The sequence below is a fragment of the Bubalus bubalis genome, chromosome 2, assembly GCF_019923935.1.
Source record: "Bubalus bubalis isolate 160015118507 breed Murrah chromosome 2, NDDB_SH_1, whole genome shotgun sequence".
Taxonomy (NCBI): domain Eukaryota; kingdom Metazoa; phylum Chordata; class Mammalia; order Artiodactyla; family Bovidae; genus Bubalus; species Bubalus bubalis.
In genome coordinates, this window is record NC_059158.1 from 166,854,705 (window position 1) to 166,926,793 (window position 72,089).

Consider the following 72,089-nt stretch of genomic DNA (forward strand, 5'->3'; position numbering starts at 1 on the left):
TGGAAAATTCTTAAAGAGATGGGAATACCCAACCACCTGACCTGCCTCCTGAGAAAGCTGTATGCAAGTCAAGAAGCAAAAGAACTGAATGTGGAATTCCAAATTGGGAAAGAAGTATGTCAAGGCTATACATTGTCAGCCTGCTTATTTAACTTAAATGCAGCATATATCATTTTAAATGCCGGGCTGAATGAAGCACAAATGGAATCAAGATTATTGGGAAAGATATCAATAACCACAGATATGCAGATGCAATCATACTTATGGCAGAAATCAAAGAAGAACTAAAGAGCCTCTTGATGAAAGTGAAAGAGGAGAGTGAAAAAGTTGGCTTAAAACTCAACATTCAGAAAACTAAGATCATGGCATCTTCATGGGAAATAGATGGGGAAAACAATGGAAATAGTAACAGACTTTATTTTCTTGAACTCCAAAAACACTGCAGATGGTGACTGAAGCCATGAAATCAGAAGATGTTTGCTCCTTGGAAGAAAAGTTATGATCAACCTAAACAGCATATTAAAAAGCAGAGACATTACTTTGCCAGCAAAGGTCCATCTAGTCAAGGCTATGGTTTTTCCAGTAGTCACGTATGGGTGTGAGAGTTGGATGATAAAGCAAGCTTAGCACTGAAGAATTGATGCTTTTGAACTGTGGTTTGGAGAAGACTCTTGAGAATCCCTTGTACTGCAAGGAGCTCCAATCAGTCCATCTTAAAAGAAATCAGTCCTGAATATTCATTGAAAGGACTGATGCTGAAGCTGAAACTCCTATACTTTGGCCACCTGATGTGAAGAGCTGACTCATTTGAAAAGACCCTGGTGCTGAGAAAGATTGAAGGTGGGAGGAAAACTGGACGAGAGATAATGAGATGGTTGGATGGCATCACTGACTCTATAGACATGAGTTTGAGTAAGCTCTGGGAGTTGGTGATGGAAAGGGAAGCCTGGCATCCTGCAGTCAATGGGGTCACAGAGTCGGACACGACTGAGAAACTGAACTGAACTGAACTCTGCATATAAGGTAAATAAGCAGAGTTGACAATATATGACTTGACATACTCCCTTCCCAAGTTGGAACCAGTCTATTGTTCCATGTCCAATTCTAAATGTTGCTTCTTGATCAGCATACAGATTTTGCAGGAGGGAGGTAAGGTGGTCTGGTAATCCCATATCTTGAAGAATTTTCCACATTTTGTTGTGATCCACACAGCTAAAGGCTTTAGAATAGCAGACTGAAGCAGAAGTAGATGTTTTTCTGGAATTCTCTTGCTTTTTCAATGATCCAACGGATGATGGCAACTTGATCTCTGGTTCCTCTGCCTTTTCTAAATCCAGCTTGAACATCTGGAAGTTCTCAGTTCATGTACTGTTGAAGCCTCGTTTGGAGAATTTTGACAGTACTTTACTAATGTGTGAGATGAGTGCAATTGTGCGGTAGTTTGAGCATTCTTTGGCATTGCCTTTCTTTAGGATTGGAATGAAAAACTGACCTTTTCCAGCCCTTTGGCCACTGCTGAGTTTTCCAAATTTGCTGGCATATTGAGTGCAACACTTTAATAGCATCATCTTTTAGGATTTGAAATAGCTCAACTGGAATTCCATCACCTCTACTAGCTTTGTTTGTAGTGATGCTTCTTAAGACTTCCTAAGTAGTACTTCTTAAGTGATGCTTCTTGGCTTCACACTCCAAGATGTCTGGCTCTAGCTGAGTGTCACAGTATGGTGGTTATCTGGGTCATTAGAGGCTGATACAGAATTGCCTGTGAGTGTCCAGGAGTCTCCTGCAGAGGCGTGGGTCAACAGTCAAGAGCACTCAGTACAACAGTCCTGGGAGCCCTGGTGTGCTGGCATAATTCCTTTCAAAGGCAGTCACTTATAGCCATTAACCCTACCACAGTTTAACCTCAGGCCAAACTATAGGAAGGGAACACAGCTCCACCCATCAACAGTAAATTGGATTAAAGATTACTGAACCTGGCTCAGCCCACCCAAGCAAGACCCAGTTTACCCCATTGACAGTCCTTCCCTTCAGGAAGCTTCCACAGGCCTCTTATCCTCATACATCAGAAGGCAGACAGAATTAAAACCACAATCACAGAAAACTAACCAAACTGATCATCTGGATCACAGCCTTATCTAACTCAGTGAAACCATGAACCATGCCGTGTAGGGCCACGCAAGATGGGTGGGTCATGGTGGAGAGCTCTGACAAAATGTCTTCCACTCGAGAAGAGAATGCAAACCACTTCAGTATTCTTGCCTTGAGAACCCCATGAACAGTATAAAAAGACAAAAAGTTAGGACACTGACAGATGAATTCCGCAGGTCAGTAGGTCACAACTATGCTACTGGAGAAGAGTGGGGAAATAGTTCCAGAAGGAATGAAGAGATTCATTCCTTTCCACTTAGCCAAAGTGGAAACAGTGCCCAAGTGTGGATATGCCTGTTGGTGATATTAAAGTCTGATGCTAGAAAGAAGAATTTTGCACAGGAAGCTGGAATGTTAGGTCCATGAATCAAAGTAAATCAGAAGTTGTCAAACAGGAGATGGCAAAAGTGAACATTGGCATTTTAGGAATAAATGAACTAAAATATATCAAAATGGGTGAATTTAATTCAGATGACAATTATAACTACTGCTGTGGGCAAGAATCCCTTTGAAAAAACGGAGTAGCCTTTATAGTCAACAAAAGAGTCTAAAATTCGGTACTTGGGTCCAGGAAAAGTTCTATCAGCTATTGCCGCATGGAATTTACTTCACAATTTCACATATGAATCATTTGTTCATCCCTTAAGTTTGCCCCTGATTTCTAACTATACCACTAGTAAAATCAAGAAAGACTTAGAGATCCAAGGAGCCCTGAACATAAGTGATTTTGACTGACTTCTATTCTCCAAGGAAATTTGTCTTTAATCTGGACTCACATTTTTGTGAGTTAAAATTTTTAACTTATATATTAAACACGTAAAATTATGGATGATAAAGTTTTTTATAATTTTATGTATTTATTCATTTATTTTAGCTGTCTGGGTCTTTGCTGCTTGGCGGTCTTTTCTCTGGCCCCAGCTTGTAGCACTTGGGCTTCTCACTGAGGTGGCTCCTCTTGTTGTGGACCACAGGCTTCAGTGGTTGCAGCTCCCAGGCTCTGGGGCACAGGCTTAATAGTTATGGTGCACGGGCTTTGTTGCTCCTCAGCATGCAGAATCTTCCCAGGTCAGGAATCAAACCCGTATCTCCTGTATTGGCAGGCGGATTCTTTACCACTGAGCCAGGTAAAGCCCAGTGATAAATATTTGCAACAACTTATTAAAACAGAAAATTTCTCTCCATGATGTGAGGTGAGTGCCACCTCATTTTCTACCCTTCCCCACATGCGTAACCCCAAGCAGCACTTAGTATGAGTTGAAGTCTTCTTTCCATTCCCTTTTTTTCTTTTTCTCAGTTCTCCATTACCTCTTACAAAGAAATAATTATTACATTCTTGTGGATCCTTCCAGAGGTTCTGAGATAAATTAGCTATATATAGCCATGCACCTTCTATTTTATTCAATTGTGAGCATACTATACCAAGCACTCTGTATTTCTTTTGTTTTATTCTGTGGGATCATTCCATACAGGTATACGAAGAGCTTACTCATTCTTTTATAAGGACTCAAGACAACCCATCTTGAGAACTGACTCTTGTACTAGTAAGAACCCAAATGAAAACTCATTTATCAAAGCTTTTCTTGCTACCTCTACACTGGGTTCTTACAATTTTCCCCAGCCACCAACCAAAGTTTCAGCCCTACTATTACCCTTGCCTCTGTGGCTCAAATTGCCATCTTGGACATTGTTCATTCTTGCCTCTGATGAATGCGTAAGTCTCCAGCTCTTGGGCCTTCCAATCTGTGTCTAGAGTTGGTCCTCATTAACTATGTGCCTTTTGTGCTCCATCACTCAGTTGTGTCCAACTCTTTATGATCCCATTGACTGTATTCTGCCAGGCTCCTCTGTCCATGAGATTCTCCAGGCAAGAATACTTGTGTGGGTTGCCATTTTCTTCTTCACTCATTAATTATAGTATTTTCTTAAATTACATGACTTTTAGGCAAGTCACTGAATCTGAGTCCCTTTTCTGCCATAAGTTTTTCTCTTGTCTTACCAAATATTAGCCTGGGGTATCAGTTACATTTCAGCACATCTTGTCTCAGTTGTCTATCCTCACCCATCATCAGTTCCCTTTAGTAAGTCTAAGGCAAGTGCTCAGATACATATACATATCTTTCTTTATGAGCCCAGAATCATCATCTTGCTCCTGCCCTTCTTTTTAAAATACCATTGTTGGCTTTAAAAAGAAGTTTCTTCTTTTCTTTCATATACCTAAACAATTCCAATAGCAAAGACTCTCTGTTCAACTATGAAAATATTGCCTAGAGAATAACTTCTTTGACTGCCTTCTTTCACAATTTTTTTTTACATAATCCTTCCAAAAGCTTTCAGCACCTCTTAGATGTTTTCTGAGATCCTCTGAGACACAAAAAAGCATGTCAAACAAGCAGCCATTTTTTCCAGGACTCTGAGCTTACTTGCCTCTTGAAAAAAACCTACCTTCCTATTTCTTATTCTCTAGAAAAAGAGTAAAAGGTCGTTTCATCCTTCCCTTTCTCTTAATATTGTAATATTAACTGTTAATTAACTTGTAGCCCTTCTTTGCCTTCAGGGTACAGCATTTATGTTTTAAGACTACAGTAAAATTGCAAAATAAGAGAAATATCATGACCTCTTTGTTGCTTATTTCATTTAGTGTAGTAACACCATCCTCTCAGTCACAAGAGATGGGGAAATGATAATCATCTTCAATGTATCTCTCATCCAAACATCTGATCAGATTCTTTGACGTCTTTGAAATCAAACTGTCTTTTCTCATAGTACTGACCTCACTCAAACTTTCTGTCTCTAACAGCTCTCTATAAGCCATCTTTCAGGTAGGACTCTGAAAATATAAACATTTGCTTTCCCCTGAACCTTTTATTTTTTTTCCTCTAGGAGGAAGGACACTCATTTAATGAGTCAGATTCTAGGCATGTGCCTAGGCTGCATTTACTAATGAGTAGCTCACTGTGGATTAATGATCACACCCATTGCCGTGGCACGTTCTTACACTTTCTCCTTTTATGGGCCAGGAGAGGCAAAGTAGCCCAGGACTTCTCCCACATAGAGGAGACTGAATCATCCAGTTGCCTTGATCATCAGTTCTCTTTCATATAAATTTCAGTCCACTAATCCCAAAAGTTTCTGTCCTTCCCTGAGACTGGCAAGAACACAGTTCCCAGGTTAGAGTCTAGGCTTAGGGAAAGCAAAGATGTTTATTAGGATTCTGTTCTATATGCCATTTTCCAAGCCCATCTTACTGGAGTTCTTGAGAGTTGAGGACAAAAAGTCCAGGTAATAATTTTTGACCGATAACGGGCAAACTTAGGAGTGGCTGTGGTCTTGTTAATATTGGATATACAATCATTATCCTAACATTCCTCAAAATCATAAAATGCATGGTCTTATAGTTCATATCCAATTACCAGATCCTTCTTGGAACTATCTGAGGTTCTGCTTGTCTCCACTGTTAAGTCACTGTTAAGTCGCTTCAGTCATGTCCGACTCTGTGCGACCCCATAGACGGCAGCCCACCAGGCTCCCCCGTCCCTGGGATTCTCCAGGCAAGAACACTGGAGTGGGTTGCCATTTCCTTCTCCAATGCATGAAAGTGAAAAGTGAAAGGGAAGTCGCTCAGTCATGTCTGACTCCTAGCGACCCCATGGACTGCAGCCCACCAGGCTCCTCCGTCCATGGGATTCTCCAGGCAAGAGTACTGGAGTGGGGTGCCATTGCCTTCTCCTGTCTCCACTGGTATCACATAAAATTTTAAACTGTAGAATGTCATTCAAGATGATCCAATATCTCAGACTAAACCTGCCTTGATAATTGCTTTATCACTGACTGCCAAAACATGAATCCACTAGCATAGACTTCCTCAGTTCAGTTCAGTCACTCAGCCATGTCTGACTTTTTGTAACCCCATGGACTGCAGCATGCCAGGCTTCCCTGTCCATCATCAACTCCTGGAGGTTACTCAAACTCATCTCCATAGAGTCGGTGACGCCATCCAAACATCTCATCCTCTGTTGTCCCATTCTCCTCTTGCCTTAAATCTTTCCCAGGATCAAGGTCTTTTCCATTGAGTCAGTTCTTCGCATCATGTAGCCAAAGCATTGGAGTTTCAGCTTCAGCATCATTCCTTCCAATGGATACTCAGGACTGATTTCCTTTAAGATGGACTGGTTGGATCTCCTTGCAGTCCAAAGGATTCTCAAGAGTCTTCTCCAAAACCACAGTTCAAAAGCATCAATTATTCGATGCTCAGCTTGCTTTAAAGCCCAACTCTCACATCCATATATGACTACTGGAAAAACCATAGCTTTAACTAGGCGGACCTTGGCTGACAAAGTAATGTCTCTGCTTTTTAGTATGCTGTCTAATTTGGTCATAGCTTTTCTTCCAAGGAGAAATGTTTAATCTTTTGATTTCATGGCTGCAGTCACCATCTGCAGGGATTGTGGAGCCAATAAAAATAAAGTCTGCTACTGTTTCTATTCTTTCCCCATCTATTTGCCATGAAGTGATGGGACTTGATGCCATAATCTTAGTTTTCTGAATGTTGAGTTTTAAGCCAACTTTGCACTCTCCTCTTCCACATTCACCAAGAGGCTCTTTATTTCTTCTTTGCTTTCTGCCATAAGGGTGATGTCATCTACGTATCTGAGGTTACTGAAATTTCTCCTGGCAATCTTGATTCCAGCTTGTGCTTCATCCAGTCCAGCATTTCACATGATGTACTCTGCATATAAATTAAATAAGCAGGGTGACAATATACAGCCTTGATGAGCTCCTTTCCCAATTTACAACCAATCTGTTGTTCCATGTCCAGTTCTAACAGTTGCTTCTTGACCTGCATACACATTTCTCAGGAGGCAGGTCAGGTGATCTGGTATTCCCATCTCTTTAAGAATTTTCCACAGTTTGCTGAGATCCACAGAGTCAAAGCCTTTGGCGTGGTCAATAAAGCAGAAGTAGATGTTTTTCTAGAACTCTTTTCCTTTTTCCATGATCCAGTGGATGTTGGCAATTTGATCTCTGGTTCCTCTGCCTTTTCTAAAACTAGCTTGAACATCTGGAAGTTCTCGGTTCACATACTGTTGAAGCCTGGCTTGGAGAATTTTGAGCATTACATTGCTAGCGTGTGAGATGACTGCAATTGTGAGGTAGTTTGAACATTCTTTGGCATTGCCTTTCTTTGGGATTGGAATGAAAACTGACCTTTTCCAGTCCTGTGGCCACTGCTGAGTCTTCCAAATTTGCTGGCATAGTGAGTACAGCAGTTTCACAGCATCATCTTTCAGGATTTGAAATAGCTCAACTGGAATTCCATCACCTCCACTAGCTTTGTTCATAGTGATGCTTCCTAAGGTCCACTTGACTTGGCATTCCAGGATGTCTGGCTCTAGGTGAGTGATCACACCATCATGGTTATCTGGGTCATTAAAATATTTTTTGTATAGTTCTTCTGTGTACTCTTGCACCTCTTCTTAATATCTTCTGCTTCTGTTAAGTCCATACCATTTCTGTCCTTTATGGAGCCCATCTTTGCATGAAATGTCCCTTTGATATCTCTAATTTTCTTGAAGAGATCTCTAGTCTTTCCCATTCTATTGTTTTCCTCTATCTCTTTGCACTGATCACTGAGGAAGGCTTTCTTATCTCTCCTTGCTATTCTTTGGAACTCTGCATTCAAATGGGTATATATTTCCCTTTCTCCCTTGCCTTTAGCTTCTCTTCTTTTCTCAGCTCTTTGTAAGGCCTCCCCAGACAAACATTTTGCATGTTTGCTTTTCTTTTTCTTGGAGATGGTCTTTATCACTGCCTCCTGTACAATGTCACGAACCTCCATCCATAGTTCTTCAGGCATTCTGTCTATCAAATCTAATACCTTGAATCTATTTGTCACTTTCCTTGTATAATCATACAGGATTTGATTTAGGTCATACCAGAATTGTCTAGTGGTTTTCTCTACTTCTTAAATTTAAGTCTGAATTTGGCAATGAAGAGTTCATGATCTGATCCACAGTCATCTCCCAGTCTTGTTTTTGCTGACTGTATAGAGCTTCTCTATCCGTGGCTGCAAAGAATATAATCAATCTGATTTTGGTATTGACCATCTGGTGATGTCCATGTGTGGAGTCTTCTCTTGTGTTGTTGGAAGAGGTTGTTTACTATGACCAGCGTGTTCTCCTGGCAAAACTCTGTTTGCCTTTGACTTGCTTCATTTTGTACTCCAAGGCCAAATGTGCCTGTTACTCCAGGTATCTCTTGACTTGCTACTTTTGCATTCCTATCATCTGTAACGAAAAGGACATCTTTTTTGGCTGTTAGTTCTAGAACTTCCTAAATGGATCCTTTTTATGCTTCTGTGCTTGGTTTATACTCTTTCCCCTCTAAAGAAGCTTTCCCCAAATACTTGACCTCCACCTGCCATACTTAGTCATTCCACATATAGCCACTGATTACCTTCTATGTTGCAGCCACTGAGCCAGATCCTGTGGAGAGTCAAGGTAAATATAATATTCAAGCCTCGCCACACTTAGAAATATTATCAGATCCTTCCAGTTGTTAAGAATGTCTACTCCCTTTGTGCTCTAGTCTTACATTATTTATTGTGCCTTGGACTATAGAAATGTGTATATATTCCATATCTCCGCCACTGAAGGACAAACCTCTTGCAGGCAAATACTACTTTTTATTCATTCTTTCATTTTCCAGTAACTTAAAAAGAGGCATATTTATAGATAATTTTTATAAAATTATTTAATAATTATTTTGCCACATGTTTGGAAGCCAAGTTTGGCATCTCAAGTTGATAGCAAACTTGTGGTATTAACCAACATTTTCACTCCACATATCCCAAACTCAGTTTTCTCCAAACACCTTGCAGGCATTAACGTAGTTTCCTTCAAAACCCACCTTTGAGGTAGATGCTATTATTGTTATTTCCATTTATATAGATGAGAAAACGGAGGCATACATATATTAAATAACTTGCCACACAAGCAATGAGTGGAAAAACCAGGCTGTCAGTGCTTATAGTGAAAGGATAAATAGGAATATTCTGCATCAAGGATGCTTTCTGGAAAGCTCCAATCTGAGAACTTTCCTTGCAATTTCTTATAAGGGTGGATATGCTGTGTCATTCCAAACAAATCAGCCACATTGTCACAAGGCGGGGCACCCTTTGAAGAAAATGATGAGTGCATCAAAATTACTGAAATATAATACCAGAGCCCTCAACTAGGACTGAAGCTTAATTTTACCCTTGGCTTTGCTACTTACAAATAGATAATTTTGCATCAGTCACCCCATGATTCTCACTTTTCTAATCAGGGAATGGAGAAGATTATGCCTGCTTTGTAGGGTTGTTGGAAAGATTAAATGAGACACTAAACAAGAAAGCATTCAATATCAGAAGGCTACTGTGTGAATTGAAGGAACCACTGTTACTTCAGTCTTACTGCAGTCTTACTCACTCTGGTGTCAAGGTAACAGACAGAGAGTTTATTGAGAAGTTCAGTGAGAAAGTTGTGATGGTAGAGGCTTGGTACAAAGCCTGAAGTCACTTCTGTGATCTGAGAGGATTCACTTTTTGCTACATTGAAACAGAGACAGAGAGGGTGAACAGGTTCCATTTTAACTCCAGAAATTGTAAGTGGAAATTTTCCTCCTTACTTTCAGTATTGCTTGAGAACTTGTTTCAGTAAATACAATAATTTTCATCTAAGTTTAAAATCCAAGCTGATATTTTTGTTCTTTTTTTAACTTGCACAACTTGGAAATCAAGGCCAGCATTGACAACATTCCACCTTCTGAGTAAGAATCTTCATAGGGCATTCAAAAATCTCCCCAGAAACTTCTTTCACTTTCTTATATTGAACTTGAATCCCTCTAGCTACAATGCCTGTTCCTCTGGCTTGTTTTAACAGGGAACATCTGGCCTGCAATCTCCATATAATATCCATTCATGGATTTATTAAATTTTAATGCATATTAGCTGGGTTACATATTCGGAAAGTAGCAGGCTCTTAGCTTTACCAGCAGTCATATTTCAGTTCTGTGCAAAATATACCCCTGGGAGCTCTTAGCAGATGTTTGCTAAAATTATTGAAAGAAACAAGAACTAAGAATTTCCCTAGTTTTGAATCCACAGTGAGTAAACCATTTGAAAACAGCCACAAGGCATTTCCAAGTCTGAAAATTAGGAATGGCATTCTTTTTATGAATATTCTTGCCCAAGTGAAGATTATGCCATCTTACATAAGAAAACATGTTTCTATCACAGCAGTTATGGCTTATGCATGTTAAAATAATGTTTTTTAAAAGATTTCATATAGTCTTACTTCAAAAGTGACAAGTGGGATCAGATTTGATGTAACAACCTAAATCAGGAAGCATAAAAAGAAAGAGCAAGAGGATAAGAGAGTGAGAACAGGAGTGAGAATGAGAGCAGGAGAGAAGGGAGGGATGGATGCACAAAGGGAAGACTGAAAGGAAAAAATATTCCTTCCTCTATTCCTAGAAAACATACGGTGATTTTATAGCATTTTATTTGTTTCCTTTGTTTTCTATATAATACTTTGTAAAATCAGTGCTGGGAGAAAATTTGGCAGGAGTAAATCCAAATTAAAAGGTGATATACCTAAATATATAAAGCAGATATTAACAGACATAAAGGGAGAAACTGACAATAATATGATGATAGTAGGGAATTTTAACACCCCACTTACATTAAAGGACAGATCCTCTAGACAGAAAATCGACAAGGCAACAGTGCCCTAAGATGACACCATAAACTGGTTTGGCTCAGTAGCTATCTCCAGAGCATCCCATTCAAAAACAGGAGAATACACATTCTTTTCAAGTGTGTATGGAGTTTTCTCAAGGATGGATCACATGCTAAGAAACAAAACAAACCTCAACAAGTTTAAGAGGATAGAAACTATATCAACCTATTTTTCTGACCTCAAGGACATGAGTTATAACTCAATCAGAAACAAAAATGGGAAAAAGACAAACACATGAGGGTTAAACATGCTGCTAGAAAACCAAAAGGTCAATTAAGAAATCAAAGAGAAAATCAGAAAATACCTCAAGACAAATGAAAATGGAAACATAACTTAGCAAAACCTATGGAATGCAGTAAAGAAAAGGAAAGCTTATAGTAATATAGGTCTTCCTCAAGAGATTAGAAAAATCTCAAATAAACAACCTAACCTACTATCTTAAGGAATTAGAGAAAGAAGAACAAAGAAATCCCCAAGTCAGCAGAAGAAAGGAAATAATATAGTTTAGAGAGAAAATAAATAAAATAAGCCAAAAAGAAAAAAAGGAGAAAAGAAAAATCAATAAAAACAAGATCTGGGTTTTTTAAAAGGTAAACTTTAACCAGGCTTATCAAAAAGAAAAGAGAGAGGAACAAATAAACAAAATAAAAAATTAAAGAGGAGAAAATTTTAAAAATACCACAGAGACACAAAATATAAGAGAATACTACAAATAATTACATGACAACAAATAGGTCAACCTAGAATAAATGGAAAATTTTCTAGAAACATAAAACCTGGCAAGTCCAAATTAGACAGAAGCAGATAATCTGATCAGATTGATCACCAGTACTGAAATTGAAATTGTTATTGAAAAAACTTCCAACAAACAAAAATCCAGGACCAGACAGCATCACAGGGGAATTCTACTAAATATGTAAAGAATACCATTATGTAACCTTCTAAGTTCACTTCAGTTCAGTTCAGTCACTAAGTCATGTCTGACTCTTTGTGACCCTGTGGACTGCAGCAAGCCAGGCCTCCCTGTCCATCACCAACTCCTGGAGCTTACTCAAACTCATGTCCATTGAGTAGGTTATGCCATCCAACCATCTCATCCTCTGTCATCCCCTTCTCCTCCTGCCTTCAATCTTTCCCAGCATCAGGGTCTTTGCAAATGAGTCAGCTCTTCACATCAGGTGGCCAAAGTATTGGAGTTTCAGCATCAACATCAGTCCTTCCAATGAACACCCAGGACCAATCTCCTTTAGGATGGACTGGTTGGATCTCCTTGCAGTCCAAGGGACTCTCAAGAGTCTTCCCCAACACCACAGTTCAAAAGCATCAATTCTTCTGCTCTCAGCTTTCTTTATAGTCCGACTCTCACATCCATACATGACCACTGGAAAAACCATAGCCTTGACTAGATGGACCTGTGTTGGCAAAGTAATGTCTCTGTTTTTGAATATGCTGTCTAGGCTGGCCATAACTTTCCTTCCAAGGAGTAAGCGTCTTTTAATTTCATGGCTGCAATCACCGTCTACAGTGATTTTGGAGCCCAAAATGTAAAGTCTGCCACTGTTTCCCCATCTATTTGCCATGAAATGATGGGACCAGATGCCATGATCTTCGTTTTCTGAATGTTGAGCTTTAAGCCAACTTATTCACTCTCCTCTTTCACTTTCTGAAAGTAAGGCTCTTTAGTTCTTCTTGACTTTCTGCCATAAGGGTGGTGTCATCTGCATATCTGAGGTTATTGATATTTTTCCTGGCAATCCTGATTCCAGCTTGTACTTCTTCCAGCTCAGCATTTCTCATGATATACTCTGCATATAAGTCAAATAAGCAGGGTGACAATATACAGCCTTGACATACACCTTTTCCTATTTGGAACCAGTCTGTTGTTCCATATCCAGTTCTGACTGTTGCTTCCTGACCTGCATACAGATTTCTCAAGAGGTAGGTCAGGTGGTCTGGTATTCCCATCTCTTGAAGATTTTTCCACAGTTTATTGTGATCCACATAGTCAAAGGCTTTGGCATTTTCAATAAAGCAGAAATTGATGTTTTTCTGGAATTCTCTTGCTTTTTCAATGATCCAACAGATATTGGCAATTTGATCTCTGGTTCCTCTGCCTTTTCCAAAACCAGCTTGAACATCTGGAAGTTCATGGTGTGCTGTTGAAGCCTGGCTTGGAGAATTTTGAGCATTACTTTACTAGAATGTGAGATGAGTGCAATTGTGCTATAGTTTGAGCATTCTTTGAGTAACCTTCTAAAACTATCCCCAAAAGTTAAAAGGAAAGAACACTCCTAAATTCATTCTTCAAGTCCAACATTACCCTGAAACCAAAACAAGACAAAAACACTACAATGAAAAAAAATTATAGGCCAATATCTTTGATGAATATAGGCAGAAAAATCCTCAACAAAATAGCAGCAAATCTAATCCAATGATACATGAAAGAAATCATACAGTATAATCAAGTGGAATATATTCCAGGGAAACAAGTATGGTTCAATATTCACAAATCAAGAAATGTGATACATCACACTAACAAAAGGAAAATTAGAAATTACATGATCATATCAATAGATGCAAAGGAAGTATTTGAAAAAATTCAACATCTATTCATAACAAAAATTCTCATCAAAGTTTATATAGAAGGAAGATATCTCAACACAATAAAGGCCATTTATGACAATCCCACAGTTAATATTATACTAAATGGTGAAAAAGTTGTAATCTTTTCCTCTAAATTCAGGAAGCAAAGGAGGAATGCCCACTCTTACCACTTCTATTCGATAAAGTATTGGGAGTCCTAATCACAGAATACAAAGAAAAGACATAAAAGGCATCCAAATCCAAAGAGAAGAAAAACTGTGACTATTTGTAGATGACATCATACTATACATGGAAAAAAAAAATTCTCCACCAAAATGCTTTAGAACTAATAAATAAATTTAGCAAAGTTGCAAGATAGAAAATTAAATCTGTTGCTTGTCTATGTACTAAAAATAAACCACCAGGGAGCAAGAACAATCCCATTTAAAACCATATCAAAAAATATATATCTAGGAATAAACTTAGCCAAAGGGATAAAATACTTTGGCCACCTGATGTAAAGAGTCAACTCTTTGGAAAATATCCTGATTCTAGGAAAGCCTGAGGGCAAGAGGAGAGGAGGGTGACAAAGGATGAGATGGTTGGATGGCATCACAGACTCGATGGACGTGAGTTTGAGCAAACTCTGGGAGATAGTGAAGGACAGGGAAGCCTGACATGCTGCAGTTCATGGGATTGCAAAGAGTGGGATACAATTTAGCAACTGAACAACAACATCAAGGAGATAAAAGATCTATATTCTCTGAAAAACCATGAAAAACACTGATGAAAGAAGTTAAAGATGATATTAAAACAAAGAAAGTGAAAAATATCCCATGTTCTTTGATTGGAAGAATTAATATTGTTAAATTATCCATATTACCCAAAGTTATCCACAGATTTAATTCAATCCCTATCAAAAGACCCATGACATCTTTCACAGAACTAGGATAAATAATCCTAAATCTTTTATAGAACAACAAAAGACCCCTAATTGTCAAAGCAATCTTGAGAAGAAAAAAATAATAAAGCTGGAGATATCATGCTCCCTGACTGCAGACTACAAAGCTACAGTAATCAAAACAGCATGTTCAGTTTAGCTCAGTTCAGATGCTCAGTCATGTCCAACTCTTTGCGACCCCATGAATCGCAGCACGCCAGGCCTCCCTGTCCATCACCAACTCCCGGAGTTCACTCAAACTCACGTCCATTGAGTCAGTGATGCCATCCAGCCATTTCATCCTCTGTCGTCACCTTCTCCTCCTGCCCCAAATCCTTCCCAGCATCAGAGTGTTTTCCAATGAGTCAACTCTTCGCATGAGGTGGCCAAAGTATTGGAGTTTCAGATTTAGCATCATTCCTTCCAAAGAAATCCCAGGGCTGATCTCCTTCAGAATGGACTGGCTGGATCTCCTTGCAGTCCAAGGGACTCTGAAGAGTCTTCTCCAACACCACAGTTCAAAAGCATCAATTCTTCGGTGCTCAGCCTTTTTCACAGTCCAACTCTCACATCCATACATGACCACAGGAAAAGCCATAGCCTTGACTAGATGGACCTTTGTTGGCAAAGTAATGTCTCTGCTTTTGAATATGCTATCTGGTTGGTCATAACTTTCCTTCCAAGGAGTAAGCGTCTTTTAATTTCATGGCTGCAGTCACCATCTGCAGTGATTTTGGAGCCCAAAAATCTAAAGTCTGACACTGTTTCCACTGTTTCCCCATCTATTTCCCATGAAGTGATGGGACCAGATGCCATGATCTTCGTTTTCTGAATGTTGAGCTTTAAGCCAACTTTTTCACTCTCCACTTTCACTTTCATCAAAAACAGCATGGTACTGGCACAAAGTAGACACATAGACCAATGGAACAGAAATAAATCCATGGTCAGTTAGTCCACAAGAACAGAGCTAAAAATACACAATGGAAAAAAGACCATCTCTTCAATAAGTATTGCTAGGAAAACTACTGGTAAAAGAATTAAGATTAAAATATTTCCTTACACCATATACAAAATAAACTCCAAATGGATTAAAGACCTAAATGTAAGACCTGAAGCCATAACACTTCTAGAAGAGAAATCAGGCAAAACACCCTGACATATAGTCTACCAATATTTTTCTGGATTAGTCTCTAGAGGCCAAAGAAACAAGAATAAACAAATGAGACCTAATTGAACTTAAAAGCTTTTGCACAGCCAAGGAAACCATCAATGAAAATGAAAAGACAACCTACTGAATGGGAGAAAATATTTGTAAATGATGTGACCTATAAGGGGTTAAAATCCAAAATATACAAACAACTCATATAATTCAATATTAAACAAACAACATGATTACAACAAATGAAGGAACATAACAAAACAGAAACAGACTCACACATATGGAAAACAAACTATTGGTTACCAGTGGGGAGAGAGAAGGTGGAACAGGTGAGTCAGGGGTAAGGGTTTAAAAGGTACAAAATAATATGTATAAAAGACATAAGCACCAAGCACATATTGTACAGCACAGGGAAATATTTTTTGTAATAACTTTAAATGACATATAATACATAAAAATATTGAATCACTGTGCTGTACATCTGAAGCTAATATAATACCATAAATCAACTATACTTCAAATAAAAAATTAAAAGGTATATAGAACCAGATAAAGAAAATAATTTCCTTGGAGGAAATATTAAACATTGCAACCTTGCATTTCATTCATATCTGTATGAATTTCCATTGATAGTAAGTAATTCTTTTTCTAATTCAGCAGACACAGAAATCAAGAACTTTGTATTATTGTTTCTGTGGAAGTGGTCATTTTCTGTCTCTACTCCATGAGGTTCAAATTCCTTTTTCATAAATATCCCCAGGAGTGTCAGTCAAAATTCATGCCACAGCAGTTGAGAAAGACCATGGTCCACAAAATTTTATGCTCTGCTTATAGACTAACATATTTGCTGTTTCTGAGAAGAGTAGGAAGTTTACAAATCATGCATAGTTATGAATGAAACATTTTAGCAAGTAATCATCAAGGAATAACAAAAGATCAATACCCATTGTCACCTAACAAAGAGAGATTGATCTTTAAAGTCTGTGCTAAAACTGAAACTCCAGTACTTTGGCCACCTCATGCGAAGAGTTGACTCATTGGAAAAGACTCTGATGCTAGGAGGGATTGGGGCAGGAGGAGAAGGGGACGACAGAGGATGAGATGGCTGGATGGCATCACTGACTCGATGGACGTGAGTCTGAGTGAACTCCGGGAGTTGGTGATGGACAGGGAGGCCTGGCGTGCTGAGATTCATGGGGTCGCAAACAGTTGGACATGACTGAGCGACTGAACTGAACTGATTCACAGTAAGTACACACCAAAGAAACCCAGGGCTGAGACTTTGAAAGCAGGACAGAGACTGGTGGGGCACTTTGTGAAAATGATCCTCAGATATGTCCATCATCAAGTGTGCATTTAGAGTGCTTTCTCTCTTACCACATTAAGGCACCAATGTCATCACCAAAGACAAATATCACTTATATAAAAATACTTCTATTGTTCTTCCATAATTGTAAGTAATCCAATTTAGCCAATACATAAATTTTTGCAAGTATAGAAGTTACAAAGAAAAAATTAAAACTCCCCTTAATTCTGCTATCCTATTATTCATAGTTTGGTTCATTTTCCTCCTGGAAATGTATTTCCTTGAACCACAGAAATTTATTGTCTCCTAGTTCTAAAAGCTAGAAATTCAAGAATAAAGTGTTTGTAGAGTTCATTTCTTCTGGAAAATTTTTTTTATACCCAGAAAGGTTATTCCTTGCTTACAAATTTGGATTATTCTATAAATTCAGTACTTTTCATTTAATATAATGTCATAAGCATCTTCTATGTCATTAAATATCACTCAAAAATTAAATTGGTGTATATTATACCATAGCATAATCATGACAGTATTTGTTTGACCCTCCCTCTATTGCTAGACATTGTGTTTGTTCTAATTTTTCAGTGTTGTAAATATTTAATGAGCATACTCATATATAAATTTTTGCTTTCTTAGGGTAAGTTCCTGATTGTGAAATTGCTAAATCAAGGGAGAACAAGTATTTTGAGGCTCTTGTCCCAAATTATCAAAGTACTCTACCGAAGTGGAGTGTTAGTCATTCAGTCATGTCCAACTCTTTGTGACCCCATGGACTGTAACCTGCCAGGCTCCTCTGTCTATGGAATCCTCCAGGCAAAAATACTGGAATGGGTTGCCATTTTCTTCTCCAGGGGATCTTCTGGACCCAGGTATTGAACCTGGGTCTCCTACATTGCAGGCAGATTCTTTGCTATCTAAGCCACCTGGGAAAGAGTAGATCAATTTACAGTCCCAGCAGCTGAGTAAAAAGAGTCTATTTCCTGAACACATAGAAATGACCATTGTATTTATCTTAGACAATTTAAAAGTCATGAGGTTGCACACTGTTGTTAGTTTTATATGCATTTCCTTAACAATCACCACAGTTGAACACGTTGCTGTCTATTGATTAAGTGTTTCCCTCTAGTGATAAAGCCAAAAGGTTTTTACCTCAAATCCCCTGGGCATTTTCCTTACTCATCTCAAGAACAGATGAAAGGAAAGAATAGAGTACTTGAATCCTGGAATTGGTTTGCTTCCTCTCCTTGGTAACCCTTTCATTCATAATACCAGTTTCATTCATGATATCTCCTTAACTAACCAGGAAGTGAGATATTTACTTACAAGTGCTGACTAGAGTGAATCATTGAAGTGTGTGAACATTATAAATAGATTCTTGTGGGTACTAAGAAAGATGTTTATAAATTTCAAAATATAAGAGAAACCTAAGTCAGGCAGCTGTGAAAAGAGGCCTGCATATTCCTATCAGTGTGACTGGTATGATCAACAATGAATTTCAGAATCTAATGTCAACTTTATAATTCAAATTATGCATTTTATTATTTTGTGTCTGGCTACTGGCAACAATTTAAATAAGGAGAAGAACAACAGCAAATATTTATTAATACCACATGCACAGAATAATAATTTAGATTCTAGATTTTTAAAAAAGAAGAAATTGATAGTGCTTTAACAGAATTATAGAGGGCAAGTAGATTTCAACTACAATAAGTGCTAGAAGTAGTGAGATTATATTTTTGAAAAATCATATGAGTCATTGTGAGGCCTTGAGAAGTGAATTCTTCAACCAAGAGTTGCAATCTTCTCCTTGGACAAGGGAGAGAAGGGAGCAGAAGAGACCTGCTCAGAAGAGAGTAGTGGGTTGATCTTCATCATAGGAACTGTCTGACCTCCTGACTAAAATCAGAAGCCTTTTTATTCTCTTTAGGTTATGGTCTTTCAACACAGAAGGAAGGTGGGTGGTCTTCACCACTTTTGCTTCTGGTCTGACTGCAATGAATGAAGAAGATGTAGATGGTCAGAATAAAGAAAGGGTAAATGGTGATAGCAGCCAAGAAATTAAAAGACGCTTACTCCTTGGAAGAAAAGTTATGACCAACCTAGACAGCATATTCAAAAGCAGAGACATTACTTTGCCAACAAAGGTCCGCCTAGTCAAGGCTGTGATTTTTCCTGTGGTCATGTATGGATGTGAAAGCTGGACTGTGAAGAAAGCTGAGCACTGAAGAATTGATGCTTTTGAACTGTGGTGTTGGAGAAGACTCTTGAGAGTCCCTTGGACTGCAAGGAGATCCAACCAGTCCATTCTAAAGGAGATCGGTCCTGGGTGTTCTTTGGAAGGACTGATGCTAAAGCTGAAACTCCAGTACTTTGGCCACCTCATGTGAAGAGTTGACTCATTGGAAAAGACTCTGATGCTGGGAGAGATTGGGGGCAGGATGAGAAGGGACGACAGAGGATGAGATGGCTGGATGGCATCACCGACTCAGACACGAATTTGGGTGAACTCCAGGAGTTGGTGATGGACAGGGAGGCCTGGCGTGCTGCAGTTCATGGCATCGCAAAGAGTCAGACATGACTGAGCAACTGAACTGAACTGAAAACATGGGGGACAGAAGTAGTACTCATAAAAATCTATAAAATGTCTGTTAATATGACTGAAAGGGGGTCCCCAAGATAAAAGCCATGGGCAAGTTTCACAGTGGAATCCAGCTGAGAGTTGTCAAGAGACAACACTCTCAGCAGCTGGGAGAATGGATGCTTCAGTCCTGAAAGGAGATCCTGAGCATTGACCCCAGTTCCATTTTAGCTGGTTAGGGCCTTCAACTCAAGTATAACTGCAATGAATGAGAAAGGCACAGAAAAAACTAAATTGAGATTGTTTTTCTGCTACTCTGGAGGATGCAGACTGCAGAGAGAAAAATATTGATAATCATCTTATTGATAATAAATATTGAATAATATTGATAACCACCTTGACACGCTTAAATGTGGCAAATACAAAAACAAAAGTACAAAATTCATTGACATTTTAAAATTTTCTGTTTTAAATTGGGATATAGTTGCTTTACCATGTTGTTAGTTTCTGCTGTATAGCAAAGTAAATCAGCTCTATATATACATTTATCCCCTCCCTCCCACTCCCCTCCTCGCCCTTCTAGGTCGTCATGGAGCACTGAGCTGAGCTCCCTGCACTATAAATCAGGTTTCCACTATCTACTTGTTTTACACATAGCAGTGCATATATGTCAATCCCACTCTCCCAATCCACTCCAACTCTCTCCCCACCTCCCCTATGTCCACAAGACCACCATCACAAAAATATGCAAACGATAAATGCTGGAGAGGGTGTGGAGAAAACAGAACCCTCTTGCACTGTTGGTGGAAAAGTAGATTGATACAGCCACTATGGAGAAGTATTGAGGTTCCTCAAAAAAATTAATAATAGAACTACCATATGACTACATATGATAATCCCACTACTGAGCATATACCCAGAGAAAACCATAATTCAAAATGACATGCACCCCAATGTTCATTGCAGCTATTTACAGTAGCCAGAACATGGAAGCAACCTAAATGTCCAAAATTCATTTACATTTATCAAGACTCTACTCATTTATTCAACAAAGCTACTAAATACCTGCCTCCAAGCTAACTATAGCCCAAAATACAGAGATGAGTAACATACAAAGCCTGACTTCATAGATGTTATTCTTACAAGGGTGAATTAGCAATGAGGAAAGATTGGATTACCTGATTCTCTAGAATGGAATATATCTAGTTGGAGCCATCTCATTGGACTATCCAGTCTGAATGATAGCAAGCCTGAGGTCGACCTATATGACAACTATGTTGGATCACTTTTTTCACCATCACAGAGTTAAAATGTAGTTTGTTTTATTAAAATTCAATATGCAGTTTTCTACTGTATAAAGCATACGAAGTGAGGTGCATCTGACATACCCTTAGACTGGGGTGCAGTCATGCAGAAATATGAGACAGGGTTAGTTTTGATATCGCCAGGTCTGCCATTTGTGAAAAATTATTACTGTGATTTACAAATCAAATCCTGAATTAATAAGATAGAATATTTGCTCTGCTACCCACTGATCTAAATTTCATGACATTGTAGTAGTTGGACAATCCAGAAGTCAATAATCAAGCTATGGGATGACTCCTTCAATATTTGTTTTTGCCTTTAGAATAAGGACTAACTGCTAACTCATTCCATTATATTGTATCTGCATGGGCTAGCAAGATTCTCTAACTAGAATGACTACTCTCAGTATGTTTTCATGACTGTGCCAGAAATTTGAGTTATATTGGAAATGAAATCTTAATGAAGAAAAGGGTACTTGCCTTCATTCATCACAGAAGAGAAAAACTCCCTGCTATATTCTCCAAGTTCTCTTGGCTAGAGAGCAATAATGTACCACCTAGGCTAGATTTCCTGCTTCTTTTGATATCACTGTGATAAGATTATCGGGGCGGGGGGGGGGCAAGCAAAGCAGAAGCAGAGCATCAGCATTTCACATTAATGTGATATTCTTGCTACCTGCAAGACCAAGTGGGGATGTGAGAGTTATAGTCACCCTCCCAGTTCCCTGGAGGATGACAGAATGCCAAGAGGATAACACACACATCTTGCAAAGGCACTAGCTCACTGCAGCAGATGCTTAGCACCTGGCTGCACTGAGCTGGCAGGAGGACTCACCATAGTCGGTGCTGCAAAATCACAGGAAGAGCTGTTTATAAACCTGTGAAAGGAGGAAGCTTCATTCAAAGGAAAAGGCTTTAGAGGAAATCCAGCTGCCTAGCACATAATCTGTTTCCCCTGCGTTCATCCTCCTGGGTACTTTGCAGTAAGTAATGAAAAAATGACCATTACATAGGGTGAAAACAGTATAGAGAGAGAGAGAGAAAGAAAAAGAGAGAGAGGAGAAAGGGGAAAAGAGAAGAGGGGAGGGAGAGGTCTAAGAAGGCAAGGTAAGACAGCTAGTTTACCAGCAGCTTCATTTGGGGGCTGGTAGGTACACTTTTTTCTAACCTGCTAAATATCTAGACATGATGTGAAAGTGATCGGATGAATATCTTTAACCCTATTTCCTTTGCAGTTCTTACGCACTCTGCAGGTAATTTCAATGCTTAATAAAACATGCCAATAAGACAACAGAAAGATCTGTGTTAGATTTTCTAAGAAGCTTTAAGTCAAACGTGTATTGCAAATTCAGACACATAATACACTCACTGTTCCAATTTACAGTCATCACATACCTTGTTCATTTCATACAATTTACCAAGATGACTAAGATCTGACATATTACAGTGCAACTCTTCAGCACAGAGAAAATCTAGTGAAACCGCTGGGGAAATGATTCTTAATAGTAGTGCTTAACTATAAATCTTTCCATGGCTGGTCACAAATTTAACCTTTGGCTAAACTCCAGTCTCAGTCTTTCTGTTGCTTTGCATTACAAGGCTTAGGATGCTTCTGAATTATAACCAAAACAATCATGGTTTTAAATTAAACTATATTCACACATGCATACCCACACATACACATAATTCATTTGACACAAACATTAGCAATTAGATTTTACTCCTAGAAACCTGATACCTGATAGAGTGAAATATGAGATTAAAAGAAAAAAAAAAGAGAGAGAGGTGAGAGAGAAAGCACAAAGAAGCACTCCTAGCATTTGGTGTTTAAATGTTTTTTTTCCCCATCCCTCTTTTCTAAATTGTTATGGATATTTTTTGGAATGCTTTGGCAGGACTCCAAAGATTATTGACACCATATTTCATCATCACACATAGAATTATAATCTCCATTCCAAGCTGAGTGCCAGTCTGAACCTTAAGAAATACCTTATCCTTGCTCCCTTGCCCTGTTACAGAAACTCCTAATGTGGATGTAGTTGCAGGTTTGAAAGAATCAAACGCAATGCTGCACTGCTTTTCTCCTTTTAAATTCCACCCTAAGAGTCACCTCTAAGCCCACTGGTTTTTACCCACCTCAGCCTCCTTCACATAGCTTAATCCCAACCTACAATACTGAACATTCCTGACTCCTGCATTCCCCTCACCCCCTAATCCGTTAAATCTCTTCCCCACAGTCCTTTGACACATTCCTAGGATTTATCGATCTCTTGTAATTCAGGATTAGTTTGCATATTTACCTTGGGTCACTCTGGGATACACAAAACTATCCTGTTACTAAGCAAGTTTGCACACCCTGAAGAAGTCAGAGGTAAGTGACATTTACATTCAGATACTGACACTGTTAAGTACTCTAAATGCTGAATATAAGGAGCTAGACTTAGCAAATGAAAGTGGGGATATCCAATTAAATTTGCATTTCAGATAGCCAATATATTTTGTATAAATATGTCCTTTGCAATATCTGGGACATACTTATATAATAATGTATTTATTATTTGTATGACATTCAGATTTATCTGAACATCCTATCTTTTATCTGCCATCCTTTGCTGAATCTGGACACGGTGAGGAGGAAGTCAAAGTTTAACGAATAATATTCCAGAAGCAGACCTCAACAAAAAGGCAGAGGACCCATGTCCAGCCTCGGAGTTTAGGAGAGGAGAGCCTGTAGCCGGACGGACATGAGAAAGCATACGGCTGCCTTTCCGCTATTCGATGTCACGACCAACATCCTTAACCAATCAAGACACCCCTTCTGGCTTCAGCACAACCCCTCACACATCCATTACAAATCAGTCAGACTTCTCTCATGAGATGAAACCTTTTATCAATTCCTGGCCTAGACAAGGCTAAGTGTGCAATATGTGGAATTACTCAGGTTTAGTTCCCAAGCACATCTCAATGGGTTTTCCTTACTCTATGAAAAACAGACAATAAAATAAAAAGGACAACAACAAAAATGACCTTAAAAAAACAGGAAATTCCTTGGCTAATGAATGATTACCAAGTGGTAGTTCAGAAAATATGGATTACAATCCACATTTTACCTCACTGATAATGCACATTCTTTCTTTGGTTCTTACAAGTTAAAAGATACCTAATTCATATACTGTAACTACATACATTCAAAGATTACACATTGGCCACCTACTAAATGAATTAAAGTTATAAAAGTGATGTGTTCACAAAATTAAACTCTTGCTTTAGTAAGGTTTCTTCTACTAAACTCAGAATTAGACTCTAAGAGGTCCTACGCTGCCACGTAAGGCAGACAAGGTTGTGTAACTAATTGAGCACAACTTGCAGAGTGCCTGCAGTTTTCAGGAAGCATGCTTGGTTATCAATCTGGTCTTAACTTGGTAATGGTTTCCAAGTGCCTTGTACTTATGAATTACTCTTGGCTTAGCTTTTTCATTTACATTGGACTCTGTTGTGGCTCGTTTGGTTAACCCCAGAGTGTATAGCGATATATGCTTCCATCAACAGTTTTTGAGAACCATAATTTTGCAATCACCAGACTTTAAGTCATGTATACATTGTGATTCAAAGACGAGTCATCTCCACCACTCTGCTAAGGCAAACCACAAAAATTTGCTTATACAGTGACACGTTCCCTCTTATTACTGTATTCCCTTCCCTCTCTAGAGTGGGAATGGATAGAATAAGTGGGCTGTGGGGTCTTTTCTTCTGCCAATCCGCACTACCATCAAAAATAGTTTGAGAAATACTCTTCTAGAACAATGACTCTCAACTGTAATCAGGTGGTATTAAATATCAGAACATGGAATGATATCATGTGGTCAGATCTTTTTCATATCAAGAAAAATATCCCAGCAAGAAACAATAATTTTAGGATACATAAAATTTCAACCAAAAACATATCACTAATGTTTTAAGTTATTAAACTAAACATGACTCTAATTTTTTTCCTACAAATATGTGTCTCCTCTTCCTTTATTCAGAGTGCAAAACAAATATGTCACGAACTATTAGTGAATTATGAAATCAATGCAGTAGATGTTGAGTAGGTTTAGTGGGAGAGGATTTTTTGTCTTTGTTTTTTGGTTTTATTATTTGTTTGTTTGTTTTTTGGATAGCACAGCAGAATATAGACCAGAATATACCTCCTGAAAATTGTTTCTTTGGCTACATGTGCACACGGGTGCACATTTTCTAGGCCACAATGTAAAATGAATTTCTGGCTGTGTGAGAAGGTCTTGGTTTAAAAATTTGAAAAAAATTGCTCTAAAATAGTGCTTCTCAAATGTCATGGCATAAAAATTACCTGGAAATCTTGTTAAAATCCAATTTCTGATTTGGCAGGTTCTGGTTAGGGCATTACATTTTGCATTTCCATAAATCCGAAATTATTTTCATACTGCAGATCTACAGGATCAGTTTGGGTCATGGCAGCCTAGAGGGACAGCTACAATACACAGGCAGAGGAAGACCAGTCCTCCACAGGAATGGTGAATGAAGTTTACATCCCTGTATATCCTACTCAGGTTGCCCAAGTAGCCTGAGGAGCCTGCAGCTGCAAACCCTGGCTAAATATAGTCTGTCCTCCATGTCTGAGGGTTCTACAACCCACATTCAGTGGAACCATCATATTTGGTTGAATTCCAAGATTCAGAACACACAGATAGGAAGCGACAGTTTACTGAGGCATTTTATATAAGGGACTTGAGCATTCCTAGATTTTCATATCTATATATCTATTGCAGGCTGGCAAGTCTTAGAAACAAACTTCTGCCAGTACCAGGGTTGACTGTAGTTCTTTCTACCAGAGGTTGAGCCTTCTTGCTGTCTGCTTTTCTTCCCTCTCCTTCCTCACATGTGTTATCAAAAAGTTGGGAAAGATTACTGGTCACAAGTCATTGACATGAAACAGGTCAAATTAGGTATAGGATTCAGAGATGCACTATTGGTGAGAACTCGAGTAAAATCACTCTAATAGCTATTTCCACCCTGCTATTCATGAAATTTATTTATAACATAAATCTGTGTCTTGTTCCTCCTTAAGAGTCTTCAGTTCCTTCTCCAGTTTTGTAGACTTAGGACATGCTCTGCTTCCCTCCAGTCCTATTCTCCTCCACTGCAGCTCCCAGAACCCAACTTGCCTTTTCAGTACATCTATTTGTTCGCCCACTTTCCAGTGTGAAGCCTTTCTCTATCTGGTTAACTACTATTCATTTTCTAAGATCCCCATCTTAGAACTTTATTCTATTGATATAATTCCAAGGGAGATATCACCACCTTCTGGGTGCCATCTTGGAAATTCTAAACCTAGGATTATATACCTTTCCTGGGTGTTCCTATAATATCTCTACCTCTTATTATGCCCTGTAAGTAATTGTCTATCTCCCTTCTCCAGAGTGGGTACAGATGACAGGAAGGGGGCTTGCTTTATTGTCCCACAACCTTAGCACAGGTCCTGGTGTGCAAAAACAGGATGGAACATTGAGTAGGGAACTTAATGAAAGAGTCAGCACTCTAAATCATTCAGGGAATCAAAAACCTATTGACCACCATGGAGCTCCCATAAGGCATAATGCAAAAATTCAGAACCCTGGCTTTTATTTTTGCCTTGTTCTATTGGAGCTAACATTGCTAGAAATATCCTTTGGATAAGCTTCTTCCCTAAATAAATGACTCTAGATAATGGAAACTTTCATTTTGTTGTTAGCTTTTCAAAAACACAGGGTGAGGTTTACAGGTTTCTTTCCTTTCATGTGTATACCTTGATATTTTTAAGGTGGGGTGTTCTGATTCATGGAGAGGTGTGAATAGAAATGACCTCACCATGGGTGGGGTTAGTCTTAATTCTAAGACATCCCGTAGAGCCTGCCTTGAACCATTCCCTGATTCTCCTGCCAGGCAAAATGTCCTTCTCTCTTCCTCTCCTCTCTAAAAGTAAAAGAAGAGAAAAACACCAAAAACACCCTTTTTTTTATCAAAAAGTGCAATAACTGTGGGGCTGCTGCTGCTAAGTCGCTTCAGTCGTGTCCGACTCTGTGCGACCCCAGAGACGGCAGCCCACCAGGCTCCCCCATCCCTGGGATTCTCCAGGCAAGAACCCTGGAGTGGGTTGCCATTTACTTCTCCAATGCATGAAAGTGAAGTCGCTCAGTCGTGTCCCACTCCTAGCAAACCCATGGACTGCAGCCTACCAGGCTCCTCCATCCATGGGATTTTTCAGGCAAGAGTCTGGAGTGGAGTGACATTGCCTTCTCCGAACTGTGAGGCACTAGGCTGATTATGATGTTTATGAGACTTTCTCAATCTACACCTTCCACAGAGGTAGAAAATTATTTCACATTCATCTTAAAACAATGAAAGGCATCCAGATAAGTTTCTTAGCAAGACAGACAAGTCACCTCTAAAGTGAATTTTTGTGTCTTGCTTTTAGGCAGAGATGATTTTTCTGGAAATTAATAGGTTGAATATTTGTATTACTCTTTCCTCAAAGTGTTTAGAGATCACTAAATGCTAAGTAAATATTGTGAAATGACCCTTAATTCAAGTAACTGGTTTATTTTATGACATACCACCTGAAATCTACCTTCCAATAAAAGATGGGAGATGAGTACACTTTCTCTTTGTCTACTAGAAAGCCTCCATTTTTTCCCTTGAATTCTTCTGAGTTTGCTGCTGCTGCTGCTAAGTCACTTCAGTAGTGTCAGACTCTGTGCGACCCCGTAGACGGCAGCCCAACAGGCTCCTCTGTCCATGGGATTCTCCAGGCTAGAACACTGGAGTGGGTTGCCATTTCCTTCTCCAATGCATGAAAGTGAAAAGTGAAAGTGAGTTTACCAACTCTAAAATATTTTGCCTTAGGATAAGATTAGTTGCCAAGTAGATGTTCATTGTTTTTAAGTCAAAGCTATATTTAGTTAAGTGATGAAAATGCTATCAATCAGTTACCCTTCTTATTCTATAAATACATAAGAGAGAGTTTGGCTTTGTCAAATTCTCAGTAATCATAGAATGGGATTTGTCCTAAATGCCAAAAATGGCTTCAGAAAGATTCGTCAAACACCCACTAAATCCCTGTTGAGTGCTACTGAGTTCTTAATTTCACAACAGAAAGAGTTAGGAGAAATAAAAAATTGAATAGAAAGAAAAAAGCTTACAAAAAAAATTAGAAACTTGTCAAGTTGTACAATTAAGATATAGCAGGAATAGCACACATTGGAAGGACACGGTTCTGTAGTAGTTGGTTTTGCATAATAAAACTCGAAGAACAAGTTTATTTATTATCAGGTTTGTGGCTGTTGCCATCCTTTCTAAAGTAATGTTTCCATGTATATGGAAACAAGTAGCTTCCTGTATAAAAACTGCATTTTTTCCCACAGCCCAGAAGTTTCATTGCTTATATATGAAGGTGAATTAACATAGCCCAGAATTGTTATTAACGCTTGATTTACATAACTACTCTGCTAAACTATGTAGCCCTATTCTTTCTAAACTCTGTTGCATACTTGTCCTTATGTCCCTTAGGAGAAATTCAAAAGGAACTTGGGACTTTCACCAAATTCTCTAAATTCTTAAATTCAAACATTTTAAGCAAGATGAAGCAGGAAATCCAGAGGGCATCCTCTGAGCAGGAAAACACCTCATAGTCAAAGGCAGGTAATAAGGCAAGCCCTGGTTTCAGAGCACTTTGACTGGGCTGTGAGCAAGGTGGCATGCAGGATTGTTACAGAAAATTCCTTCACAAAGCAACCTGAGAGGCCTTTGAATATCAGTTTCCATCACATGGCTCGGTAAGGACATTAGCTGGTCCAGAGAGTAGAACTAAGATGACCTTCTACCAAGGGACCTAGGTCAGTGCTATTCAAAGTTTGTTCAGGCACTAAGGCTGGCCTTGCAACTGCTATTACCTGTCCATAGTGCAGAAGTATAGAAATTGAAAGAAAGTTTTTTAAAACTCTCTAGCTGTGTTTCCTCCATTGTATAAATCCCAGCATTATCTTATTTGATCTGTCTCCCAGAGTAACGGAAATCAAAACCAAAATAAACAAATGGGACTTAATTAAACTGAAAAGCTTTTCCACAGCAAAGGAAGCCATAAACAAAATGACAACCCACAGAATGGGAGAAAATATTTGCAGATGATGCAACCAACAAGGGATTCGTTTCTAAAGTTTACAAACAGCTCATGCAGCTTAATATCATCAAAAAAATAACCCAATCAAAAAATGGGCAGAAGACCTAAGTAGAGACCTCTGCAAAGAAGACGTACAGACAGCCTAGAGGCACATGAAAAGATATTCAACATCTAATTATTAGGGAAATACAAGTCAAAACTACAATGAGATATCACCTCACACCAATCAGAATAGGTCTCATCAAAAAAAGTCCACAAACAATAAACGGTAGAGAGAGTGTAGAGAGAAGGGAACCCTTTTACGTTGTTGGTGGGAATGTAAATTGGGGAAGCCACTATAGAGAACAGTATGGAGGTTCCTTAAGGAACAAAAAATGGAGCTACCGTATGATCCCACAATCCCACTCCTGGACATATATCCAGCGAAAAATATAATCAAAAAGGATACATGCTCCCCAGTGTCCATTGCAGTGCTATTTACAATAGCCAAGACATGGAGACAGTCTAAATATTCATCACAGAAGAATGGATAAAGAAGATGTGGTGTGTATATATATATATATATATATATATATATATATATATAATGGAACATTACTCAACCATTAAAAAGAAAGAGATAATACCATTTGCAGCAACAAGGGTGGACCTAGAGATTGTCATACTGAGTGAAGTAAGTCAGGCAGAGAAGGAGAAATATCGTATGATATTGCTTATATACAGAACCTAAAAAAAAAAAAAGTGATACAAATGAACTCATTTACAAAACAGAGAATAAACTTATCGTTACTACAGGAATAGGTGGGCGGCAGGGGGAGAATAGTTAAGGAGGGCTTCCCTGGTGGCTCACACAGTAAAGAATCTGCCTACAATGGAAGAGACCAGGGTTCGATCACTGGGTGGGGAAGATCCCCTGGAGAGGAAATGGCAACCCACTTCAGTATTCTTACCTGGAGAATCCCATGGACAGAGGAGCCTGGCAGGCTATAGCCCATGAGGTCACAAAGAGTCGGACATGACTAAGTGACTAACACTTACTTACTTTGGGATTGGCGTGTTACACACCGCTATATTTAAAATGGATAACCAAAAGGGACCTACTATATAGCACAGGGAACTCTGCTCAATATTCTGTAACAACGTAACTGAGAAAAGTGTTTGAGAAATAATAGATACATGTATATGTACAGCTGAATCACTTTGCTGTATACCTGAAGTTAACACAATATGGTTAATCAATTATGCTGTGCTGTGCTGTTCTGTGCTCAGTTGCTTCATCATGCCCAACTTTTTGCGACTCTATGGACTGTAACCTGCCAGGCTCATCAGTCCACAGGATTCTCCAGTCAAGAATACCGGAGGGGCTTTATACTCCCTCCTCCAGGGGATCTTCCCGATCCAGGGTAGAACCCGCGTCTCCTGCATTACAGGCAGATTCTCTACTGCTGAGCTAGCAGGGAAGCCCTAATCAACTGTAGTCCAATATAAAATAAAAAGTTTAAAAAATAAAAATTTTTTGACTGAACATGAATAAATAAATAAAAACTTTTTAGTGAATTGCTTTTCCTGATCAGACTTTTGTTTGTGCATCTTTTCTTTCTTTGGAAATAAAGACTAAAAGACTGGTCTTTCACATTAGATGCAGTTCGAGAAATGTTCCCTGAGCACTTGTAGATTGCAGCCATCCAGGGCGTCCCTAGGGATGGGCATGTCTCTGGAAAAGAGCTACTCAGACACAGAATAGACGGTTGTTGCATAGGGAGTCCCCACTGTTTGAAGTCTTCCCAAAGCAAGTCACCCATAGGAAGGATGGTGCCACCGCTGCTGCCTGCTGCTGCTGCTAAGTCACTTCAGTCGTGTCCGACTCTGTGCGACCCCATAGACAGCAGCCCATCAGGCTCCCCCGTCCCTGGGATTCTCCAGGCAAGAACAATGGAGTGGGTTGCCATTTGCTTCTCCAATGCAGGAAAGTGAAAAGTGAAAGTGAAGTCGCTCAGTCATGTCCGACTCTTCGCGACCCCATAGACTGCAGCCTACCAGGCTGCCTGGTAAGCATCAAAAGAATGTCGGAGACATTTTGCATTTCATCTTCATTTAAAAGAGAGAGAGAGAGAAAATAATCATTCTTCCTAGGAAGTGATATTAGACTGCCCCTCCCTGCTGACCACTGCAAATTAGACAGGGGCTCAAGACAATTTGAAGAACAAAAAGCTCTAAACTGGTGTCTGGCCCTCAAAGTTTCTGCTGGAGAGAGTGGCTTGATAAAAGATGCTTCATTTTGCAGAATTATAAATAAGATCAAGAACATAGTGGGTGGAAGTATGTGTTATTTCAGCAAAAAGTTAGGTAAACTTAGGCTATTTAAAGAATTTTCACAGATAATCATCTTAGGTAGTGGATCTGGAGATGGCTGTTAAAGAGTTACTGCTTAAAGATGTTTCTTCAAAGTCCTATTCCCCTCTTAGAATAAGGAGAAAGTCACAAAATAGAATATGTATGAGCTGGAAGTATTCAAACCCTCGAAGACTATGTCAACAGGGTCTATGACTGGCAACTTTGAGTCTGTTTGCTGAAAGCCAAGCCAGGCTTCTCCGTCCATGGGATTTTCCAGGCAAGAATACTGGAGTGGGGTGCCATTGCCCTCTCTGTTTCAATGCTATAAGACATTGTCAAAGAAAGCTATGAAGGATTTCCATTTGGCCTCATAGAACATTTTTTTCCATTTAGAATAACTTTCCAGATGACTTTAAGTACATCTTAAAATCCATCTTATATCCATTAAAATACATCTTATACCAATTTATTTTGATTTTCAGAAATAATCAGTGCAGCTCAAAGATGAGGATTAAGCTTGAGGTTCTCCATGACATCTTTGAGAATCTGAAAAGGATGCTGAATGTCATGTCTGCACAGATTTATTAGTTCTAATTGCCTGCAGATATCAAAACTAACCATAGAAGGAAATATCTAGAAGTCTACTGGGCACTTACTTTCTATTTCTCAAAGTGGAATATCCAGACAGGAACTGCAGTCTAATGATTTTATTAAATGGACATTTGAGACTTCTATGAGCATGTTGCTAGAGTCACTGAGGGAAGTATTGTGTATTCTGTAACTTCACACCCAGGTGGGACTCTGAAGATACTGTGACACACCCTGGATTCACCATTCCCGTTGGATCCTTAGTAAGTCACGATATGAAATTTGCCAGAAATGTGACTGAAAGCTTAGACTGTACAGTGATATATGTTCTAGCATTAGCTGTGAATTGGGGGTTGGTGGAGCTCCTCCATGAGCCAGGAAGTGAAGGACATAAAATCCTACTTCACTTTGTCTGCAAATCTAGAAACAGCCACATAATGAAATGAGGGCACATTATCCAGAATGTTTAAAAAAGGCATTTGTTAGCTTCATAAACTGGCCTCATTCATAAAAACTAAAATAGCAAAGAAGTGGAAATCTACTTCCCACCAAGTGACTGGAGAGAAACTCAGAGCCCCTGATAAACAATGTGCAATAACTTTTAACAACTGAGAAACATTAAGACAAGTAAACAAGAGATGTCTAGCTTTAATGACGGGTCAATAATTTGAGCATCAGTAAAAAAAAAAAAAAATTCACCAGCAATAGGACAATTCCTTTTATGTCAAATTCAAAAGCTTGGTGAAACACTGTAGTTCAGGGACATTGATGATAAAGAAATCCCTTTTGATTAGACTACATCACTAGTACTGGAGATACCCTGGTCAAAGCAAGCCACCCTCATTATCATGTTTATCTGTCATTCAAATTCATAGATTTAAACTGTATTCAAATTGCTAATGTGTTTTCTTATCCTAGGAAAAAAATGATAATGGAAAGAATAAACATTGTGATTTTCAGTTTTGACAGGAGATGTGTTTTTCTTCAACAAGTATTTAGGGGGCCAATTACATTTTTTCTTTCTCTTCCTCCGTATCCCCCTCCTCCTCCTTCTTGTCTTCCTATTCCATTCCTGGGTTTGGGGAGAGAGAGTCTGTTGAAAATATTACTTTAAAAAATAAAAAGGAATATTCAACATCAGTTGTGAACTGATTCCCCTCCAAAACCAAGCATGTCAAGTCTCTCTCTTGGACCACTGTTGACTAGTTACCAAAGAAATCTTTGCACCTCCTTTCATTTCCATAACTTTATAGACAATCCTGGACAAGATTTTTCCCTTCTTTGCCTCTTGGTGCACTCTGTCCAGTAAACGAAATCTCCACCCATCAAAAAGAGGAAGAACATAGACAAATATTGTACTTAAATGATGTTTCCTTCTAGATATAGCAGTAGATGATTCATAAATGTCAGAGAATGTCTTTGATTCCAGAGAAGGCCAAGAGACAGGGGGATGACAAAAAAGGAATGAAGAATTAAGTTCTAACTATGAATATCAGTTTCGAAAAGCACTCTGTTTCTGAACTTGAATAAGTTCATTTAAACTCCCTGCTTGCATTTTACCACCCAGACTGGAGGGACTAATTCAAAACAGAAATAATCTGAGAACCCCACTGAGGTTAGTGTTTCTAAAATGCTTCACACTGTAAAAAAGGGGAGTCGAGGTGACAAACGCTATCACTGTCTACTGCCATGTTTCAAATTGACCTCTAACCTTTGATACAATGGAGTGTGAAACCAGCTTTAAGATGTAGCTAATGCCAAACTGGCTGCAGAGGAAAATAGAGAAAGTAAGGCTGGATGAGTTAAGCTCTAGCATATTACAATTTCACAGTCGAATCAAAAGTAGTACAAACTCAAATTGTAGGGTGTAGAGAGCCCCAGCTTTGAAGTCAGTCTCCTGGCTAGTGGAAAGAAGAGCTTGTTTACCTCTGCAAGTTAACTCTTAGGTAAGGCTTCCCTGGTGGGTCAGGGGCAAAAGAATCCACCTGCAATGCAGGAGATGCTGGAGCCCCAGTTTCAACCCTTGGGTCAGGAAGTTCCCCTGGGTAGGGTAGATCTCCTGGAGGAAGAAATGGCAACCCACTCCAGTATTCTTGCCTGGGAGATCTCATGGATATATGAGCCTGGCGGGCTATGTGTCAGACACGGCTGAGCACACACCCAGGACAAGATCAGGCAACAGTACTCCAGCTACTGAGGTTGTTGTTTAGTTGCTCAGTCGTGTCTGACTCTTTTGCAACCCCACAGACTGTAGCCTGCCAGGGCTCTTGTGTCCATGAAATTCTCCAGGCAAGAATACTGGAGTGGATTGCCATTTCCTTTCCCAGGGAACATTCCCTACCCAGTTATCGAACTCTCGCCTCCTACATTGCAGGTGGATTCTCTTCCACTGAGCCACCAGGGAAGACCTCCAGCTACTGCTAAAGGTGTGCCTCTCCAGTTAATGAGTTCAACTAACCAAAAAATAATAATATGATAGAATTGCAGCTCACAACGATCCCAACGATGTATCCGGAGATGTGCTAAGTGTTTGATGTGCACCACCTCACATTCATCTCCACACTGCACAGTAAGAGAGGGTGTGTTTTTATTCCTATTTTACACAGAAGATATATAGATGCTAACTAAATACAGTGCTTGGGGTCACTTGGAAGGTAATTAGGGAATGCAGGGACCAAACTCATGCCACCCAACCCCATGCAACAAAAACCATGACAAAATATCTATTCTGGGGCAAAAAAAGGCTTGGTTGGCAACCAGCAGATGCTCAGTTCAGATACAGTGCTTCTTTTAAAATTTGTCTGGCTCTCTGAAATCATTGACCTTTCAACATTCTATGACTCCCAAAGCTGTAACTTAAAGAGCTGGGTTTTTGTTTTTGTTTTTATAGAAACATACAGGTTGCAGATGAATCTGTAGCACTCATTGCATCTTCTCTGCAAAGTTCTCACTTAAGTCTACCATACTCTCAGCCATATTGTTAAGGGTTTCTTTAAGAATGTTATTACCTCTGATGCCCCCCAAGCTGTATTTCTACTGTCCTCCTTCATTTTTATTCTTGTCTTTCAAGTTAAAGAAGGAGGATTTCCCACCCCTCCCCCTGGAGAAGAAAGACTGGCTTCCGAACAACTTTGGGCAGTGAGACACAGCATCTCTCATTCTGCCCTGGTAGACACAGGACTTAGTAGCCTCCCTGTGTGTCCCCAAACTGCCCCAAATACTGTTGACAGCTGTAAAAAGATTCCAAACAAACAACACTCCCCCTAAACTTCTTTTTTTTTTTTTTTGGCTTTTGGCTTTTGGCTGCTTTTTTCTGCCTCTCCATATCTTTCATTTCATTTCCAAAAATCCTGGAGAAAACTACTTCTAGGTAATTAGAAATTTGAGGAACATTTTCATCTAGAAGCAAAAAGATTTTTTTTTATTAAAAAATAATAATAACCTGTCAGCTTAAAGGGAGGGCTTTTTCAAAACTAACTTAATTTTTTATTTAATTTTTGGCTGTGCTCGGTCTTTGCTGCTGCACAGGTTTTCCTCTAGTTGTGGCGAGTGGGGGCTACTTTCCAGTTGCAGCGCATGATTTTCTCATTGCGATGGCTGCTTGTACGGCAGAGCACAGGCTTTAGGAAAGTAGGTTTCAGTAGTTGCAGCTCCCAGGTCTAGAGCACAGGCTTGATAGTTGTGCTTGGCTAAGTGGTGCTTGGGCTAAGTTGCTCCTGGGTATGTGGGATCTTCCCAGATCAGGAAACAAACCCATGTCTCCTGCATTGGCAGAAGGATTCTTTACCACAGAGCCACCAGGGAAGCCCAAGGGAGAGTTTTTTAATACAATGACTCACATTTCTGTGGCCAAAATCTTCGTTCCTGATCCTGACAATCTCCCTATTCAGGGAATGGTATTTGAGATTTTATTCTTTATCACAACTCTGTTTTAGCTGCTGCAGAAATAAAAACATGAGAGAGTGACTCCCTGTACTCCCAATTCCCTATGAAGTGTTGATGAGAAATTATTCATCATGTGCTCTGTAAGAAGTTGTCTTGTTTCTCCTATTAAAGCACCATCTTCTGCATTAACGACTCTTATTTACCACTGTCTGGTCAACGTTAAGGGCAATCAGCAAGGGAAAGACCAGAATAATAGCCCCCACCAATTAAGTGCATAACCTGAAGTGAAAGTGAAAGTCACTCAGTCATGTCCAACTCTTTGTAAGCCCATGGACTATACAGTCCATGGAATTCTCCAGGCCAGAATACTGGAGTGGGTAGCCTTTCCCTTCTCCAGGGGATCTTCCCAACCCAGAGATTGAACCCAGGTCTACTGCATTGCAGGCAGATTCTTTACCAGCTGAGCCAACCTAATCCTCGGTATTTATGATTATAAATACTTGTCATGTTATGTGACAAGGAAAAAAATGAAGGTTGCAGATGGAATTAGGTTTGCTAATCAGCTAACCTTGAGATTATCCTGGATTATCTGGAAGAACTGCAAGTAAAAGTGCTGTTTGCTTAGTCATGTCTGATTCTTTATGATCCCATGGACTGTAGCCACCAGGATTCTCTGTCTATGGAATTCTCCAGGCGAGAATACTAAAGTGGATAGCCATTTCCTTCTCCAGGGAATCCTCCCGACCCAAGGATCAAACTTGGGTCTCCTCCATTGGAGGCAGGTGTAATCACAAGGGATTTTTAGAAGTGGAAGAAGAAGGCAGAAGAAAAGTCAAAGTCAGAGAAAGAAATGCAATGATGGAAGCTGAGGTGGTGGTGATAAAATGTGAAAAGGAACCAACACTATTGATTACTTTGAAAATGGAAGACAGCCATGAAGCAAAAAAATGTCAACAGCCGGATAAAGCAAGGAAACAGATTTTGCCCTACAACCTCCAAAAAGAAACCCAGGCCTGCCTGCCAACACCTTCATTTTTACCTAGTAAAACCCATATCAGACTTCTGGTCTATAAAATTATAACAAATTTATGTTGTCTTAAGCTACAAAACTGTGATAATTTGTTAAGCTTCCATAGAAAACTAATAATCAGGAACTTCTAAAAGATACCAAATGGTGAGTAATATTCCATTTTACAAACATATATGTACCACATCTTCCTTATACATTCATCTGTTAATGGTCACTGGAGATGTTTCCAAACCCCAGCTATTGTAAATAGTACTGGAATGAACACTGGGGTTCAAGCATCTTTTTGAATTATGGTTTTCTCAGGGTATATGCCCAGTAGTGGGATTCCACCAACCAACCATATATTTGCAGGGCAGAAGGGGTCTTCCATGCAAAGGGAATATCTCATATTGAAAAGAGGGGCTGCAATGGTGTCTTCCCACGTGTGTAGTGTGACTAGGCCATAAACTCCCCTTTGGGTATAAGGAATGCTTTGCCATATACATATATATACACATATATATTGCCATATTGTTGTTTTAGTTGCTAAATCATGTTCAAATCTTTTTGGACCCCATGGACACGGCCTGTGGCTCATCAGGCTCCTCTGTCCATGGGATTTCACAAACCAGAATACTGGAGTGGTTTGCCATATAGATATATATATAATGGTGAAACGCCTAGGTTTAGAAGTCAGACCAAACTAGTTAACAAACACTGCTAACATATAATTATCCTCTTTATTCTGGGGTGTGGATTGCTTGAGAAACAAAATTTTTCTAACCCCTTTTTCTTTTTCTCCACCTCTCAGGCATAAGAAAGGGAAGATGGAGAATTTTTTTTTAATTCAGATTCTCACTCCTAAGCCTGGCAAGAAACAAAGAGTTCTAGGTAGAAGATGGCATTGTTTACTGCTCCTGAAATTCATTCATTGCTTTGATCAAAGGGTCAGATAATCCAAACTCTTTAAACAGAGAAAAAACTCCTAATTTCCAGTCCTTATAGAAAAACATACATTAAATGCCACTTTTAGTATTAGTAAGTACTATTTCTCAAGCCCTGTGAAAAGAAAACAGATTTTCAAATATGGCATCCTCTCATTTGCCAGTTTTGCTAATGGAAAAGAAAGAGGAGGTGGAAAAAGTCATTCAAACTGGCTATGATGGAGCCCACTACTCTCTATCTGCTTTCTACCTGTGAGACAAAATCATTTAGAAGATATTTTTCTAAGGGAATATCGATCAATTCCACAAAACAAAAGTTCTGCTTACTTCATATTGTTAAAATCTTTTCTTCCTTAGATACACAGCAAAAGAGATAGGCATATATTTCATAAGAAAGTTAAGAAAGTAGTCGAAGGATATTCATAGAAAAGGAGGATCCCGGTGCCACGCAAGCTGCATAAGGCCCTTTTGTATCCCAGGGGTGTCTGGGAAAGTCACATGTGTATGTTGCAATGTCATTGCATCATTGCTTCTCTGAATCTGAGGGGAGGGATTTTTGCTCTACATAAATTGTGGTCACAGAAACTAACTGAGCTCACTTCTGTTACATTTGTGGCCAGGAAAAGAATTACACATAATTATGCATCTTTGTTGGCTGTGCACGGAAACAAATCCTGGAAATAAAACCAACTCCTCTATCAAGTTCTCCAAGACACATCCATCAAATTTACGAGACCTCCAGAGTGTAAATGTGGAAATTCAGGCATGGCGCTTCCTCTGAAACGATTCCCCAAGGTGTGTGGGTCAACAGAGAATGGAATCCTTCGCTGCGTGACTCAGAGCCAGAAGAAAGAATCTGGGTAGAACATCGTGAATGAAGGACTGCCTCAGTCACTCTGTGCATCTGCAACAACTGTTCTGGCACCGGTTATATAGTCCACAAAGACCTAATTTAATGGTGTGAATACACAACATGGTGTGTGTATCTGTGTATGTTTTTAATGACCTCCACACAGGCTACTATTTTATCGTGGCTTCCAGCAGAGAGAGGGAAAAACAAGATTCAACTATAGAAGCTGACTATATTTAATATTTCTGTTAGTTTTCTGTCTGCCAGTCTGGCAGATTGGCCCAATTGGAAAAACAACATCTATGATTGCTGAAACAGTTCCTGGCTACATTTGGCACTCTTAATCACTGAATGACACAGAAATCCCTGTCTGCAAATCTAAGGCAAAAGAGGCCAGCCTTTGTATATCACCAAGACTTATCTGTTTGTCTTTATTTCAAAGTCCAGATTCTAAGGTCATTACTCAATTCAATAGCATAGCCGTTCACAGCATTTCACAAAAACAAAGCAAACTCTATGCAAATCCTTGGGTTAACTGGATGTCATCAGTACCATGCCACTATAAAAAATGAGTCTGTCTCCTGTTCTCTGTTTTGTTTTGTTTTGTTTTTCTAGGTCAAGAAAAAAAAATCTCTTTCATTCAATCCACTCAAACTCTACTTTTAACATTAAAATAACTTTTCTATATGTTGATACACAACAAATAAGAAAAATGAAATTAACATCATATGCTTTTGATTACTATTTGGCCAACAAAATTTATAAATGTGGTGAAGAAAAAAAAATGTTTCAAAGTTCTGAACTTGAAATTAGAAGTGCCAAGTATGAAACTTAGTAGCTGGGTGAGATTTGACAGCTCACTCAGCCTTCTGAGTCACTCAGTCTTACATTATTGAAAAATCAAGTGGGATTCCATGTGAGGGAGCTGTTGGTAAATCACAGCTTACTTTTCAAATGTAACATATTATACTATAAACTGAAGAGAGGACACCTAATCTGTAGGAACTACTTAAATCAAAGTAGAACATTTGAACAAATCTATAATTCTTTAAGGAAAAAAAAAACCTTTATCAATGTCTATACAGGCTCCTGTTGAGTGAAGAAACTGTAATATTTGGTCCCACATCGAATTATGTCCTGAAAAATTCAGCAGGATGTGAATGGAAGTTTTGTTTTTATGTAAGAAATCCTGGCAATTAGGACATCTTTTTTTCTCAGCACATCAACATTCCATACCACAAATTACTGGCATGGACTGCCTGCAGAATCAGCTACCTCACCCTTAACACTTTGGCTGCCAGTAATGGGGAATGGAGCTCCCCTGGTGGCTCAGTGGTAAAGAACCCACCTGCCAAAGCAGGAGATGCCAGAGATATGGGTTCAATCCCCAGGTAGGGAACATCCCCTGGCAACCCTCTCCAGTACTCTTGCCTGAGAAATCCCATAGACAGAGGAGCCTGGTAGGCTACAGTTCATAGGGTTCCAAAGACTTAAGCAACAACAACTTTACAATGGGGAATACACATTATCAGCAGAGATGGAGTAGCCCAGGGAACAGCACTGGTAGAAGACTGATACCATCTTAAGTAAGGCCTTGAATTGGCTTTAAGAAGAAAACATGACCTTTGAATTCAGACCATAGTCATTCCAGTTTTGGTTATACTATTTTCCTTTTTCCATCTATACAGTGGCATAATAATTACATACAGAATAGTAGTATTATTGACAAGCATCATAAGATGAATTAAGAAGAGTGTGCCAATGTCCAGCACATAGAAGTGTATGTGTTAGTCCCTAAGTCTAGCCAGACTCTTTTCAACTCCATGGACTGTAACTCGCCAGGCTCCTCTGTCCATGGGATTCTCTAGGCAAGAACACTGGAGTGGGTTGCCAGTACCTTCTCCAGGGAATCTTCCCAACCCAGAGATCAAACCCAGGTCTCCCACATTGGTGGCAGATTCTTCACCATTTGAACCACCAGATAAGGCAAAATGATTGACATTAATATTATCTACTTTGAGTTCATTTTTTGGAATGTCCTTATGTCCTTTTCATCATAGGGAACTGGAAGGCAAAAGTAGGAAGTCAAAAGTTACCTGGAGTAATAGGCAAGTTTGGCCTTAAAGTACAAACTGAAGCAGGGAAAAGGTTAACATAGTTTTGCCAAGAGAATGCACTGATCATAGCAAACACTCTCTTCCAACAACACAAGGGATGGCTCTACACATGGACATCACCAGATGGTCAATACTGAAATCAGACTGATTATATTCTTTGCAGCTAAAGATGGAGAAGCTGTATACAGTCAGCAAAAAAAAAAGAGTGGGAGATGAATTTGGCTCAGATTATTAACTCCTTATTGCAAAATTTGTACAGGAGACAGGGAGCAAGTCCATCCCCAAGAAAAAGAAATGCAAAAAAGGAAAATGGCTGTCTGAGGAGGCCTTACAAATAGCTGAGGAAAGAAGAGAAGCAAAGGAGAAAAGTAAAGATATACCCATTTGAATGCAGAGTTCCAAAGAATAGCAAGGAGAGGTAAGAAAGCCTTCCTCAGCAATCAATGCAAAGAAATAGAGGAAAACAATAGAATGGGAAAGACTAGAGATCTCTTCAAGAAAATTAGAGATACCAAGGGAACATTTCATGCAAAGATGGGCTCAAAAAGGACAGAAATGGAATTGACCTAACAGAAGCAGAAGATATTAAGAAGAGGTGGCAAAATTACACAGAAGAACTGTACAAAAATGATCTTCAGATAATCATGATGGTGTGATCACTCACCTAGAGCCAGACATCCTGGAATGTGAAGTCAAGTGGGCATTAGGAGGCATCACTATGAACAAAGCTAGTGGAGGTGATGGAATTCCAGTGGAGCTATTTCAAATCCTAAAAGAGGACACTGTGAAAGTGCTGCACTCAATATGCCAGAAAATTTGGCAAACTCAGAAGTGCCCACAGGACTGGAAAAGGTCAGTTTTCACTCCAATCCCAAGAAAGGCAATGCCAAAAAATGTTCAAACTACTGCACAATTTCACTCATCTCACACACTAGAAAAGTAATGCTCAAAATTCTCCAAGCCATGCTTCAACAGTACGTGAACTGAGAACTTCCAGATGATCAAGCTGGATTTAGAAAAGACAGAGGAACCAGAGATCATATTGCCAACATCCATTGGGTCATCAAAAGAACAAAAGAATTCCAGAAAAATGTCTACTTCTGCTTTATTGATTACACCAAAGCCTTTGACTGTGTGGATCCAAACAAACTGTGGAAAATTCTTAAAGAGATGGGAATGCCAGACCACCTGACCTGCCTCCTGAGAAATCTGTATGCAGGTCAAGAAGAAACAATTAGAACTGGACATGAAACAATGGACTGGTTCCAAATCAGGAAAGAAGTAGGTCAAGACTATATATTGTCACCCTGCTTATTTAACTTATATGCAGAGTACATCATGAGAAATGCTGGGCTGGATGAAGCACAAGCTGGTATCAATATTGGCAGGAGAAGAAACATCAATAACCTCAGATACGCAGATGAAACCACCCTTACGGCAGAAAGCAAAGAAGTACTAAAGAGTCTCTTGATGAAAGTGAAAGAGGAGAGTGAAAGAGCTGGCTTAAAATTCAGCATTCAGAAAACTAAGATCATGGCATCCAGTTCCATCACTTCATGGCAAATAGATGAGGAAACAATGGAAACAGTAACAGACTTTATTTTCTTGGGCTCCAAAATCAATGCAGATGGTGACTGCAGCTGTGAAATTAAAAGACACTTGCTCCTTGGAAGAAAAGCCATGACCAACCTAAATAGCATATTACAAAACAGAGACATTACTTTGCCCACAAAGGTCCATCCAGTCAAAGCTATGCTTTTTCCAGTAGTCATGTATATATGTGAGATTTGGAGTATAAAAAAAGCTGAGTGCCAGAGAACTGATGCTTTTGAACTGTGGTGTCTTGTGAATCCCTTGAACTGCAAGGAGATCAAACCAGTAAATCCTAAAGGAAATCAGTCCTGAATATTGATTGGAAGGACAGATGCTGAAGCTCAAACTCCAATACTTTGGCTACCTGATGTGAAGAACTGACTCATTGGAAAAGTCCCTGATGCTGGGCAAGATTGAAGGCAGGAAGAGAAGGGGATGACAGAGGATGAGATAGTTGGATGTCATCATCAACTTGATAGACATGAGTTTGAGCAAGCTCTGGGAGTTGGTGATGGACAGGGAAGCCTGGCCTGCTACATACAGTCCATGGGGTCTCAAAGAGTTGGACATGACTGAGTGACTGAATTGACTAACTGACTCACATGTGTCTAATCAGTCTTCTAATCCTGTCAGACTAATATCCAAAGTCCTTCCTCAGAGTCCGGTTCCTTCTCTTGTCCTTCCTCTGCTCTGTCGGGACCTCATCACTGCTCTTCTCCACAGCTTCCTGGTCTCTTACTTCCATCCCCGCGTGTGCTATACTCTCACTCCTTGCCCAGGTCAGAGCAGTGACCCAATCCATGGGTGCCATGACCAAAGTGTCTCATTAACCTAAAAGTGCAAATTTGTTATTGTTAAATACAGTTCACTTGGCAGACTGACTCAGGTAACCTTTCAGTCTCACAGTCAGGGTCTCCCTCTGAATGGCCATTTTGCACCTAAGACTTCACTTTTGCTTTTCACTTTCATGCACTGGAGAAGGAAATGGCAACCCACTTCAGTGTTCTTGCCTGGAGAATCCCAGGGACGGGGGAGCCTGATGGGCTGCCATCTATGGGGTCGCACAGAGTCGGACATGACTGAAGCGACTTAGCAGCAACAGCAGCAGCATACTCATTCATGCATGCTAAGTCACTTCAGTTGTGTCTGACTCTGCAACTCTATGGACCATAGCCTACCAGGCTCCTCTGTCTATGGGATTCTCCAGGTAAGAATACTGGAGTGGGTTGCCAGGCCCTCTTCCAGGGGATCTTCCAATCCAGGAATGAACCCACAGCTCTTATATCTCCTGCCTTGGCAGGCAGGTTCTTTACCACTAGTGCCACCTGGGAAGCCCTAAGTATACACAGAAGTTCAATGGGAACCTCATCCCTTTCACAGACACAAGATGACAGAGAGGGTGTATGGCTGATCCAGGCAAGCAGACAGAAGCAAAGGAAATAGCCAACCACACACACACACACACACACACACACACACACACACACAAACTGAGTCACTTTGCTGTACAACTGAAACAAACACAACATTGCAAATCAACTATATCACAAAATAATTTTTTTAATTAATTTTATTTTATTTTTAAACTTTACATAATTGTATTAGTTTTGCCACACACCAAAATGAATCCGCCACAGGTATACATGTGCTCCCCATCTTAAACCCTCCTCCCCCCTCCCTCTCCATACCATCCCTCTGGGTAGTCCCAGTGCACTAGCCCCAAGCATCCAGTATCGTGCATTGAACCTGGACTGGCAACTCATTTCATACATGATATTTTACATGTTTCAATGCCATTCTCCCAAATCTTCCCACCCTCTCCCTCTCCCACAGAGTCCATAAGACTGTTCTATACATCAGTGTCTCTTTTGCTGTCCCTTACAGAGGATTATTGTTACCATCTTTCTAAATTCCATATATATGCATTAGTATACTGTATTGGTGTTTTTCTTTCTGGCTTACTTCACTCTGTATAATAGGCTCCAGTTTCATCCACCTCATTAGAACTGATTCAAATGTATTCTTTTTAATGGCTGAGTAATACTCCATTGTGTATATGTACCCCAGCTTTTTTATCCATTCATCTGCTGATGGACATCTAGGTTGCTTCCATGTCCTGGCTATTATAAAGAGTGCTGCGATGAACATTGGGGTACATGTGTCTCTTTCCCTTCTGGTTTCCTCAGTGTGTATGCCCAGCAGTGGGATTGCTCAAAATAAATTTTTAATTAAAAAAAAAAAAAAAAAAACTAACCTGAGCTTCTTAAAACACTTCCCCCACATTGAACAGATAAAAATGGGCCCAAGTGTGGAGAAAGGGGTTTTTGTAGGATGCCTGTACTGGAGAGGGTTGTTGTCATGTAGAGTCTTATCCCTACCTTTTGAGAGAGGGGTTTAAGGATCCTACCTTCTAAACTACCCCATCAGGGAAGGACTTGCCACAGGTTCGGGGCGGTGGGGGGGGGGGGGGGGAGGGGGCACTCGTGGCACACTGCTCTCAGCTGTCAACCCTGTAGGGAATCCCTCAGGTGCAGAGAATAACCTTTCTCAAGATCACTGCCCTGTCAAGATGGCCCACATCCAGTGAAGGATCCAATGACAGATAAGGCTGAGCTATTTCAGCCTATCCAGTCAACTCCAATGGACCTTTCCATGCCAGAGCTGATTGTGCAATCAGCTGAGATTCTCTCTCTTAGCTCAACAACTCCTTCTGCCCAAGCCTACATAATCTCCTTCTCTTCAACAGGTGTTGATTCCAGGGACCTTTCCCAATAAACATTTTACATATTAAACTTCACTTCAGAACCAGCTTTGAGGGAATCATTAGTGTGTTCTAGTGGTTTATTTTCAGATATAACCGCCTTCCAGGCTGCAAGTCACTTGAGGGCAGAAGTGGATCTTTTTTGCTTTTTTGAAGTATAGTTGATTTACAATGTCATGTTAGTTTCAGGTGTACAGCTTAGTGATTCTTTTCCCTTATAGGTTCTTGCAGAATATTGAGCAGAGTTCCCTGTACTGTGCAGCATGTCCTTGTTGATTATCTATTTTACATGTAGCAGTGTTTATATGTTAATCCCATCCTCCTAATTTATTACTCCACCATCTCCCCCTTTGCTAACCATATGCTTGTTTTCTATGTCCATAAGTCTATTTCAGAGAAGGCAATGGCACCCCACTCCAGTACTCTTGCCTAGAAAATCCCATGGATGGAGAAGCCTGGTAGGCTGCAGTCCATGGGGTCCCTAAGAGTCGGACATGACTGAGCGACTTCACTTTCACTTTTCACTTTCATGCATTGGAGAAGGAAATGGCAACCCACTCCAGTGTTCTTGCCTGGAGAATCCCAGGGACAGAGGAGCCTGGTGGGCTGCCGTCTATGGGGTCGCACAGAGTTGGACACGACTGAATCGACTTAGCAGCAGCAGCAGAGTCTATTTCTGTCTTGAAAATAAGTTCATTTATAAGTTTTTCCTCAGATTCTACATATAAGTGATATCATATGATATCTGTCTTTTTCTGTCTTGTTTATTTCACTTAGTATGGTAATCTCTAGTTCAATCCATGTTGCAGCTAATGGAATTATTCATTCTTTTTGATGGCTGAGTAATATTCCAGTGTGTGTGTGTATATGTAGTGAAAGTAAAAATGTTAGTCTCTCAGTCATGTCCAACTCTTTGTGACCCCATGGACTATAGCCTACCAGGCTCCTCTGTCCATGAAATTCTTCAGGCAAGAATACTAGAGTGGGTAGCCATTCCCTTCTCCAGGGGGTCTTCCAGACCCAGAGATCAAATCTGGGTCTCCTGCATTGCAGGTGGATTCTTTACTGTCTGATCTACCAGGGAAGCCCATATATATGCATATATGTGTGCACATATATACATATGCATATATATGGGCTTCCCTGGTAGATCAGACAGTGTGTGTATATATATACACACACATGTATATATCACATCTTAAGAGATAGATCATAAGGCATCTTTGCATTACTGAGACCTGACTCCTGAGAAAGGGCTCAGGGTTTTCAATTAATATAAAACATCAGTCTAAGACAAGAAAATAAAATGTGAAATTTCAAATTAGCACAAGGGAGATTTTTCTTTGCCAAGCACATATTGAATTTCACACTGAGATAGAAAGTACTTAATTTTTTTACTACTCTCATTTTTTTCCTAAATACTCCCAGCCTATGACTGCAACTCACTCCTACCTGTAGAAATGAAGTTATTTATGTGGTCATTAGGTAACCATCTGACTCAAGGAAACTCATCCACTTGCATTTGGAGTAAAGATCCTGGCTTCTCTCAACCCTCACTCTTCTCCAATGGAGAAGAAACTGATTTATCAGGAGGTAAGTTTGGTAAAAGGAGAGGTAATCCTCTCTCTTCCTCAATTGATTTGGAGTCTGCCTGCCTAACAAAACCATAGTGTCTTCTCTGTTTCTACAAGCTATAGAAGATGAGGTATGTAGTTACTCAGTCCCTCCAGAAAGTAAGTAGGTATATCTGTCTACTTTAGGGGCAGAGTATTAGCAAGGTCATTTGGCAAACAAAGGTGTATTAGTCATCTATTGCTTAGAGGAAAAATTACCCAAAACTTAGCAGTTTAAAACAATTAACTATCTCACAGTTTCTGTGTGTCAGAAATCTTGACCTGGTTTACCTGGACCCTCTGCTGCAGCGTCTTTCCTAAGGCTGTTGTCAAGGTGTCAGTTACAGCTGAGGCTTCATTTGACGTCTCAATTGGAGAAATATTTGCTTCCAAGCTCACACGATTTTTGACAGAATCAATTTCTTGCAGTATATTGGAGTGAGGGATTTATTGACTCCTGTGCAGAGGCTGCCCCCAATTTCTTATCATTGAGTGTTTGCAATGTGCCATATTAATGCCAGTAAGGGCAATAAGGGAGAGGATCAATAAACAGCACCTGCTGACCAGACAGTAACTATGATTGTATGCCTATAATCATCACTATTGCCATATTCTATTCATTACAGCCAGTTACTAGGTCTTGCCCACTCAAAGGGAATGAATTACCCATGGACTTGAATACCAGGAGATGGGTATCATTGGCGGTCATATCAGAAGCTGCCTTCAACAACTCATAAGGCTCACTGTCCAGCAGCCTTATCAAAAATCCTAAAAGTGATATTCTTATTTCTCCACTGGTCCCAATCTCAGGAAGGGGAGAGAGATTCTCTTTATTGCCCCCACCCAAGTCACCAACGTGCATCCCTAAGATTGTTCAGTTCAGGGCTGAACAACCTCTCCGCAGAGAAAGCACAGGTTGATTTCTAACTGCCCTCTCAACTGCGCCTTTATCCCAGCATGGGGCAGAATCTCACTGAGGATCTTAAACTTACCCTGTAAGCAAAAGGCACTTATCCTTACAGGAACTTGAGAGAACTGACCCCATGTGCTCATGCAGGCCAGTGATCTCACATAACCATGCGCTGAGGCCAAATGTATACTTGTCATGCCAGCTCCCGGGAGACACAAGTACTAAAGACTCATGTGACTCTGGAGGAACGGAACCAGAGATCGTGTGACGCAAAAATCCACGCTGCATCTCCGTCAGAGAGAAGCGTTGAGAAGTGTGCCCCTTACTTATCACCACAAAGGTCCTGTCCATGTTGTAGCTAATCCAAAGAACAGGATTGGCTGAGTGACACAAGTCCTCCTGTGCTCAGGAGGCGTCCCCAAGTGCCACACATGAGACGCTGACATTTACATGCTGGAAAAGGGCTCCAGAGCCAAATGGGAAGCAGCTAAGCATCACCTGGGACATGTATATCCCTGCTCCTCTAAGACATTAAAATGAATAAGCTCTGACAACACAAGCGTCGACTCTGTGTAGAGTCAAAGCCACGTAAGCCCGCCTTGTGGACAGAGACTGGGTCATTGCCTTACTACTGAGATCTACATATTGCCATATGCATAGGGTGTTTCATAGATATGTGTTCAGCTGTTTCATTGCTAGGTTTTTGTTTGCTGTTGTTGTTTGGTTACTAACAGCCTTTTTCAATTCTTAGTTTTACCTGTGCTACAATATATATGATTGCTATATAAGAATTCTAGATGGATAAGGAGCTACTCTGCAGTTTTTAAATTATTTAATCAGAATATACATCAAGAGTACCAAGATAAGGTATTGGTATCTTATCTGAAAGATAAGCACTGCAACCAAGAGCTAAACTTGATGCACCTGTTTGCTGGGATGCGGCGACGGATGCCGGGCATTTGCGTACGAGCAGGAAAAGAAGATCTCAAGAGAAATCTCATAGGTTAGATTATACCAGATCTTAAGAAGTGCTATGTCTTTGGTTCTGGACCTTCTGAAAGCATAGACCACTTTTTCTGGGAAATGGTGCTACCTTGAAATTTCAAGAAACCCCATCCTATTTAGAGCATTTCACTCAATCTAGAATTGGACTGTCCCTCTTCCAGTACAAAGTTGTCCAATAGATATTTCTGAGATGATGGAAGTGTTCTATTTCTATGCAGCCCAAAACTGCAGCACAGCCAAGGGTGATTACTGAGCATTTAAATGTAGCTAGTGAGACAAAGAACTATATTAATTTTATTTAACTTAAATAACCACATGTGGTTTCTGATTACTCTATCAGTACAGTTGCTAGAGAGTTGCTATTCAAACCAGCAGCTTTGGCATCACCTCCTGCATTTCTATTAGAAATACAGAATCACAGATCAATCGACAAACAGAATCTGCATTTAACAAGATTTTCAGGTGACTTGCATACACATCAGAATTTGTAAGTTGCTGTTTTAAAATATTTCTTTATAAAATTGATTAGTTTCTGACTCTCTAAGGGAATAAAACTTCAAAGCTTACTTTTTTGCAACAAAAGCCTAGAGAACACAGTATTATTTCAGCACTCTTCCTAGAGAGATATCAATGTAGAAGGATGACTCCAAAGTTAAATCTTCCAGAGTCTTCTAAAATGTGATCTGTATTCTTTCTCCAGGGGATTGTCCTGACTCAGGGATCAAAGCAGGGTCTCCTGCATTGCAGGCAGATTCTTTACCATCTAAGCCACTAGAGAATAGCCCCCAAAACTTTCATCCAACCACATTTAACCAAGACCCTCTTTCTTTCCCATTAGGGTGGCTTTCCATGTGAGCTTCATATATGTACTTGCTAAAAGATTTCCACTGGCCCTAGAAAGAGGCCTCTTCATTCACTACTCTTCTTGCCATTGAAATCAGTTTGCCAGTTCTTTCCCTTAAAAAGGTCAGGCTTCAAAAGTGTATATCCTGAAAACATTTAAAATTTGCACTGGACTAGTAGAAACCACAATATAAGTTATCTGAGGACTAAAGGTGATAAGGAAGGAGCAAGAAAGGACATGCCTTAAGGAGAAATGGAAGAGAAATAGCAGCGGTGAAGGAATAGGGAAGAGAGGGAGGCTGACTTTCCACGTAGCACGTTATTCAGGCTATGATTCCAGACGGAGAAAACCACTGAGGTCCAGAATCATATTCCTCAGAGTGACTGCAGTCACTAAATTCTAGGAATATTAGTCGCATGCATTAGAAAGTTCTGAGTACCTCCAAAGGCACCTACACTAAATCATTCTTCCTAAATTGTCACGGGCAGGAACTCCCAAGAACCCTTCTGTGATGGTCATTTTTGTGTTTGTTATTTTCTAGTTCTGCATACACTGCACTTTTTTCCAATATTAATTCTAGAATATTATTTGAGCATTTACTTTCCAGTCACTCTTAGCCAAGTGTATTATTGTTGTTTTTGTTCAGTCTCTCAGTTGTGTCCGACTCTTTGCAACTCCATGGCCTATACAGTCCGGGAATTCTCCAGGCCAGGATACTGGAGTGGGCAGCCGTTCCCTTCTCCAGGGGATCTTCCCAACCAAGGGACTGAACCCAGGTCTCCTGCACTGCAGGCAGATTCTTTACCAGCTGAGCCACCAGGGAAGCCCAAAATTCTGTAGTAAACAACATTAAAAAATTAACTTGTGATCATAAAATTCTCAGTTGTGTCCATTCATTTATGACCAGCGTAACATTATCCACCACTTGGGTGAAAAGTCACAACATTTTCAAATGTACAGTTTAAGTACTTGCTACAGATTCAGCCAAATTTAATTTTCTTATACAAAGAGAAATAGAAGTTAAGATGCACATTTCCAGGTATCTTGTCTTATTATTAAAATATGACTTCTAAGGGAAAGCTAGGGGAACAGAAAAAATAAAGGAAATATTTTAATTGGGATTCCTAAAATGTCAGAAACAATTTAAGTATGTTGAATACAATTACTTTACGTTAATATGTCTGGGTTGTTTCTTATTAGTGAAACAATGTTTGGAACTGAGAGTCTATTTCATGTAAGATATTAGATGGTGTAAAACATATCAGTAACAATAATAAATCAGTGTCAGTGCTTCTGACGGTGCATAATGTAATACCAGGCATAGAGTGGCATTCTATCTTGAGCCACTTGAGCCACTTACACCCCTAAAGGAAATGGCAGTCACGTGTCCTAAATCACAAGTTTCCACAACACCAGAGACTTCCAGCATGCCATTGCTTTTTTGGAGGCTATATGCAAAAATGCATCTGTATATAGATTCATTTTAACAGAGATTTTTGTGAGAGGAAGCTAAGTGTTCTGTGTCAAATTAGGAATGAGAGTTGCAGCCAATGAAGATGGGGGGAAAAAAAAGACAGCTTATCCCTTACTGCTGGCAAAGTCAATTAGGCGTATCTTTGTTTCATGACAGCTATATAAAGAATTGGGGAGTGGAGAGTGTGGGCATTTGATATGGATTGCAAACTAATTCATTCTGTTGGCTCACATAAACAACAGTTAGTAGAATATCCGGTAGATGCTTTATGGCCTCACCTCCCTAAAACATGTAAGGCAATGCAATTTAATACACACAGTGGTTTTCTGTTTTCTATCTAAAAATATGAGTTTCTTCAAATAGAGCATTTAAGATATGTCGAGATCAATCCTGATTCATTAGATTATTCAATTCAGAACTAAAATCAAACTCACATTTGTGTAATGCTCCTGATGACTTTGACTTTCTGTTTATCTGCCACATACTAGCAATACAGTAAGCGTTCAATATGCATATTCAGCACCAAAATGAATTTTGTTATTGTAATTTATTTCATTGTTTAAATCTTTGCAATTTATGTATTCCTCCATCACTTCTACTGTACTGTGACTCTTGAGAGTCCCTTGGACAAAAAAGAGATCAAACCAGCCAATCCTAAAGGAAATCAATCCTGAATATTCATTGGGAGGACTGATACTGAAGCTGAAGCTCCAATACTTTGATACCAAGAGCCAACTCATTGGAAAAGACCCTGATGCTGGGAAAGATTAAGGGCAAGAGGAGAAGGGGGCAACAGATGATGAGATGGTTGGATGGCATCATTGACAAAATAGACATGAGTCTGAACAAATTATGGGAGATAGTAAAGGACAGGGAAGCCTGGCATGCTGCAGTCCATGAACAGCAACAACAACAAAAACAAAAGGCTTTCATTTGTGTCTACTTTGTCTGCACTACACAAAGACATTGGGAACTCAACAGTTTGTGAAATAAATTCAGTATCAGTTTCTATAGAAAAATATGTTAAGCATTTTGATTAATAGTTTATTAAGGAAGTCCTGCTGGAGAAGGCAATGGCACCCTACTCCAGTACTCTTGCCTGGAAAATCCCATGGTGGGTTGCAGTCCATGGGGTCGCCAAGAGTCGGACACTACTGAGCGACTTCACTTTCACTTTTCACTTTCATGCATTGGAGAAGGAAATGGCAACCCACTCCAGTGTTCTTGCCTGGAGAATCCCAGGGACGGGAGAGCCTGCTGGGCTGCCGTCTATGGGGTCTCACAGAGTCGGACACGACTAAAGCGACTTAGCAGCAGCAGCAGCAAGGGAGTCCTACAAGGTATAGCGGGATTCTCCTAACCAGCACTCATTCTTATTTCACAAACACATATTTAAAAGATAAAAAATTATTTTAAGCACAAGGCTGTAGCAATTAGATAGCAATTCTGACTGCTTACTGTCAGCCAGGTAAAATGTCATGCACTCTCAATCCATTATTTCTTCTCTTTTTACAAATGTTCTATACGGTAATGATATTTCTATCCAAACATCACAAGTAAAGAAACTAATGCTTCCTTAATAGAGGACTTAAGTGTATACCCAAGATCATACAATCTGACACCTGAGTCTTCATTCATAGCCATGCTATGCTGCTACCCAATAGGTTCTTTATTTTGATGACCCTGAGAAATCGTAGGTGAAGGCTAAGCCTGTGGGAACAGGTAGGTGGATAATTGACTTTACCATAAACTCTAATCTCTCCTGTTTGTTTCCTAGTTTCAGAAATGAGATCAGCCACATAAATTCCTTCAATCCACAGGGTAAATACGGGAAGAGATCATATGAGATTTTAAATAAGGAAATTGTTTGGTTTGAGGAGGTTGGCACAGACCAGCCAGCATGGAAAAGCACAGTTGGCTGTGTGCTCAGAGAAAACAGGTCTACAGAGAGGGAAATGAATTGTGAACCTGGCTGGGATCACTGGTCCAGGAAAGGTAGTTTGCTTGGGATATCATCATCCCCTGTTGTATCAGCAACTCCTCCAGTAAAAGATGTAAAAATGACCAAGGGGGAAAATGTGAGCATTTTGTAAGACAATTGGAGATGTTTGGTTAGACAGCTATCACCCTAAACTGACAAATAATTAATAGTAACTAATATTCCCTAAAGGCTCAGCAGGTAAAGAATCCTCCTGCCAAGCAGGAAATGCAGGTTGGATCCCTGAGTCAGAAAGTTCCCCTGGAGTAGGAAATGACAACCCACTCTAGTATTCTTGCCTGGGAAATCCCATGGGCAGAGGAGCCTGGTGGGCTACTGTCCATAGGGTCACAAAGAGTCGGCATGACTTAGCAACTAAACCACAGGAATATGTATATTTAAGCATGCATTCCCTTATTTCCTGGTTTTACTTTTTACTTTCTTACCTGTGAAATCTATACAGAAAAAAAAAAAAATGACTTACTTGCTTCAGAAAAGATTTCTGTCATTTTATATAAACTTTACCTCGGCTATCGTGATCCCAATGTTAATTAATTCACAAATTCTATTAGAATTTAAGATGACAATTTCAATTCTATCATAAAAAGAGGTTTAAGGATTTAGAAAACATTTCCAAGTCACCCTAAGGAATGTTTTTTCTCCTCTTTTATTCTTAGAATGTGAAATTAATACAGTTTTCACTCTGAATTTTCCTATTATAGAAAAGGAAAACAACTAAGATTCTATACCCAGTAAAAATAGTCTTTTAAAATTGCTGTTATTTAGTCTTTCACATTTAATATATCAAGGATTTTAATTTTCTATTAGATGATTAGTATCCAGAGAAGCTACACATCTATTGGAATAGCTAAAATTTAAAAGATTTAAAAGATTAACCATGTCAAGTGTTGGCAGGGATGAGAAGGAGCTGAAACTCTGGAACACTGCTGGTAAGAATGTAAAATGTTTGGCCACTTTGGAAAGCAGTCTGGCAGTTTCTTAAAAGATTAAATATACAACTAACATTTCATCAGACACTCTGAAATTCTAAATCTAAGTAAAGACCTGTGTCTATGCAAAGATTTGCTCATGAAAATTAATAGCAGTTTTGTTCATAATAGCCCAAATATGAAAGCAATCATAATGCCCAAACTGTAATCTATCAATACTGTAGAATTACTTAGTAATAAAAAGAAATGAATTATTAATACAGGTCACAGCATGAATGAACCTCAAGATAATTATGCGTGGATAAATCCTAAATAGTATGTTGAGAGAAAAAAGCCACACATACTCAAACAAACAAAAAAAGACATATCTATGACCCACCCTATTTGACTTCCAAGAATAAGCAAAATAAGCAATACTATGTAAAACTCAGGATATTCATCGTCCTGTAGACAAGGAGGGTGGGTATTGACTAGAAAGGGGCATAATTGGCCTTTCTGTGGTGATGGAAACCTTATTTTCAGTTTAGGTTATTCAGCTGTATACAGTTGTCAAAATTCCTCAGCATGAACACTTAACATCCATGCATTATATTTTATATAATTATATATCAATCATACTTTAAAAGAAGAGCCATGAAAAGTAAATTACTCTTTATACCATCCCTCACATATAATTTCCTCAATGATTTACACATTGCTATTGCAGTTGGAGTATATTTTCCATACTCATAAAAACAAGCTCAAAACATAATTAAGGAATATTAAATGTATTTTTTCCATAAAGGACCTCAAATGCAATAGCAGGACAAGCAAATGGCCAAACAAGAAAACAAACAAATACAAAGGGATATTCTAAAACAAGAGACTTCCCCAAACTTAGCTTAAACCCTGTGTTTTCTTCACGATCAGATCATTTTGTTAATTTCAGCTCATCTATGGATGGAGGTTCGTGACACTGTACAGGAGACAGGGATCAAACCATCCCCATGGAAAAGAAATGCAAAAAAGCAAAATGGCTGTCTGGGGAGGCCTTACAAATAGCTGTGAAAAGAAGAGAAGTGAAAAGCAAAGGAGAAAAGGAAAGATATAAGTATCTGAATGCAGAGTTCCAAAGAATAGCAAGGAGAGATAAGAAAGCCTTCCTCAGAGATCAATGCAAAGAAATAGAGGAAAATAACAGGATGGGAAAAACAAGAGATCTCGTCAAGAAAATTAGAGATACCAAGGGAACATTACATGCAAAGATGGGCTCGATAAAGGACAGAAATGGTATGGACCTAACAGAAGCAGAAGATATTAAGAAGCGGTGGCAAGAATACACAGAAGAGCTGTACAAAAAAGCTCTTCATGACCAAGATAATCATGATGGTGTGATCACTCACCTAGAGCCAGACATCCTGGAATGTGAAGTCAAGTAGGCCTTAGATAGCATCACTATGAACAAAGCTAGTGGAGGTGATGGAATTCCAGTGGAGCTATTTCAAATCCTGGAAGATGATGCTGTGAAAGGGCTGCACTCAATATGCCAACAAATTTGGAAAACTCAGCAGTGGCCACAGGACTGGAAAAGGTCAGTTTCCATTCCAATCCCAAAGAAAGGCAATGCCAAAGAATGCTCAAACTACCGCACAATTGCACTCATCTCACATGCTAGTAAAGTAATGCTCAAAATTCTCCAAGCCAGGCTTCAGCAATATGTGAACCATGGACTTCCAGATGTTCAAGCTGGTTTTAGAAAAGGCAGAGGAACCAGAGATCAAATTGCCAACATCTGCTGGATCATGGAAAAAGCAAGAGAGTTTCAGAAAAACATCTATTTCTGCTTTATTGATTATGCCAAAGACTTTGACTGTGTGGATCACAATAAACTGTGGAAAATTCTGAAAGAGATGGAAATACCACACCACCTGACATGACTCTTGAGAAACTTGTATGCAGGTCAGGAAGCAACAGTTAGAACTGGACATGGAACAACAGACTGGTTCCAGATAGGAAAAGGAGTACGTCAAGGCTGCATATTGTCACCCTGCTTATTTAACTTCTATGCTGAGTACATAGTGAGAAATGCTGGGCTGGAAGAAGCACAAGCTGGAATCAAGATTGCCGGGAAAAATACCAATGACCTCAGATATGCAGATGACACCAGCCTTATGGCAGAAAGTGAAGAGGAACTAAAAAGCCTCTTGATGAAGGTGAAAGTTGAGAGTGAAAAAGTTGGCTTAAAGCTCAACATTCAGAAAATGAAGATCATGGCATCCGGTCCCATCACTTCATGGGAAATAGGGAAACAGTGTCAGACTTTATTTTTGGGGGCTCCAAAATCACTGCAGATGGTGATTACAGCAATGAAATTAAAAGACGCTTACTCCTTGGAAGGAAAGTTATGACCAACCTAGATAGCATATTCAAAGGTAGAGACATTGCTTTGTTAACAAAAGTCCATCTAGTCAGGGCTATAGTTTTTCCAGTAGTCATGTATCAATGTGAAAGTTGGAATGTGAAGAAAGCTGAGCGCCAAAGAATTGATGCTTTTGAACTGTGGTTTTGGAGAAGACTCTTGAGAGTCCCTTGGACTGCAAGGAGATCCAACCAGTCCATTCTAAAGATCAGTCCTGGGTGTTCATTGGAAGGACTGATGCTAAAACTGAAACTCCAAGACTTTGGCCACCTCATGCTGGGAGGGATTGGGGGCAGAAGGAGAAGGGGACGACAGAGGATGAGATGGCTGGATGGCGTCACCGATCGATGGACATGGGTTTGGGTGAACTCTGGGAGTTGGTGACACATAGGGAGGCCTGGCGTGCTGCAGTTCATGGGGTGGCAAAGAGTCGGACATGACTGAGTGGCTGAACTGAACTAAACTGAAGGTAATTAAACATTAATATGGATTTTCATGACCATTTGAAAATAAATGTCCTGCAACAATATTCTGGGGATGCTTTGGTCCCATTAGGCCAATTTAAACTCACATTGTGAAGTAGTTTCTTTGTTTTGTTGCCAAAAGATATATATATATATATTTTCAATGAAAAAGGAGAGAAAAGGGAAGATTATTAGTAAAAAGAAAAAAGGCAATGAAGAAGTAGATTTAAATGAGATGACCCTGCTGCCTCAGTCATTAGGCAGACTTTTTAAATTACATAGCAATTATCCAAAAATGCCCTGTAGGAGGGCAGGCAACCCACTCCAATATTCTTGCCTGGAGAATCCCATGGACAGAGGAACCTGGCAGGCTGCAATCCATAGGGCCACACAGAGTCGACACGACTGAAGCAACTTAGCACAGTGCACCACACCCGACTTTAGACATCAGAAGAACTAATACCAATTTGGGTACAGGGGCATCTGTGTGGGGGTCTGGTTATAATTATTTATGGATTTTTTCTCCTTCGTTACTTACCTCAAAGGAGAGCTAAATACCCCATGATTTTAATGCTTTTAAGCCAAAGCATTTTCCTTTTAGGGCAGAGATAATTAGAGTTCCTTGAACTGCAAAGAGATCAAACCAGTCAATCCTAAAGGAAATCAACCCTGACTATTCATTGAAAGAACTGATGCTGAAGCTGAAGCTCCAATACTTTGGCCACTTGATGCGAAGAGCCAACTCATTGGAAAAGACTGTTGCTGAGAAAGACTGAAGGCAGGAGGAGAAAGAGATGACAGAGGATGAGGCATCGCCAACTCAATGGACTTGAGTTTGAGCAAACTCCTGGAGACAGTGAAGAGCAGGTCAGCCTGGCATATTGTAGTCCACTGGATTGCAAAGAATTGTATATGACTTAGTGACTGAACAACAACAATTTAGAATGTGTGTACACCCTGTGTATCTAGAAGTTAGAATTAAAGTAACTGTATTGCTAAGTCTCAGTGAAATTTTGCCAACTATTCTCTTTCCCAGGAACCATGATGTGAACAGCACCCCCTAGAGATGTGCAGGGTACATAACCATCTGTGGAGTCCTGCAGTCCCCCTTCCTTCATTTAAACATCCATATTTGAATCTCACATTGTCAAATTTCCACCCAGCCCTTCTTCCCATGATAGCCATCTCTTGCATTTCTCAAAGACATTAGCTCCTGGACCTGCTGTTCCTCTCACTTTGACATTTCCTATCTCCAAATAGATGATTCTTCCAACATTCTGGTTTCTTAGAGTTTTGAACCCTGTTTATTCTGATGGTCATATTCTTCCACCTGTCTCAGTCATTAACTTACCATTGTCACATACCATTGGCTCTCAAAGTTCAGTCTCAATATCACCTGGGTACTTGCTAAAAATGGGCATTCTCAGACCTCACTTCAGATCTACATTGAAACAGGAAATGTGGGATAAGGCCCAGAAATGTCTGTTTAACAAACCCCGCATGTGATTCTGGTGCTTGTTCAATTTTAAGATCATTATTATAAAAAACTATAGCACCTCTATAAACCAAGTTCCAAGAATCCTACACTCTGACCTCAGTTTAACTATACTGCCCTGGCTCTTACCAGAATCTCATCTCTCCCTAGAGTATAACTTGAACACTGTATTTCATATCAATCATATTCATATTATTTTACTCACTTGGCAAAAAAGCTCGACTCTAATTAAGACCAAACTTCAACCCTTTTCTGTCTGACCTCAGAAGAGCTAAAGATGGCTAAAGAAAATCTAGTATCAACTTAAATTTGCAGTCATTATCCTTGGGGGCCTTTCATGATGCAGGACAATCATTCTAGATAGATCATCTCTATTCTTCCTTCCTCCCCACTGAGGGACTATTAGGAAATTCCACACTTCTGTTCCAGTCTTCACTCCTATCTGATAACTTTGCTTCCTATGTCAACAAAAGGTAGCAACAATCAGAATAGAACTTCTCCTCTCTAGTCTCTTCTATCCACCTACCAGTATCTGACTCTAACACTCTGCCTGCCCACCACTTTCTCCAACTTGAGTGAACTTCTAAGATCAACCTTTTCTACTTTTGCACCAGTTTTCATTCTCTCTTGCCACTCAAGGATGTTATTCTAGTACCTATCCACTCTTTTCTGCTTCATAAGCTTTTCCCTCTTACTGGATCATTTCATCTACGTAAAGCATCTTTTTCTACATTTAAAAAAAATAACAAAACCCTCTTGATATTAATATAACTTTCTCCTCCAATTACTGCCCCATCCTTGCTATTAATAGCAGAACTTCCTCCACAGAGCCATCTATACTTGTTTTATACAATTCCTCAGGCCTCGTTTTCTCCTAAACCCATTCATTAGGTTTCACTCCCATCACTCCAACCAAGTGTTTCTATTAAGGTCTCCTCTGATGTACTTCACTGGTTCAACCTTCAGGCCACCATATTTGACTCATTCTATCCTCCCTACCAGCTCTTCCTCTCTTTAGCTTTCACCATGTTTCTACCACATGAAAAACCCCTCCGTCTGTGTCTCCATTCTCATTTCTCAGCCACTGTACACTGGAATTCCCCAGTTCTTGACCTTCTTCTTATTTTCTTCTTATCCTTCACTGACACCCTTAATGATGTCATTAGTCTCAAGATTTTACCCTGATCATCTCTAATTTTATATCACAGGCCAAGGCTGCTTGGCAAACTTTATACTTGTATATTTAACTGCGTTAATTCAGCATTTCCACTGGCTTCTCAGGTGACACAATGGTAAAGAATCTGCCTGCCAATGCAGGAGATGCAAGAGACATGGGTTTGATCCCTGAGTCGGGAATATTCCTGGGAATAGAAAAGTCAATCCACTCTAGTATTCTTGCCTGGATAATTCCATGGAAAGAAGAGCCTGGGCTATAGCCCATGGGGTCACTAAGAGTCAGACACATGGAGCACACACACAGGCAACAGACACTGAAAACTCAATATGATCAAAATCAAACTTCTCTTCTTCCTCTGCAAACCAGTTCTAACTAGAGTCTTCCCATCTCCGGAAAGTGTAACCACAAGCTTCTAACTGCTAAGGGTCAAAACTTTCAAATCTCCCTTGACTTCTTTTTTCTCTCTTACATCCAAGTCATCAGTAGTCCTATTGACTTTATCCTCAAAATATACCTCAAATCTCACTTTTCAGATACCACATAGCCACATCATCTCTCACGTGGATTATTGAAATAGCTTCTCAACATCATCACTTCACCTTTCAGTCAGGCAGTCAGAGTAATCCTTTAAAAAAATGTATCAGAATATCGCATTCCTCTGCTCAGAATGGTGCAGCATCTTCCCAGGTCTTCTAGTTGGAAACTCAGAATCCTTACAGTCCTAAATAATCTGACCTGCTCCCCTTTATTTCAATAATTCATTGATGACTGGTTTTCCCTTCGATAGTTCTGCCAGTCAGTCCAATGCAATTGTTTCAAAAAACAACTTTTTTGTTGATGGTGAAATAAGAATAAAAGAGAGAAAACAGGCTGAGTAATTGAGGGATGATGACAATAATAGATAACACTTATTCAGCACTTACTATGCCCAGGCAATATCCTAAGTGTGTTATATATCTATTAACTCACTTAATCCTTCAACAACTCTATGAAGTGAGTATTACTATTATGGCCCAGATTTCCAGATGAAAACAATTGAAGAGCAGATGTGGGAAGTAATCTGCCCAATGTATCCAGGGACTAAGTAGATGAGCTGGAATTTGGACTTACACAATATAATTCTACAGCTCATGTTTTTATCCACTTGACTAAGCGTGTGTGCTAAGTCACTTCAGTCATGTCTAACTCTTTGTGACACTGTGGACCCACCAGGCTCCTCTCTCCATGGGTATTCTCCAGGTAAGAATACTGGAGTGGGTTGCCATGCCCTCCTCCAGGGATCTTCCCTGACCCAGGGATCAAACTGGCACCTCTGGTGTCTCCGGCATTGACAAGCCACAGTAGCCCCCCCCTGGAAAGCCCCCACTTGACTATATTGCCTCTAAACAATAACAGATTATAAGGATTTTATTATTATAAAGGATTATTATAAAGGATTTATTATTATAAGGATTTTAATTATTTGAAAAATGTTAACCCACTAATAAAACAGAAAAGCTAGTAGAGAAAGTTGAGAGAAGACAAGATAAAGCAAAATCTAAAGGTGAGAAAGAAACTCAGGTGTAATTTTAATTTCAGAATAAAAAAAGACACATTTTATTTTCTTTACTTTTTCCCAGTTTTCCCAGTATGTCAAAATTAATTGACGTACAGCCCTCTATAAGTTTAATGTAAACAGAAGAATGATTTGCCTTACATACATTATGAAATGATTACCACAATAACTTTAGTGAACACCCATCATCTGATATAAACAAAAAATTAAAGAATAGAGAAAAACATTTTACTTGTGATGAAAACTCTTAGGATTTACTTAACAACTTTCATATATAATATACAGCAGTTACATTGTACTGTTATGCTATTCAGTTATGCTGTATACCAATTAGAGGTAGAGCTCAGGGCACAGCTGGGCCAGGTGGCCCAGATTTATAATGGGCCCAAACAATGGTCATATTCTTACTCCTGTAATATATGCCAATTATGTCAATGATCTATTTATTAAGGCAAGTCGTCTAGTGACCCATTAGTCTATTTCAGTTATTATCATTTGAAAGTCACAAGCTATGTCCCTTCTTAAAAGTTTCTACAGGTATGCTCAGTTCAGTTCAGATCAGTCGCTCAGTCATGTCTGACTCTTTGCAACCCCATGAACAGCAGCACACCAGGCCTCCCTATCCATCATTAACTCCCGGAGTCCACCCAAACCCATGTCCATCGAGTCGGTGATGCCATCCAGCCATCTCATCCTCTGTCATCCCCTTCTCCTCCTGACCTCAATCTTTCCCAACATCAGGGTCTTTTCCAATGAGTCAGCTCTTCACATCAGGTGGCCAAAGTATTGGAGTTTCAGCTTCAACATCAGTCCTTCCAATGAACACTCAGGACTGATCTCCTTTAGGATGGACTGGTTGGATCTCCTTGCAGTCCAAGGGACTCTCAAGAGTCTTCTCCAACACCACAGTTCAAAAGCATCAATTTTTGGTGCTCAGCTTTCTTCACAGTCCGACTCTCACATCCATACATGACCACTGGAAAAACCATAGCCTTGACTAGATGGACCTTTGTTGGCAAAGTAATGTCTCTGCTTTTGAATATGCTATCTAGGTTGGTCATAACTTTCCTTCCAAGGAGTAAGCGTCTTTTAATTTCATGGCTGCAATCACCATCTGCAGTGATTTTGGAGCCCGCAAAAAATAAAGTCAACCACTGTTTCTACTGTTTCCCCATCTATTTGCCATGAAGTGATGGGACCGGATGCCATGATCTTCGTTTTCTGAATGTTGAGCTTTAAGCCAACTTTTTCACTCTCCACTTACACTTTCATCAAGAGGCTCTTTAGTTCTTCTTCACTTTCTGCCAGAAGGGTGGTGTCATCTGCATACCTGAGGTTATTGATATTTCTCCTGGCAATCTTGATTCCAGCTTGTGCTTCTTCCAGCCCAGCATTTTTCATGATGTACTCTGCATATAAGTTAAATAAGCAGGGTGACAATATGCAGCCTTGACATACTACTTTTCCTATTTGGAACCAGTCTGTTGTTCCATGTCCAATTCTAACTACAGTTCAACAGGTATGAGTTATCAGTAGTAGTTCAGACTGACCCTCTTCCCAATTTGTCCAAATATTTCATATTTTCTGTACTTCTTTCATCCATTCCAAGACACAATCATTTCATATTTTATTATCTCAGAAATCAAGTTATGTCTTACACTTGGTTTCTGAAATTGGGAGCATTTCCCGCTGAAAGTGAAAGTTTGTTGCTAAGTTGTTTCCAACTCTTTGTGACTCCATGGACTGCAGCCCACCAGGATCCTCTGTCCATGGGATTTCTCAGACAAAAATACAGGCATGGGTTGCCATTTCCTCCTCCAAGGGATCTTCCCAACCCAGGGACTGAATCCATGTCTCCTATTTGGCAGGCAGATTCTTTACCACTGAATCACACAGGAAGCCTATGTATTTCACAATCTATGGCATCTTAAATGAGATGAACCACAACGTTTACTTTGTTTTCAGTTGACGTGAATGCTTCCAAGCCAAGGAAAGGCTAGAAACTTACCTTCAATACTCAAGATTTCTACAGTTTGTTTTCCTACAACACAAACCCTCATGTTAATTATATACATGTTATTTTATACCCCTGTCAATTCTATGAGGTGTTTGTTATCTCTTCCTTTCACAGCTGAATAAGCAGGGGTTTGGAGAAGGTAATCCCCCTGCATGAGGTCTCTAGGCCATGGAGCCAGGAGCTGAATGCATGTCCTGAGGCACCAGTTCTGGTCCTTTGTCTGCTCCACCATAATTACTCCTAGACTTTTCATCTGAATAAAATTCCTTTTACCTTACACTTTAAGGTGTAAAGACTACCTGTATAACCTTGGTTTATAACTGACAACTTCTCCTCATCGTATATAAGAATTGTACACAACATCTCTCTGTATTCATGAAAAATGACATATAGAAGCTGGCTTCCTATCCTTTTCTGAGTTCTTTTCACTTCTTAAGTCACAGTCACTGAAATTTTAGGGTCTTCGTACTAAAATACAGAAGACATTTTGGAGGAAAGAAAAAGAAATTTTTAAAAAATTCAAAAGTTGCTCTGTAGCATTGGGACAATACTTTGAGCTAATAAAGGGAATAACGATAGCCAATGTTGTTAAGCAGTCAGTGAATAAATAATCTTCAACTCCAAATTTATTTGAAGACTACCAGAAAGACAATAAAACCACATGAAATTGACATAGACATCTGTTCCTTACAGACAACTCAACAGAATATGCCAATTTGCCAATGAAATTATTACAGTCAACCCTTCTTTTCAGGTATCACAAGATGTTTACCTTAAATTACCCACAAAATGGGTTGCCCACAGATGATGGCAAGCCACCCTCAGATTCCTGGGCAACCAAGCCAATTTGGATGTTTATGCAACCAAAGCAGTCAAATTTCCAAATTACTAATCTGGCTGAAGAACCAGATTTATTTTAGAAGTTTGGTGAAATAAATAAATAGTCTTGAAGCCTGGGGTTGAGCAAGATCTACTTGTAATGAGGGCTGGATTGCTGTCAAAGAGAAGGAAAAGACAAAAGCAGGGGTCCCTAGAAAAAGAGTAGTAAATGAATTTCTGAATCAACTCTGCCACATGAAGACTAAGCTAAATGCTAGGATGGTCTCATATTAGATACTAAAATGTATTTCTAAGGAGTAGTAAATAAAACAGCATGGCACTAAGGCAGGAATAGATCAGCAAAGGAGACAGTATGGTAATTTAACCAAATCAATAGCTAAAAGATGGATTAGTGAATAATTGATTTTGGAACAACTGACCAGTAACTTGGAAAGCCAGGTAAAAATGGACCACTACACCTTTCTTTAAAACAAAGAAAATTCCAAATGAATTAAAAATTAGAATATAAAAACTAAAACCTTAAAAGTAGTAGGAAAATATCATTATAATCTCAGCAGGGAAAGCTTTCCAATAATCTCAAAAAACAAAGTAAGCGTCCATAAAAGAAAAGATCAGTACCTTTAATTCCATAAAATTGCATAGTTCCTACATAGCAAAGTATCTCTACGAGCTAGATTGAAAGATAAATGATAACCTGAAGAAACAATATTTTCAAGCCTATGTCCAGAAAATTTTAATACCTTTTTTAAAGTTCTCAAAAATAAATACGTTTTTAAAAAGAAAACAATAGACAAAAGAAAGGCAAAAACAAATGACTCTGCATGAGTGATTTTCAATTCAGTTCAGTTCAGTCACTCAGTTTTGTCTGACTCTTGGCGACCACATGAACAGTAGCACACAAGGCCTCCCTGTCCATCACCAACTCCCAGAGTCCACCCAAACCCATGTCCATCGAGTCAGTGATGCCATCCAACCATCTCATCCTCTGTTATCCCCTTCTCCTCCTGCCGTCAATCTTTCCCAACATCAGGGTCTTTTCCAAAGAGTCAGCTCTTCGCATCAGGTGGCCAAAGTATTGGAGTTTCATGGTTCACATATTGCTGAAGCCTGGCTTGGAGAATATTGAGCATTACTTTACTAGTGTGTGAGATGAGTGCAATTGTGTGGTAGTTTGAGCATTCTTTGGCATTGCCTTTCTTTGGGATTGGAATGAAAACTGACCTTTTCCAGTCCTGTGGCCACTGCTGAGTTTTCCAAATTTGCTGGCATATTGAGTGCAGCACTTTCACAGCATCGTCTTCAGAATTTGAAATAGCTCCACTGGAATTCCATTACCTCCACCAGCTTTGTTCATAGTGAGGCTTCCTAAGGCCCACTTGACTTCTCATTCCAGAATGTCTGGCTCTGGGTGAGTGATCACACCATCTTGATTATCTTGGTCGTGAAGATCTTTTTTGTACAGTTCTATGTATTCTTGCCACCTCTTCTTAATATCTTCTGCTTCTGTTGGGTCCCTACCATTTCTGTCCTTTATTGAGCCCATCTTTGCATGAAATGTTCCCTTGGTATCTCTAATTTTCTTGAAGAGATCTCTAGTCTTTCCCATTCTATTGTTTTCCTCTATTTCTTTGCATTGATCTCTGAGGAAGGCTTTCTTATCTCTCCTTGTTATTCTTTGGAACTCTGAATTCAGATGCTTATATCTTTCCTTTTCTCCTTTGCTTTTCACTTCCCTTCTTTCACAGCTATTTGTAAGGCCTCCTCAGACAGCTATTTTGCTTTTTTGTACTTCTTTTTCTTGGGGTTGGTCTTGATTCTGTCTCCTGTACAATGTCACGAACCTCCATCCATAGTTCATCAGGCACTCTATCTATCAGATCTAGTCCTTTAAATCTATTTCTCACTTCCACTGTATAGTCATAAGGGATTTGATTTAGGTCATACCTGAATGGTCTAGTGGTTTTCTCCACTTTCTTCAATTTCAGTCTGAATTTGGCAATAAGGAGTTCATGATCCGAGCCACAGTCAGCTCCCGGTCTTGGTTTTTGCTGACTCTATAGAGCTTCTCCATCTTTGGCTGCAAAGAATATAATCAATCTGATTTCAGTGTCAACCGTCTTGTGATGTCCATGTATAGAGTCTTCTCTTGTGTTGTTGGAAGAGGGTGTTTGCTATGACCAGTGCATTCTCTTGGCAGAACTCTATTAGCTTTTGCCCTGCTTCATTCTGTACTCCAAGGTCAAATTTGCCTGTTACTCCAGGTGTTTCTTGACTTCCTAATTTTGCATTCCAGTCCTCTATAATGAGTGATCTTATTTGGGCAATAAAATGTTCTAAAACTGATTTATGGTGATGGTCATACAACTTGGTAAATTTACTAAAAATTAATAATAAAATAAACATAATAATCAAATTGTACACTTGAAAGAATTATGTGATATATTAAATGTCTCAACAAAAGTGTTAATAAATGAACAGTAAACATTATAATAGATGTTCTTCCTCACTAATATCGAAAGAAATGCAAATAGTGCCGGCATTCCTAAGCTTCCACAACAGCACATTGCCTTGGTTTTCCTCCTTCCTCCCACATGGTAACTCAGCCTCATTTGCTCATTCCTCCACATCTAGAGTTGGCTATTACCCCGGGTTCTCTACTGAACCTCCCTCCCATTTTGCCACATTCCTTTGCTAGGAATTAGCACTTGCAACCGGCTGTTGGTACTGGCTTTTGTTACAATAACAACAAAAGCAGCAATATAAAGCAACATTGCAGACCTCCTTTCTAAGCTCCAGAATCGTACATACAACTTTCTGCTTGATGTCTCCACTTGGTTGAATCATCAACATATCAAATTTGTGCAGAGGAAAACTCTTTAATACCATCACCACCCACCCAATCCTATCATTCTCTTCCTTGAACACTCCCCTCCTCTGAACATGGTATTTCTCTTCCCACTGGTTTGTGCCAAAACTCTGAGATTCATCCTTGTTGTCTTTTTCTCCCTTACCTCCTCATCCAATCCATCCTGTTCCTGTAGGATCTATGTCAAAAGTGTTTTTTGATTCCATTCTCTTCCTTGCAACTCAATGGCCCCCTAATAGTTCCAACTATCATCATCTCCCATTGAACAATTCAAACAGCACCTAAGTGGTTTCCCAATCCACTCTTTTCAGTGGACATTGAGACACAGCACACAAATTCTGCTTCAATGAAGGACTTCTTATCCAGAAGCTGGGTTTGATGTCAGCCCCTTTAGGGTTGCCTTGGCTTCAGAGAACTGCCTTACCCCAGATCACACTCCGTCCTGGACAAGCCCATATCTAATGACATTGGAGTGTGGAGGTATGAATGTCCAAATATCTCAGTATCACTGGACTACTCTGGAGGATCACTTCTCCCTATGAGGTCAGCCAAACCCCAAATCATCTTTTTTCTCTACCCAATCCTTCTTCCTTCCCGAATGTATTAAGCCCTGGGTCACTTTTTTAGAAGCATCTTTCCTACTCAACTCTCTCAGACTACTTCTTTGGGAACTTAATTCAAACTAGTCTTTTTTGCTTCTCTGCTTGAAACCCTGCAATAGCATTTTTGGGGTCTTCCTGATCCAGATAGATCCCTCCCTTGCCACTCTCACACTCCAGCCATGCCAAGTCTCTGTCTCCAAAACACTGATCTCCAGGCCTCAGAATTCTTGTATATGGTGGATACTAAATAATGCTTCATCACATTAATGGGATGCAAACTCCTATGGATATAGACTATGAGATATAGATTGCTCATAGATAATACACTTTATCATTTTATAAGCTTCTTCCAGTAATGGCTCTGTCTTAGAAAACTTGACATTCTCTTTGGCAGATGGCACAGAGCTTTGTTCACAGAAAATGCCCAATAAATAAAACATGTATGAACCTGAACTATGACTGGGCAACAAATGTTAAATTGCAGCACCAAATTACTACCAATAAGGGCATCCTCAAAAAAGCTCTTCTACAAGAACCAAAGCCAAATCCTAGTGGAGAAAGGGGGCAGAGAGACAGGCAACATTTGATATATTGAACATATAGCTGAGATCAGAAATTCTTTCAAAACAAAGTACATGCAATCTCAGGGATGACTCACAGCTAAGGTATTTAAGGCAGTAGCAAGAAGTACATGGGCAGTCTTTTTTCAACTCCTGTTTATCAAAACTCAGAAACTCCCTTTCCGGAAAGATTTCCTCTTGAATAATTTCATACTAAGTCCTTTCTCTTCTCCCATTTATTCTTTGTGTGAGGAGATGCAAAGCAAAGAACCACTTTATTCCAACTGTTCACAGTATATCCCTTCTGTCTAATTCAAAAGTCCTTTACAATGACATTTCTTTTTCAGTTCAGAATTCCTATCAACAAACTCCTGTCATTTTGGTTTATTTGTAAGTTCATCTCATTAAGATGAACTATACATTTCTGCGGGGCTTCCATGGTGGCTCAGTGGTAGAAGAATCCACCTGCCAATGCAGGATACATGGGTTTGATCCCAGGGAGAGGAAGGTCCCCTGGAGAAGGAAATAGCAACTCACTCCAGTATTCTTGCCTGGGAAATCCCACAGACAGAGGAGCTGGGGGGCTACAGTCCATGGGGTCACAACAGAGTAGGGCGTGACTTAGTAACGAAACAACAACATACATTTCTGAAGCCAACAAGTGTGGTCTCTTTGAAAAGAATCTTCTTAGAAGGCATCAGAAAATAAGTATGGTGATTTAAATAACTAAAGCGTTTCATAAGAATAAATAATACATTTGCATTCAAAAGATTTTCAATACAGGACAAGACGACTATGCTGGCAGGATAATTTCTTCTTAGTCATAATATGGTTTTGGATTTTTGAACTGATAGATCAACAGATAGCTTATATTTTTAAAAATCATTATGAAACAGCTCTTTTAAGGCATGAGTAACTTGGACAAAAAAACAGGTAATAGAAGTTAGTGGAAGGAAAGGAATAACAGATTGCTCCTAAAGAAGCCAGAAACTTAATTATCACCTTAACTGAAATCCAAACACCCGGGTTCTTGTTTCAAGGAGACCTACTCACAGAATATTTTCATGACTAACCCTATGTTTGCAGCTGAAGATTAAAAACTAAATATTATTTGACAAGTTTTTATATGACGACATAAAGAGTGGCTGGAGCCTGGCTGTTGACTCAAACATTTCTGCCAGCCTCTTTTGCCTGCCAAAATATAGCTTCAATAAGCACACATAAATTTTATTTTTAATAAATAACCACAAAACTGTTTCATAAACAGACTAAACTGTGGATAATTGTAGCTTACAATGAATATGTGTTACAGTTTCAGTAAATAGAAGTTACACAGTCTGAAACTGGCACGCCCTATCTCCATCTTATGGATTGATGGCAAACCAGCCCATGTTGGAACAGCCCAGTGATTTTCTTGGTAAGAGGCCTACATCCCAACTACTTAGGCTTCTGCCTTCTTGCAGTAGCCCTCCTGTTTGTCTCTGCAGACATTAGGTTTTAGAGTCCTGAGAGTTTAAAAGGAGAGCTGAGGTCTCCACGTGGTGTCCCGAAAGGGTCTTTGTGGTAAGAAAAGTTCTTTATGTCCTGACCAACATGTAGACACCTATGATGGTTTAAAATGAATAAATAAAGGGCATCTGGGGGGAATAAATACTGATGTGATGAGAAGGCACGAGGGAGAATAAACTGTTCTTTCTAACTAACTTTTCTTGGAATTTACGTGTTCCTTTTACTCAAAGGATCCTTTTGGAAAACTGCATTGCGTTTTCCTCTGTTGGGAGCATTTTTTTTTTTTTTTTTTTTTTTTTTTTGGGTAAGTAAATCAACTGATTTCTTAAGAAAAAGAAAAGCAGCTTATTGAAAGCTTAATGATTTTTTTTTTCACCTTTAGAAATCAGCTTTATTTTTAAGCTTCCTTGACCACACGTGTGCTTTGATGAACCTCCCTCCCACTCAAGGGAAGAGTTCCATGTTCCTCCAGTCCTGAGCCTTCACATTCACTTCACACTGATCCCAGGAAACACAGAGAGAAAAAAGTCAAGAGGGGGGAATTTTTTTTAAAAAAACATCTTGAGCTTCTTTTTGAAGATGAGGAAAGGGAGTTTTATCTCTAGCAAAAACAGGCCCTTTTGCAAAAAAAAGAGAAGTGATGATTGATCAAACAGCATTCAGAATTCCAGGCATGCCAAGATATGGCTGTGTTAAACGGGAAAGATGACCCAAAGACCCCAGGCTGTTTGAAAATAAATAGAAGATCTCTGGCATCACGTTCTGCATTCCTATTTGTAGTCATGTTTTACACTCTACCTGTGGTGACCTTTCTCACTTGTTTCATAGCTCGCAGTTGGATTTATTCAGCCACAATTTGCTGAGAACCTCCTTGTGGAATGTACGAAAATAGGACTTAGGATGAATGGAGCAGAGCATGCAGTGAGGAGGGGAGACAGAGTAAGATGGCAGCCCAGATGCCAAGAGTGCCCAATCCGAGGACATGGAATAGAGCAGAGCTATGGATTAAGTGCCACATGAGCTCAGGGAGAGAGTGACTCATGCTGCCTGAGCTTGATCTCCATCATGAGGAATGCCTTGTGGTGTTGTGTGACCTATGAAACATTGGCAGCCTACAGTGCAGCCTCACAATTCTGTTATGCTCTTGAGCATGGCCAAGGTTAGATTTCTCGTGGTACGTTCAGCTCTCCTCCCGTCTGCGTCCTTCACAGCCTTACCCAACCCTCAGCAGTATTTCTTTAAACAAACTCTCACCCAACTTCAGTTAGCCGGTTGTTTTATTCCTCACTCCAAATTTAACTCTCTCTGCACATACCTTGTTAAGCAGTTATGTGTAGAAAGCTGTGAGGAATATGGGTATGCTGGGTATCTTTTTCTTCAAAAAGCTTATAATCCAGTGGGAGAGTTAGGCATGTAAAACTTTAATTGGGGGGGGGGGGGGATGCTGTAATAGAGGTGCAAGTAAAACGCTGTGAGTGCTTAAAAACCTAGGGGTAAGTTTGAGTTTGATGGGATCACAGTTTTCACAAAGGTTCTGGCACATGAATTGAACTAAGGACTTCCCTGGTTGTGCAGTGGAGAAGAATCTGCCTGCTAATGTAGGGGACATGGGTTCGATCCCTGGTTTGGGAAGATTCCGCACGACACGGAGCAACTAAGTCCATGAACCACAACTACTGAGCCCAGGTGCTGCAATACTGAGGTCCCTGAGCCTACAGCCGTGCTCTGCAACAAGAGAAGCCGCTGCAAGGAGAAGCCTGTGCACCACAGTGAAGAGTAAGCCCTGCTCACCAACTAGAGAAAGCCCGTGCAAAGCAATGAAGAACCAGCGCAACTGAAAATAAAATATTTTTTTAAACATAAACAACTAAGAGGCATGGACAGCTTGCATGGAGCTCCATGGAACAGTGTGAGTCAAGGACTAGAGATTCATGGGCAGGTGGCTAAGAGTGTCACCAAAACATAAATCACACAGAGGAACAGATTAAGAGCTACTGATTTCTGCCAGGATGAATCCAAAGCAAGAATAGAAGTTACTCTGAACATTTTGAAGTTTCCTTGAAAAAAAGAATTACACTGATCTGTGATTTAGAATGGTAACTCTGGAAGTAGTGAGGAAGAATGATTAGGGAGAGAGACTCAAAATCAGGAGCTCGAATGGACCCATGTTAACAATCCACTTATAGTGGGTATAGCGCACTGTAAGAGAAGAGGCCCTTAAAGCCAAAATAAATGTTTTTCTGTGTAGACAAGTCTCCACTGTCACATCTCAATGCTCCTGCCACCTTTCCTTTTCAACAATCACACAAGGGACCGAAGAAATCAGAAGTTAATCAAATAAAATATTCTCTCTTGAGAACTGTGCCTGTGCACTCAGTCATGTCCTCCTCTTTTGTGACCCCACGAACTGTAGCCCATCAGGCTCCTCTGTCCGTGGATTTTTCCAGGCAAGATTACTGGAGTGAGTTGTCATTGCCTACTCCAGGGGAGCTTCCTCACCCTGGGATTGAACCCCTGTCTTTTGAGTCTCCTGCGTTGACAGATGGGTTCTTTACCACTAGGCCCCTGGGAAGCCACTGAGAACTGTTGTTCCTAATAGAACTTCCTGCAATAATAGATACTGAGCACTTTAAATGTGACCGCTGTGACTCAGTAATTTTATTTTAATTGAATTTCCATAGTTCCATGTGGCCTATGCCATCATAGTAGACAGTGCAGCTCTAGAGAATAAAACTTTACTGAACTAGGAGAAACAAAGCATTTTTTTTCAAACTCTACTA